The sequence below is a fragment of the Phoenix dactylifera genome, chromosome 12 (assembly GCF_051530095.1).
Source record: "Phoenix dactylifera cultivar Ajwa chromosome 12, Ajwa_hap1_PhDact_Kaust_v1.1, whole genome shotgun sequence".
In the NCBI taxonomy this organism is placed as follows: domain Eukaryota; kingdom Viridiplantae; phylum Streptophyta; class Magnoliopsida; order Arecales; family Arecaceae; genus Phoenix; species Phoenix dactylifera.
The window spans coordinates 18,151,687-18,220,000 of NC_143201.1; the positions used below are offsets into that span (position 1 = coordinate 18,151,687).

The following is a 68,314-nucleotide window of genomic DNA, read 5'->3' on the forward strand; positions in this document are numbered from 1 at the left end:
AAACATGATCATCCAAATTTCTAAAGTTTTAAATGCCACTTCAGGACCAACACGACAGCCCATCAATATCCTCCACTTAAAAGACATTTATATATGTATATAACAATGACCAGAAAGTCTATACTCACTTTTTGGGGTCAGCTATGGAGATCTTTACTTGCACTCATTCTTATAAACAATTACATACTTCCATGTACTGCCATGGCAAGCTTCTCGGACTTATCCATATTACCCTAGGTGCACCTCATCTTTCTTGATTCTTTCACCAAAACCGAGATATTTGCCTTCACTTAGGCTTCCCATATCTTTATTTCACATGCCCACTGTCACAGTTGATTCTACACCACATTGTCTATAACAACTTTGCTTTTGCTCATATCTCAGTCTTCATTGAAGATGCATGAAAATATTGGCAATGTGTAAAGGGTTCCCAAGCTATACAACATATAGCTTCCCAAGATCAAAACTCTCTTAGAGGCTCTACAACATAGATCGCTACATGTTTTACACGAACCAGAGCAGACGAAAACAGACACAAAACACAGTTACTCGAATCAAAAACTGAGGGAGAAGAGGAGACCAACACCATCAAGCTGTGACCTTTAAACAAATTGAGGTCATTGTCTTTAGTCAGCTCGTACTTTTAATTAATCTCCCTCTTCACATTAAAGATGCATCAAAATACTAGCAATGTGTAAAGGGTTCCCAAGCTTACTATCGGTATAGCTGTTCCTACTTCATATCTTCCCAAGATCAACTCTCTCAGAGGCTCACAACATATTTTACGAACCAGAGCAGACAAAAATAGACACGAAAAACAATTACTAGAACCAAGAACTGAGAGAGAAATGAAAAGATCAACACAATAAAGCTACGACGTTTAAACAAACTGAGGCCATGCGACCAAATAGACAAACACAAAAAGCCTTCTTTTTAACTTTTAGCAATTTGATCGAAGACCAACGCCATTAAAATAAAAAAAACGCGATTCTTTCACAAACTGAGGTCGTGCTCCAAACAAAGGAGGGAAAAGAACCTCCTTAGTTATCGATCAAACTAAATCGAACAAATAATATCCCAATAAAACAACATCGATGCAATCTAATAGTGAAACAATAATCGGATGATCTACGGCAAAGAATACATAGAAAGAAAACCAGATCAAAACGAAGGAATGGAGGGAGGGAATGGGAAGGAGAAAAAAAAACAGACCTCCACTTCCTCGAAGGACCATCGATTGAAGAGTTTAACCTCTTGTTGGACCGCCATTGGAGCCGAGCTCGCAGGATGGGGAGGGAGAGAGAGAGCGGTAAAGGGCGAAGCGGGCGGCGGCAAAACCCTAGACGAGAGAGGGGTGGAGGGCTCAGAAAGTGAGCGCTTATATAAAGGAAGGGAGTCGGGAAATGGACGGTTCAAGATAAACTACGAGTTTTATAGGACGGGTTGCGATAGATTGGAGCCCGAGATGTACGGCTGGGATTGGTTATTGCGGGCTAGATGGGAGATTTACCTGAGTTGGGAGCGCAAGCCGGCGGGTGGGACCCACCACATAGGTCTTGGGCAAAACCTAAAAGTTTTTCCTTTTTAATGGTATTTTAAAATCTTTTATTGAACACAAAACTAAATCTTAAACTATGATGTGCGTATAGAAGTCCCTTTTGAGAGTTGTATACATTGCAACTCTAATAAAAAATGTGTTGCTAAATACCAAATTACAAAACTAGATTTTTATTAAAATTTATTAAATTAAAATTAAATACAACCTGCAATAATCCAACTTGCTTAACGTGTCTAATATATTTAAATTTATTTTAATAAATGAATTACGTAGGTCAGGTCGAATTATTTCTATAATAAATAGGTTAGATTCAGATTTCAAATTTTGACATGTTTAATAAATAAATTAATAAATTTTTGATCCAATCTATATTCAACCTAATACGTATCTAATCCGGCCTAATCTGATTGCCATCCCTATTTGTACTCATTTTGATCCCCAACCATGCACCCACATTTTGACCCCCAAAACCTGTTAGCTTTCTCTGCACAACCCATCTTAGATTATAAATTTCCTCGCCTGGACTGTCAAGTCTTGTTATACATCCATTAACTTGGGTGGAACATTGAGGGTTTCTTCTCAGTGCTATGAAAGATTAAAAAGAGAGCTTGGCCTTGTCCCGTTTCATGTGCATTATGTTGTGAAGAGGAGATTTCTTCTCATATATGTCTGTCATATATGTCTGTCATGTAGATATGCCAAGCAGTTAATGGGAGTTAGAAGTAAGGTGGAAAGTAAGAGCTCCCTCTCTTGCTTTATTTTGGGGCATTTGGAGGTCCAAGGGGAACGATTAGAGTTTTTTTAAAAAAAAATTCTTGGTACAAAAGATTAGAGGAGGATGGGACATCCTATCTGCAGCAATTTGGGGAAAGATTTGGATGGAAAGAAATTCCAGACTATTCAATTTTGTGATGAAGTCTTCAGCTTTTGGCTAAAGAGATTTTTACCCTTTGGAAGGATTGGTCTTGGGCTCTTGATCAAAGACATCATATTTTTTGTACATTAATTACCTAATAAAATTCTGATTGGCTAGCAATGGTCACCTATCTATTTTCTCAAAAAAATAATACCAAATAAATATACTTGCTCGAAGGTCGATCTACAGTGAATGCGTCGATCTAGGATCATGCCGCTTAAGCAATAATGTCAATGGCAATCAGAATCTTATACGAAGATACGAGATAAGGTTAATTTTACTCTAATTTTGTTTGGTCGACTACGCTCATTTGATTTTCTAACTATTTTATGAACTTTCTAGGTTTCTAGCTAGAGTTTTAGCAGGATGTTATGTATATTTGAATTTTATAGATTATATTCAATAGGTTAAATTTTCAATTTGCTAGGGGAATAATTGAATTTTCTAGTGGATATGAATTTATCCCCTTATACTCCATTTGTATTATAACCATACCCATATGTGTACAAAAATAGACTCAAAATAAAATACATTTTTGATTAGACAAATATTGAATTTTGCTTCAGTGAATTTTTTCTAGAGTAATCATTCTATAAATTTAGTGTCAGCCTTTAAAAATAAAGAAGGAAAAAATAGACTTTTAACATTTTTAACCAGTCCACCTGGCTTGGGATTAAGAAGCAAAAAAAAAAAGGGAAACACATTGAAATCTTTCTCTGTCTCTCTCTCTAATTTTGCTGGAATGATGATCAAAAAGGAAAAAATAAGGACATGCTCTCTCTCTCTCTCTCTCTCTTTCTCTTATGGGCTCTGCTAATAAAGACTCCTTGAGTCTTTCTTTCCCCCTGGGAGTCTTGTACATGGGCCATGAGAGAGACTACATAAGTAGGGATCCTAGGAACCATCATAATGATATATAACTAAGCTAGTTAACCTGCTAGTTTGTAAAAATAACAACATAAATTCTTATCGGTCATATCAAGATTTCTAGATGTTAAAGGCAAATAAGCTTAATCTACAAATAATCTCACTGAGATTTCTAGATGTTTAAAGGCAAATAAGCTTAATCTACAAATTCTTTTTAACTAAGCTCCTAGTTTAAAATTTATGAAGGGTTTTGATGTGCATATATACCTTGAATCAAGAATGTGAAGGATGTTATATAACGATAAACAACTATCTTTGTTAATCATTGCAAATCATATGAGCATGGTGTTACGTACCTTTTGGTTCAGATTTTTCAAAAGATCATCCATTTGATTTCATTGAGTTATTGTAACAACCCAGGACCTCACCCAAAATGGCTAGCCGGAAGGTATTATTTGGGTTCCTTGATCCTGTATAAGTACCTAAGATCTACCCAGCGAATAACCGATGTGGGACTAAACACACGCCCGCACGGATCCTCACATACTCCCCCTTTCAAGCCCTGACATCCTCATCAGGCTAAGGGTTCATATCTATTCAAATCTAATCACAAACACCACGATTGGCCCGTGGTCAGCCCCAATAGATCCGTGTTGCAGTGTCTCCTAGTCCACATAGGTTATGGGTCGGGTCCGCTCCGATACTATTTGTAACAACCCAGGACCTCACCCAAAATGGGGTTCCTTGATCCACCTAAGATCTACCCAACGAATAACCGATGTGAGACTAAACATACGCCCGCACGGATCCTTACATACTCCTCCTTTCAAGCCCTGACGTCCTCGTCAGGCTAAGGGTTCATATCTATTCAAATCTAATCACAAACATCATGATTGGCCCATGGTCAGCCCTAATAGATCCGTGCTGCAGTGTCCCCTAGTCCACATAGGTTATGGGCCGGGTCTGCTCTGATACCATAAAAGTTGTCATGCCCCCCGGCTCGAGATTGCGAGCCGGGGTCCGCGCCAACCACCGCACACCCGTAGGAAACTCTCCCCACGAGCATGCAAGGTATCTTAACCAAATATCAAAAATGTAAATCCAAAATAATTCAGCTGAAATAAATGCAATCTTATTCCATTGACTGACACAAATTATAAAGTCCACAGTTCTAGATATGCAGCGGAACGATAAATTACTAGCATATAAAACTTGGTTCTTTAAATAACAAAACTTTGCAATGTCTTACACTTCTAACAATAGTCTAAGATAAAACATCAATTTAAATAAACCCTAATCTAAGATAACTTGTGCCAAGTTCTTCTAGTCGCTCTCCCATTTTTGAAACCCCGATAGGTTAGTTCTCGAAATCTGTAAAACAACAAGAAATTGTATAATGAGCTAGACAGCCCAGTAAGTAATAAACACCTTAACTAGTCAATTCATATAATAACATAAAATATAAATACAAATTACGATGAATCAATATAATAACATAATCAATTCATTTTTCAAACACAAATTCATTAAAATCTGTATCTTTCAAATATCTATATACATAATCATAAATTTGATTCGAAATAAATCACATTCAACTCAACAGCCTTTAACTACGACCACACTTATACCCTGTGCTAGGCCAGAAACAGAACTGCACTTATACCCTGCGGAGTGGGCCATAATACCGTACTTATACCCTGCGGAGTGGGCCAGAGTACCGCACTTATACCCTGTGGTGGGGTCAGAATTGCCAATGCATAACCCCCAATTGGCAGGGTCCAGAACATAGTCAGGCTGAGAGTTCTAAATCTAATGCACATCAAAATTCTTTTGTTAACATAATAGATATATCATAATCCGATCTAAATATGCATATATGATGCAAGAACAGTAAATATATTCAAAAAATATTGTTCTAATTCATCTATCTATCTTTCATTCAAATCATCATCTCGTAAAATTCATAATTCACATATAAATTTATTAACAATTTATTCAATACAAAAATAATATTATATAAATGAAGAGTCCAGAAAAGGCAGTTCATTACTTACATTGAACGCGATCCACAACAAATCCAATTAATCTCATAAATTCCTCGCAGAACCTAATATCCAAAAATTATATATTTTTTTTAATTCATCATAATATATATAAAACTTAAATTTTAATATTCTCCCAGGGCCGACCTTGCCGAAGTGTCTAGCACCCCGAGTTCGGGTTCGGGTTCGGATTCGGATTCATACCCGTAAACCACCCTCTCCCTTTATTTATTTATTTATTTATTTTTCTTTCTTTATTTCTTTTCTTTTTCTTTCTTTTTCTTTTCTTTTCTTTTTCTTTTCTTTTCTTTTTCTTTTCTTTTCTTTCCTTCCCTTCCCTTTTCTTTTTCTTTTCTTTTCTTCTTCTCTTCTCCAGAATTTTCTCCCGACTTCTTTCTTTCCTCCCTTTTCTTTCTTCTTCCTTCTTTTTCTTTCTCCTTTCTTTTTCTTTCTCCTCCTCTTCTCTTTTCTTTGGCGGAACAGGGGACCCATACCCCCGCTTCCTTCCTTCCTTCTCAGTCGGACTCAGGGGCGGCCGCGGTGGCCAGCACCCTCGGCGGCAAGGGGTGGCGAAGAAAGTGCGACCACCCCCAGCGGCCGACGGCGAGAGGACATGCCCGAACAGGACTCTTTTGCTTTTGGGTAAAAATCCCGACGATGGCCGGTTTAAAGCCATGACAACTTGCATCACGGAAGGAGAGAGGAAAGTTAGAAGCCCTTACCTTAGCCTTCGATGAAGACCGACGATTCTCCTCCTCTCCAGCGGCAATGGAAGAAACCCGTGCCGTGGCTTCTCGGCTCTCTCCCTCTCTCTCTCTCTCTCTCCCCCTCCATCCCTCTTGGGCGGCTGCATGAGGAAGAAGAGGAGACTCGGGGGTTTGCGGCTCCCCTTCAACTAGTCTCAACGAGAAGGGGAAGAAGCCCTAAAACTGGGCTTCTTCTTCTTCGGGATGGTCAAATGAACCGGGCCCAGTTCTAGAGATGGGCACTGGGCCGGGCCGTGGCACGGCACGAAGCGGGCCGTGCCTGGCATGGCCCGCAAGCTACAGTGCCGGGCCGTGCCTGGCACGGCCCCTTTGATAGGGCCGTGCTGGGCTAGAGGGTCCTGGCCAGCGGGCCGTGCCAGGCACGGCCCGCTTCGGGCCTGGGCCGGCACGGCCCGGTCTAGGCCCGCGGGCCAAGCACGGCACGGCCCGCGGGCCAGCACGGCACGGCCCATAAGGGCCTGGGCCGGGCTGGCACGCGAGCCTGGCACGGTCCGGGCCTGGGCCCGGCTCGGCCCGATAAAAATTAATGCTTCATAAATTTTTTTAATAAATTAATAAATATTGAACACTAAGAAATCTTGATTTATGAATATAAAGCCACCTTAATGGTGGGGGGTTTGGCATAGACCCCTACCAGTTTATTAATTTAAATCAAAATGGTACATGAAGGGAGGTTTGGACCTTGGTCTGACCTCTAGAATACAATAAGAAACTAAGAAAGGGCCGAGGTTTGGACCTTAGTCTGACCTCCAGAATACAATAAAAATGTACAATTATAAAAAATTAAAAAAATCTTACTAATCATCAGTGATTCAGTGAATCAGTATTCACTCCTCAGTCTTCAGTCTTCAGTCTTCAGTCTTCAGTAGTGTTTGTATCATCATCATCAGAGGATGTTGTATTATGTCCACCTTTATCTTGAAGTCTTGCCTCAGCATCCAGCCAATCCTTGAAGCAGAGAAGCATCTCCACCGTTTCGCCCGTCATCCTACTTCTCTTTTCGTCAAGAACACGCCGACCTGCACTAAAAGCGGATTCCGATGCTACCGTGGACATCGGCACAGCTAAAATATCGCGTGCAATTGCAGACATAACACGATATTGATTTCTAACACTCTTCCACCAAGATAATACATCTAGATTCTCTATTTGATTTTCATCATATGCAGAATGAAGATCATTTCGTAAATAAAATTCTAGTTCACTACTTAAAGATGAAGAAGATGAAGAGGAACTTGAAGCATGTGTGTGTCTTCTCTGTGCAATGAATGAAAAAATAGATGACGAACGAGAACTACTAGAAGGAGGAATAGAGGTTTGTATTTGTGTTCTAGATCCACGAATTTTTTCATCATATATAGCATAAATATCATAAAGAAGTTGTCTTACCTCATCTTTAGCAGATTCAGCATCTTGATTCATATTTTCAGAGTATGCATCAAGTAAAATTAGCACGCCATTTAATTTAACTTTAGGATCAAATACAGCAGCTAAGTTATGCATAGAACATATCCTGTCCCAATACTCATTCCATTTAGATTCCATTAATTCAATAATAGGCATTAAAACATCATCATATCTATGTTCTGCAAATTTTTGACTAATTATATATGCTTGTTGTAAAAATGAACATGAAGTAGGGTAATAAATACCAGAAAGAACATTGGTAGCATTATAAAAACTAAGCAAAAAATCTTCCAAAATTTTTCCTTTATTCCAATCAGTTTCAGTCAATGTAAATCCTAATCCACGATCATTAATATATGCACTTAATAAATTTTTATATGGGTATGCATCATGTATCATGCTATATGTGGAGTTCCAACGAGTAATTACATCAAGTTTAAATTTTTTAAAACGTTTACCATGATTTATGCATAATTCCTTAAATTCTTGAAGTCTTGATCTAGAAGCATGAATAAAAGAAACTGCATTTCTAATTTTTGAAATCACATCTTGAATCATGCCCATGCCAGCTTGAACAGAAAGATTTAAGATATGACATGCACATCTAATATGCAGTAAATTTCCATCTAATATGGGATGCAATGAGTCTTTTAATAATACAACAGCAGAATTATTATTAGATGCATTATCAAAAGTAATAGACATAATTTTTTCATTAATATTATATGAACATGCAGTTTGATAAATTATATTTGAAATTTGTTGCCCAGAATGTGGAAAATCAAAAGCACGAAAAGCAAGAATACGTTTATTTAATTGCCAATCATTATCAATATAATGAGCAGTAATGGCAATAAAACAATTACTACCTACAGATGCTGACCAAATATCAGAAGTTAATGAAATTTTTACATTTAAAGTAGAAAGTGTTTCAATTAAATTTTGTTTCATTGCTAAAAAATTGGTCATAGCTACTCTTCTAAATGTACGCCTACTAGTTCTTTTGTAAGCAGGTTGTAGGTTTAATTGAACATATTCTTCAAAATTAAAAGATTCACATAAACTAAAAGGTAATTCATCCTTAACTATCCATTTTACAAGTGCTTTTCTTTGATTTTCATGATTATATGCAAAATTACCTACAAGTAATCCCCCTTGTATATTAAGGCTACTTTGAGTTTGAGCATGAGAATCATGCATCCTATGACTCTCTTGATGTCTTTTTAAATGCCCTGTTCCCCCACTACTACTACAACTATAAAGTTTGGCACATTTTTTACATCTAGCTTTCCAGACTTCCTCAACCATAACTCTATCAAATTCATTCCATACAGTACTAGTCCTCTTACGAGAAGAGGTTTGACCTTCACTCGGTTCACCAGTTCTAGAGGAACTAGGAACAGGGGGTTGGGGATTAGTTTCTTCTCCCTCAGAAACAGGAATGCCAAACTGACTTTCCTCAAAAGATGACATATCTATGATTAATTCAAAAAATAAAAACTAACCGCAAGGAGGAATTGAGTAGAGGGTCGGAGGGCAGAGGCAGAGCCGAATTCCGAGCTTCCTCTTGTGCTCTCAACAGAAGCGACCTTCTCTTCTCAACAGGAACCTCCTCTTGTGTAGCACTTGAACAAACTAAAAATTAAATTGCTAGAAGAGCACTTTAGAAGAGAGAAATAATAGCAGTAGAGAAGGAGAGAATGAGAGGTTTGGTGTGGTGAGAATGAGGGAGGAATGGGCTATTTATAGAAGCCCAAAATTTTTTTTCCCAAAATACCCCTCAATTCAGCCGTTATTGGACTGTTGGGAGGGGTAAAAGCGTCTTTTTCCCGAAAATAGCCGTTGGAAACGGCTATTTTCCTCCCCCTCTCCAGACGGGCCGTGCCAGGCACGGCCCGTCTGGAGCCGTTACGGGCCGTGCCGGCACGGCCCGTTCGGAGCCGTTGCGGGCCGCCCGTTTGCGCCCGTTACGGGCCGTGCCTGGCACGGCCCGTGTCGTGCCGTGCCCGGCCCGGCCCACCAATAGAGGGGCCTGGGGCCGGGCCGGGCTGCAGTTCCGTGCTGGACGGGCCGTGCCTGGCACGGCCCGCTTACGAAGCGGGCCGTGCCAGGCACGGCCCGTTTAGTCTTTGGGCCCGGGGGGCCTGGGCCGGGCCGGCCCGGCATGGCCCGTTGCCCAACTCTACCCAGTTCCAGGGTCTCACAGTTATCATCACTATGTATCTTTCTATACGCAGTTAATGGATAGTGAAATTCTTACCAAAACAGAATTTTAAAATCCGCTTTGGATAGATCAGCAATAACAGGAAAACTGGACTCGAAAGGTAAAAGCCGATAAATAAGCGTAGGATGGAAAATGAGTAGTAGCATGAGAGCAGTCTTATTATCTAATCTTGCTGATGAAAGAGTGCTTCACATGCAAATAGACTGAGAGTTAATGGTATGCAAAGACGAAAGCAAACAATATCTTTCCTTCCCTCATTTTTTATGTTGTAGTTAAGTTGTCAATACCTTATCTTGTAATTGTAAGTGTAATAGTCATTGTTTCTGCTAGAGCCTATAAAATATGCAACAACAATATATCTGGGACTGAGAATTCTGATCCAAAGAAGAAATTGCAATCATGCAATTTAAAGTTTCTTAACAGAACACGAAAAAGTATATCATTCTAGTGAACTTTTTCACAACTAGGACATAACTATGAGCAGTTGATTTTACTCGAAACCAACCAAATTTAGACACCTTATCTTCTGAAACAAAGCACTGTTTACACCCTATCTATATATTAATCATCATTTTTGTTATCAGACTTCGGTCATGCTTCTTGAAATTCCCAAGCAAGAAAGGAGAATGGAGAATGCAATTAGGAGCTTCATGGTTCATGAGTTAATACACACTTTTTTTTTTTTGGTACAACGGCGGCTCACACCCTACGGGTGTGGATACGGCCTGCAAACTCTGAAACAAATAAAGCTAAAAGAGACTCCGGCACTGTGTCGGATTCCCTCAAAATAAAATCTCCAGAATGGTGAGCCGCATAGGACGCGACCCAATCAGCTGCACAATTCGCTTCCTTATAGACGTGTGTAGCTTGATAGGTTTCACACGCCTGCAGAAGTCTGCGAATGTCCAGAAGCAGCGGTCTACCCTCACCTGCACGACCTCGACCCCTGACCCAGTCAATCACAGTGACCGAGTCGCCCTCAAGAATGATCTGGTTTGCACCCAGTGTCTGTCTCGCATAAGAGATACCCTCCCAGGCGGCTCGGAGCTCAGCACACACCACCGAGGCATCGAAGATCCGCCGACCCCCCAACGCCACTAGCCTGGCATCATGATCTTGAATGACGAAGCCTACACCTCCACCTCTCCTGTCAGCTGCCATGCTACCATCGAAGTTCACCTTCAGGAAACCAGGGGGTGGGGGTACCCAGGATACGAAAACATATCTGGGCGCTACAAGAGCAGAAGGGGTACCCCAGATGTCCCTGGCCAGCCCGGAAGGTGGCCTCACAGCAGTACTAAGGAACTCCTCTGCATGCAAAAAAGCCCTGGCCACCACCGCCCCCGGGGGCGAGCTGCGACCCTCAAAGACTCGTGCATTCCTGTCTAACCAGGAGTGGTAAGCCAGGTATGCAACGCGAGTCCCTCTCTCCTCCATCTCGGGCCCTGCTCCCGGGATCTCCAGGAAGCAAGGAACTCGGCAATGGACGACCACCTCTACCCCGGGTCATAGAAAATCCGTGCACACCTCCAGATCTGAACGGCCAGCGGGCACTCGACTAGCACATGATAGATGGACTCCTCCGTCTCCGGACAAACTCCACAATCTGCTGCTATCCGTACTCCCCATCGCATCAGAACACTCCTAGTGGGTAGACAGCCCCATGCTACCTTCCACAGAAATAGTGCGATGCGAGGATGAACACGTAGTCTCCAGATCCAGGCACCGTCAAAATGTCGGGTCACCACTCCTCCTCTCCACTGTGCTATGTCGCGGGAACTCACTGTCGTCCGCCCAGACAAGCTCCATATCCTCCTATCCAGCACTCGCTCTGCGAGCTGCTCATCAAACACCCGTCTAACAAGATCGGCATCCCATCTCTGCTCCTCCTGGACAAACAGAGCACTCACTGTGCGCCCCTCCAACCAACCATGGTCCATCAATGTAGGCCAGTCCTGCAGTATGCCCTCTGATAGCCACCTATCCTCTAGAATGCTGATAGTCCGACCATCCCCAACCTCCCATCGGATCATAGGCATCACCCCCGGGGCACGAGTGCATATCTCTCTCCAGATAAAGGAAGACCCACGTCCAGCTCTGAAAGTGGCCGAAGTGATGGGGTCGCCATACTTCGCCCTCAGCAACGAAACCCAAAGACTCCCCGGCTCCAGAAGAAATCTGACTGCAAGTCTAGTGGCCAGTATCTCCCTGCGCTCGAGTAGAGAGTGGACTCCCAACCCACCCCGACTGGTTGGCTGACAAATGACCTCCCAAGCCAGTAGGTGGATGCCCCCTCTATCCCCACGATGCCCCCAAATGAAGCTCCTGAACATCCTCTCTAAGTTGCGGAGCACAGACACCGATACCAGTGTATTAGACAGTAGGTAAACAGGAATAGAACTCAAAACTGACATCAGTAGGGTGACTTTGCCCATCATCGATAGGGTGCTCACCTGCCAGCTCTCCAGTCTCCGTCTGATACACGCCTCCATAGACGTGCACTCCCCCCGCCGCAGGCGTCGGCCAGTAATCGGGACCCCGAGGTATCTAAGGGTCCCCTCCTGCTCGGCAATCCCCAAACTGCTCATGATGGAGGCCTTGACCCTAGGGTCAGTACTCGGGCTAAAGCTGATGGCTGACTTAGTTAATACACACTTTAGCTTTAACATAAATCTCATATATACCGAGTCATACTGGTTTAAGATGTTTTGAGTATTTATTTGACCATGAAATTCATAATCCACTCGATTCATGTAATCTGAAACCTCAGGTGTTCCAATGGTTATCTAACTTTGGAATCATTTAGCAAAATTTATCACTCGTAAGGCCAGAGTATAACCTAACCTACATCATTTAGTACATTAACAATTCAAATAAACATCTACAACTGTCATAGATCCCTACTCGAAACAATTCCTTATGGAGCCTCTTAATTGGGATTCAACAAACAAAAGTTAGCAATTTTAATTTTTCCAATAGTCAAAAACACCAAGGTATAGAATTTCTTAACATGTAATTTCCAAATCATATAATGACAGATTAAACGAACCAAAGACTTCATAAGCATTCTCAACATAATTGCCATGGATGCATAACTTAATAAACTTCAGAAAACTACCTCTTGGATGTTTTTACTCACAAAGTAAAGGGTATACAATCCAACAATCATATTTTTACTGCTGAATTAGGAAGTTTTGATGCAAGAAAAGGCACGAGCTCACCAATGCCTCCAGTCTTGATTCTTCTCTTCTTTTCCCTCTTTTCTTATACAAGACCTGATCTCATAGAGCATCCAAATAAGCTTCCCTAGTTGATTTCTTTGCGTGTAAATGATACAGCGAAAGAGAATAATGGAGAAAACCAGCAAAGTGCTCATGAAAGTAAAACTAATAGCAAAATCATCAACTAGTTCCTACTCTCTGAGGTCATGGATTAAGTTTCTCTTACATGTGAGACATCATCATGCCAGATGATCCTCCTACAACTCAACAAAACATCATCATCATACACACCTAACAACTCAACCAGCAATATGTTCAAACAGCTAACAACAAAACATCATTGAATCAACAAAACATTGAATCAACAAAACATCATCACACAACAAACCAATATGTAGCTCATTGAATCAACAAAACATCATGATACACACCCAACAACTCAACCAGCAATATGTTCAAACAGCTGCAGTGCATTAAAATTACATTTGGCTCCCTACCTTGCTCATTGAAAAAAGTCACCATTTTGTGAATAGAACCTCAAGTGGAAGCCTGGAAAAGAGAGATAAAAAAGAAAATCAACAATTAACAGTTTGTAAACTTTTCAAATTTAAAATCCCATTGCCTAGCAGCCGCATACAAACCACAAACTCAAAATAATCTCTCAGAAGGTACAGAATAAGCTATAAAGCATTGAGATTGGGCTCTAAATTTTTTAAGATATGTCAACAGGCTTGTTTTTTGATCAGGCTCATGCATTACAAAAACCTTTTACTATTCAGCTCTTTAACATGTATAGATCATAAAAAGTAATATAGATAAGCAAGTTTTTTTTTTCCTGAGAGAAGGTATGTACCAAAAAAAGGACTTAGACCAGCTCTGAAAAGATTTTTGGATAAACATAGCAGGGTCGTCTTACTCGATTTGCCCCCTTAGATTACGTTAATTTTCCCACAAGCCAAAATCCAATAGCTGCTCGCATCATGATTACATGATGGTGATGTCATCGCCATTGGAGCAATAGAATAGGATGTCCCTTTCCCAAACCCCCGTAATTATGGATACTTCTTTGACCTTCCATTCTTATCTGAGAGGTCAAACTCCCCCCCAATCCTTACCAATTCCAACGCAATTTTTATATCCCAAACAAATCTCTCAGGACTCGTTTGGCTCAGAAATTTTTTTCTTATTTTAAATATTTTTTTTTCAGAAGTCGATCCCAAAAAAATAATTTTTATACATTTAGTTGATTATAGAAAAATATCTATAATAATTTTAATAAATTCTTTTTTACTATTCTACCTAAAAGTCTAGTCTAAGAGCATGAATCAAATTATTTTAATTTCTAATCAATAAAAATTAGGTTTTTTTCCGTAAAATATAAAAATGTTATACTTATAAGAAAACTACTTTTCTAATTTTTTCTTTAAAAAACTCTAAGATGTTTTTTTTTTTAATTTTTCAATCCCACTTCTCTCTTTCTCTCCACGCGAACCAAAGGAGTCATCTATTTATGGTCGAGGATCGCACGCTTGAAGGCAAAATTGCCAGAAGGGGAAGGGAAATCCATCAAGTGTGAAAGCCGTCGTTACGTTCAATATTCGTCCATCATCCCTGTAATCACGATGATGTTAATGGTGATGGCCAGACCCATGATGAGGGGTTGGTACACGTCTATATATTCTAACCTCTTGTTCCATTCCTCCCCAGCTAAACAAGCCTTCGTCCCTTCTTCTTCTTCTCTCTCCAACCGTCCCAAAGCCAGTTCTTACCTTGGAAGCCAGAGCAAGAGCCTCATCATGTCTCAAAGTGCTTCTGCTGCCGCTGCTGCTGTTGGTGGTGGAGGAGACCATGAGATCCCACGCTTTGAGAGGCCAAGATACGTGGCGAAGAGGGTCCTCGCTGAGTCCCAGAAAGAGGGTGAAGGAGCAAACGTTAGAAGAAGCATTGGAAGGTAAAAAAAACAAAAAAAATCTATCTTGTCTCTTCTTTTCCATCTTTGGTATTGATTTCTTGTGGATTCTTCAGGCCTGAATTAAGGAACTTGGATCCTTTCCTTCTGCTAGATGAATTCTCAGGTATACTTTGATATCTATCTGTATCTATATATATATATTTCTAAATTTATTTCTGTTGGGTGATTGATTTTCTATTGGAATCTTGTCTCTTCTTTTTGTTTTTCATGTTACAGTTTCGCCTCCTGCCGGATTTCCTGATCATCCTCATAGAGGTTTGTTCTTTGAGCCTGTGTACCTTAGAATAGCTCTTTATATGTTGTGCGATCCTTAACTGAAAGAAATTGCCTATGTTCTATGATCTGTTTGCAGGATTTGAGACCGTGACGTACATGCTTGAGGTATTTATTTGACTTGGTTTTGTGAATTAATTGGTGAATTGGTCTATAGAATTTGGGGACAGATGGATTGTGAGGTGTTTGATATATTGTTGCCTGTGATGAAATCCAGGGAGCCTTTACTCATCAAGATTTTGCCGGGCACAAGGGCACCATCTCAACTGGCGATGTGCAGGTGTGGTTTATAAGGATCATATCTCACCTAATTCAGACAAGAAAATTCATGCCTTTTTCACTATCAAAAAGCCTGAATTTATTTGCTGTAGCTCATAATCGGACTCATCATTTCCTTCCTCTTCTTCAGTGGATGACTGCCGGCAGGGGTATTATTCACTCAGAAATGCCTGCACGGGAGGGAGTCCAGAAGGGATTGCAGCTTTGGATCAATCTCTCCTCAAAGGATAAAATGTAACAAGCCCAACCTTCAATGCATTCTTCTTTTTTTCTTTCTATTTTTTAATGAAGAGGGAGGCAAAGCCACCCAACCTTTATTAGAAAAGAGTTTACATAAACTATTTATAATGATTTGCAAATAAAAAACACACAAAAGAACAATAAATTTTTTTTACAAATGATAGTAGTACGTAAGTAGGCTTGTTAAACTATTTAACAAGCTGAACAATCTCATAAGTAATTTGAAGGATCTCTGTATTTTCAATGTGCAACTATATAAGCTATATATTCTGATGTGAGTCAGTCTTTTCTAAAGAGATCGATCGACGTTTTTTAACGTGCAGAGCCAATATGCATTCTTCTTTTTTTTTCTTTCGATCTTTCGAAAACAAAAGAATTGTAATTTCCTCATATGAGAATTTCAACCACACTGCTTTTCGATCTCAGGGTTGAGCCACGATACCAGGAGCTACTGAGCAAGAACATAAGCATGGCTGAGAAGGATGGGGTTGAAGTTCAGATCATAGCAGGGGAAGCATTTGGTGTCCAATCTCCAGTTTACACCCGAACTCCGACGATGTTTTTGGATTTCACAATGAAGCCAGGTGCCCAGTTGCAGCAGCCCATCCCAGATTCTTGGAATTCCTTTGTGTATATCATTGAAGGGGAGGGGATATTTGGAGGAGAGGACTCGACTCCAGTAACGAGCCACCATTGCCTTGTGCTGAGCCCTGGGGATGGGATGAGGGTATGGAATAAGTCGGCGAAGCAGCTAAGATTTGTTCTGATCGCCGGGCAGCCGCTCAATGAGCCTGTTGTCCAGTATGGTCCATTTGTTATGAACACACAAGCTGAGATTCGACAGGCCATGGAGGACTATCACTATGGGAGGAATGGGTTTGAGAAGGCCAGGCATTGGAAGTCTGAGCCGCTGTTGCATTGATAAGAACATGAATGCAGCACAAGAACCAACACTGTTGGATTTGATGGAGAATCTGAACTTCATTTGTGGTGTTATATGTTGTTTGGTGATCAACTTAGAATTACAAGGGTCAGTGGCAGTTGCATGAGCCATATGGATTTGGGATTCTGCACTCTTCTTTTTATCCCCTTTAAAATGAACTTTTTTTTTTTTTTTTGGTTTCATAAATGTGTGAGAGGATATATCTGAGATCTGTAGTCAATTCTTTCAGTGGGGTTTGTTTCTTAGTGGTGGAGCTTGCTCTTTTCTGAGGTGTGTAAGGATGTCGAAAAGATTTATCTGTAACAATTCAAGTTTTCATGATTTAATTTCATGTTCTCCTGAAATGATTTGACAGGGATCTCGTCTTTCTTTCCAGGACAATTCAATCTTTTGCAAGCCATTTCTTTGTCAAAATAAATGAAGACTTCATCAATCTAGGAAAGAGTGGAGAAATTGATAGGGTCAATTCAATCTTCTTTTTTTTTTTTTTTTTGCATGCATCCATGCTACAAATCTCTTATCTGCAAGGTGATCGACCACATGCCATTCAACCATCTAATTGGCTCTTCTTGATGCATGCTGAGAATCACATTCTTGTAAGTTGCCTGTGGCCTGGCCTATGAGATGAATCTCAGCCAAAAAGCCTACTCGATCAATCTTCCAAATTACACTAGCAGTGATCTTTACAAAATTAATCTTCTGATGCCACGGGTTTTTGCAGCTCCATTTGAGTGTACACTGAAAGAAAAATGATAGCCATAAAATATATATATATATATATATATATATGTAGCGGAAATAATTTATTTACCTCCTGCCATAATGTCCCTGATTTCAAACCTGCCCACAAGAAGACAAGATAGTGAAAGAAAAATCTTTTTGACTAAAAGAGAGACTTTTAGTCTTTCATCTTTTCTGGATGAGGGATGTACGATGGAAATACACAGGCCCTTGTATTATAGGCAAGACTAGAGACCCTTCCATTCTGGAATAATCCTTACATATTCCATCCATCAAGGAATATGAATCGTTTCTGTACAAAATTAAATGTATACTTAAATCCACATTAACCCTATAAAGGAATATTTACCAAATCTTTAATAGCCTAATAAGAATTTCTTAAATGGCTAAAATAAATGTGATTATGTAGACCACTTCAGAAAAATTATCTTTACAAAATTAAATAATTTTCTACATACACATCTAATTCTAGGAAAAGACTCTAATTTTGATAAACATACTTCCTAGGTTTCACTGGTTCTATGTGAGAAATCTAATACTTTGCAGCATTTTTTTTTTTTTTGATAGGATAGATAAATCATACAAGCCTGATATAAATATATCCAAAAGAGTCGAATAACAAATTATCCCGAAAGGGAGCTGGCACAGCCTCACCATTTATCCACAACACTATGCCGGAGTGATCAGCTACAAGAAATGCAACCCAATCTATAGCTCCGCTGGCCTCGCTGTAGATATGGCTTATCTGACAGAGACGCTGCCAAATGTAATTGGAGGATTTTCAGCTCTAATAGGTCTAGCAGATGAATGTTTTTTTATCTTTGTAATTCCAACAGTCTTGTCTCTGCTATGAAACCTCACTTTGTATCCAGCTTAAATTCTTCATAACCTGGAGCTATCCAGGAACAAAAGCATTATGACACTTCTGGGTCCTTGACAGCCATTCCCCCACTTTCTCCTCGTGGGTCGGTTCACCACGAAAAAAAGGTCTCCTTTCCAAGGCTTTGGGGTCCAAAAAAAAATCCCTTGAAAGCTTAAACTTTTGTTCGACAACAAGAAGGAATTGGAATGCTGGAATAAGGTAAATGGGCATTGTCAACCTATTTCTACCCTGTAAAGATGGACCTCTCTGCTTCAGAGGGCAACAACATATTTTGTGTATATAAATACAAAATTCATGCATCTAGCTCTCTCAACAAGAAATTCATCCACCTAGATATCATCGTAGTTTTCTTAGTTCTGTCCTCAAAAAGATGAAATGTGAAAACTTAGAAAGAGATCAGCAAAATATTTAGGAAATAAAAATATAAATATATTTTTTTTGAGATGAAGGAGGCTTAGCCGCCCAAAATTTATTCAATTGAGATAAATTATAAAGCCAAGTTTGAAGCAGATTAGAAAACAAGGAGAATTAAGAAGCATTCAGTTCCTATAAATCAATCATGAGCTAGAGTAATAAAAAGATCAATCATGGATGCTCTTACTTGTTGGTCTCGATAAGATTTTTTCTTTCACTGCTTTTTCTTACAAGCATTAACATTTTCTGTCTTGATTATCAAACACTTAGCTTAGAACCATTTAACTTCTTTTTCTTGCATATGTTCCTCTCCTCTCTTGATAATGTAACTCATCTCTAGGGATGGTAATCGGGTCGGATCGGATCATAAACGGGTCAGATCACATGCAGGTCGGGTCAGAAAATCATAAACCTGAACCCGACCTATTTATTAAACAGATCAGAAATTACAACCTGAACTTGTCATGTTTAATAAATAGGTAACTCGACCCGATCCGTTTAACCTATTTAACATATAGGTAACCTGTTTGCCCAACTCGACCCGACCTGTTTAACCTGTTTGCCCAACCCAACCGGTTTAACCTGTTTAATCTGCCCAACCCGACTTGTTTAGACCTGTTTAGACCTGTTTAACCTGTTTAGACATGTTTAACCTGTTTAACTCGTTTAACCTGTTTAAACTCGTTTAACCTGTTTAAATATGTTTAACCTGCCCAACAGTTAAACGGGTTAAACAGTTTAAGCGGGTCAGACATCTAAAACCCGTATGCGACCCAATTAATAAACAGGTTAAATGGGTCGACCTATTTACGACCCGAATCTGTTTAGTCCAAACCCAAACATGTTTATGGCGGGTTGAACATGCATCAGGTTGGCGGGTCCGGTCATATTTTGCTACCTCTACTCATCTCTGCTTCTTATCTCTATTGTAAATACGATTAATCTTTAATAAAAGTCGGGTAGCTCTTTTTTCCTCCTTTTTACATCCAAAAAATAATAATAATCTGCTAATAAGTAATGCTGATCTTTATCTTCTGTACATGTAGAAAAGGTTCTCCTTCCTTCATTGAAATTCTAATCTTCTGCCAGAGCAAGCGGAAGAACTTTCACTTTCAACCATAAATCTACAAAAACGGACAGGACTTTGTGATTACATAGGGATGACCAATTATTAAATAAGTGAAGACCTCTTGAAGTAAGAGCTACCATAGAAGATTACTTATTAAGAAAAATTCCTGAATTTCATTCCTTCCAACATTCCCAAGCTATAGCGACAATCAACATGAGTACGATCGGTTGAGTATACTTTGAAATATTTCTTCTCCTCTAGTCGAGCCAAAGAAACTCAAAAGAGTGTAGAGGGTGGTTAAGCACACCTAACAAGGGGCAAATAGCCTTCCAGATTAATGAAAAGAAGGAGCATTGAGAGGACAAATGATCAACTGTTTCTGGTCCATGATTACACAAAATTCACCCTCTTAGTTTTTTTCCAAGTTTCTTCCAAAGCAAATCTTTGGTGTTGAGTTTTTTCTTTCAACAAAGCCAAAGAAGGCATTTGATCTTGAGAGAACAAAAAGATTCCAGAGACTGCCTGCAAAACTACACTTATGTCTTGTCACGCCCCGGACCCGGATCCGTGACACGGCCGTGCTATTGCCGACTACCGCCCACAATAACACGCAGCCTCATACCTGGGTAACAGGGTAGTCAAACCAACCAAATCTTTTCATATGAAAGCATTCTTAGTACAACATGCTGGTCAGTACCCAAATACAAAGCTTCTATGTAGTTTATGTACACAAAAGTATACTTGCTTTACCCCAAAAGAAAGAAGCCCTGATACCAAATTAACGTATCTCTGGCAGCTATCAGTGGTGAGGATCTGAAAGAAAAAGTAAATGAACGAATATGAGCTACACGGCTCAGTAAGTAATCATACATAATCTTACCGGATCGAACATAATGGTAACCATATTTATGCAGGGTTTGAGAAGCTGACATGCGTATTATCTCACAATTTATCATGGCAAAATATGTATGCTTGGAAAACAAAGCAGTATTTTCAGTTAAACAGAATTTTCATAAAACATAAGAATTCATGCGATTAGCATCATTTAAAGGAGATAGCGGTTTTAGCAAAATACAACATTTCATAAGGATATATTCAAAAACCCGTTGTAAAACAATGTATGCTTTGGCCAGGCACGTTCATAAATGTCACGGCCCGCCTGCGCAGGGCACGTAACTATCGGGCCCACATGAGGGGGAAACACGGGGCTCCCCTACCAGATGTTGGCCGGTTCCGGGGCTTCACGCAAGCGTCCTTCACCCCTCACCGATTTTGCTTCTCCCCAAAATGCATCTGCAGGATTTGGAAACACCCGCCTCATATACCCAGGCTCTGAAATGAGCCTCATGATCATGCTTCAAATATCATTTTCATAAAGTATGCATATGAAACCATGCCCCCGGCATGGCGTGGTCCATTCTCTCGGATGCTACTGCGAAGTCAGTCTCGGCCACTGGCGGGGCCAGCTCAGTTATTATTCAGCCACTGGCGGGGCAGGCTCAGTCATTCTTGGCCACAAGCAAGGCCAGCTCAGTTGCATTCGATCAGTAGCATCTTTGAGTTCATCTATAGTGCCCTTCGGCTAAATAGGAATTTTGCTGTACTAATTTGCATGCATGATTTAAAATATCAACATAATCGTAATGCATATGTGGCCATAAATTGTAAATTAGGCAAGTTACTTACTTATCAAAACATAACATTCATGAAGTATGTACTTGAATAACACTTAGAAAAATATTAATAACATGACATGATCCAAAGTAGGATTAGAACAGGTTACTTTCTTCACAAATCATGTATACAATTCAAATTGTATGAAAAACACTGGTTCATCTTATAAAACGTAATACAAGATCTACGATAAGATTAAGAGAGATTACTTACAGTGATTCGCTTTCCAAATTTCTCGAGTTCAAGTGATAAATCCTTAATCACCTAAAACAACATCATAGGGATTACATTATTCCCCATTTATTTATTATAAAATTTCTTAGTTCATCATATTATGAACTTACTTGCTTGGATCCTATCCAAGGATCTAGCCAAGTCCAATTTACCCAATTTAGAGCCTTTGGGGCTCAGTTTAAAACCAGATTGGGTTCACATAGGTTAATTGGGTTTTTAATTAAAGGATTGGGCCTGGTTCATGATTGGGTTCAACCTTTTCTAGCCAATTGGGTCCTCTGATTTGGTCAATGTGCTTAATCCCAAGTTTAATTGGGTTCAGTTTTGGGTTTAGGGTCAGTATGGCTTGTTTGGGCTTGAGTTAGGGTCAGCCCGAGGTCAATTTGACCTACTATCTGTTAAGTCGGGGTTTGAACTGGGCTTTCTTTATGATTAATTGGGCCTAATGAGACCCACATACTTAATTGGGTTTAGACCTGGTTTAAATTGGGCTCGTCCAGACTTAGCCTAATTTGATTGGGCTCGGATTCAGGTTCAATTGGCTACCAATTTCTTATTATTGGGCTTAACGGGTTTCGGATCCGAACCCGATTCCGGCCCGTTAACCCACTCTTTTCTTTTCTCTTCTCTTTTTCTTTTCTTTTCTTTTCTTTTTCTTTTCTTTTCTTTTTGTTTCTCTTTTTCTTTTTTTTCTTCACCGTTTCTTTTTTTTTCTTCTCCTTCCCGAAGCTTCCTTTCATCCCGATCTCCCATTCCTCCTCTCCTCTCCTCTCCGGCGAAGGGAGGTCGACGGTCTCCTCCTCACGGGGAGGGGGTCGGACCGCGATCGGCGGCGCCCGCAGCCGAGTTCTCGGCTTCCTCGGCCGAGCCCGCGGCCGAGCTCTCGGCTTCCCCGGCCGAGCCCGCGGCCGAGCTCTCGGCTTCCCCGGCCGAGCCCGCGGCCGAGCTCTCGGCCGCACACGGGCAAGTCCCCTCCTCCTCTCCTTTTTCTCTCTCTCCTTGGTTCCGACCGGAAGCCCTAGCCATTTCGGCCGGTCCTCCGGCCGGATCTACGGCCTCTTCCTCCTCTCTCTTTCTTTCTTTCTTTCTTTGTTGTCTCCGCCGAAACCCTAATCCCCTTTTCTTCCCTTTTTGCCGGCCACCGGGGTGGAACTTCCCCGGCCCTCCGGCCGAGTCGGGGTTCCCACCTCGGGCAGTAGCGGTGGAAGGCCAGCCCTTCCTCCTCTTCGAAGTGATGCCGGAGAGGGGAAGGGGGCTCGGAGACGGGTCGGGGTCCGGGCTATACCCGAGAGCCTCCTCCCGCTTCGTCCACGATGAGTATGGCCGGAGAGGATGAAGCTTCAAGGTCTGGTGAGTTCATTTTTATTATTATTATTATTATTATTATTATTATTTTTCTTTTCTTTTCTTTTCCTTGGTCCTTCCTTCCGACACCACCACCTCTTGCCGGGAAGAGGTGGTGGTCCGGCCGGGGCTGGCGGCCCTGTGGCCGCCTTTGTTGCCGTCCCGGCCAGATCCGGCGGCCCGGGTTGCCCCCCGATCCCCAGGGTACCCGCGGCCGAGGCCGCGGTGTCTGGTTCGTCCGCGGGCCGAGCCCGGTTGGGTTCGGCCCGGGTGGTCATCGAGTACGCGGCCTGTGAGTCCGGCCCGACCCGGGGCTTGTGGGTTTTTCTCCCTCTCCTGTGCCGGCCTCCTCCCCTCTGTTTCACTATTGACACAGAGGGGGAGAGCACCCCACAGGTATAGAGGGCTCTGTCTCCCCTCTTCAGAAAGACTTTCAGCAATCCGATAGAGTTCCTGAGGACTCCTTTCGGTGAAGAAATCGCGTTATAGCGCGATTTCGTCTATAAAGTGATACCCTTTTTAGGAAGATAGCAGCCATCAAGACAGCGAAGAATCACTTATAGTTGTCAAGGTAGTGGCCGGTTAGGTTGGGCCACTCAATCCGACGTTTGATTTTTGATCGATTTGTGTAACCTTGGGACATTAGACCTCAAATCGTAATTTGTGCCCGGAGAGCCCCTAATCTTGCCTTTCCCTTTCCCTAAAGCCAGCAATTACTTCTGTTAAACCCTAACCCTAAGAACTCCTTACCTTGGCCGGTTGCAGTCGGGCAGTACCTCCCCCTGGTAGTCCCTCCTTCCTCCTGGAGCTTCAGGGCTCCTTCGTCTTCGGCTCCAGGGCTTTGGCTCTCTCTCTCGTTCAGTGTTCTAGGGGGTCTGTGACTTAGGGTTGCCGACAGAGGCTTAAATAATTTGTTTAAGGGATGAGACCTCCTCTGAGAGGTCCCATCCTCTCCTTCCTTCCTTGTTTCGAGACTGTCAGCCGCTCCCCCCGGTCTCAGGCGCGCCGGAATCGGCTGCCAGTAGGGAGGTTGAGGTGGCGGCTCCAGGTTTTGCATGGCTGGGGGGCCCCTTGGTGAGGTCCCATCCCCCCTGCCCTCTTAGCTTCGGAAGCTTCCAGCTGCCCCCCCTTGCTCTGCCGTTGCGTCTGGCCTTGCCACGTGGGGCATGAGGTGACCCTCCCCTGTCGGCCAATTGTGGCCTTATCCTTTCTCTTCTCAGCATGAGGTGGCAACCTCTTCCCGGTTGCCACTCTGATAGTACTGCCCATAGTAAAAATTTGGGCCCAAACCCCTAACTGGGCCTATTTCTTATTGGGCCTAGTAGGTTGTGGGCCCGGACATTACATCCTATCCCCCTTAAAATAAATTTCGTCCTCGAAATTAAACATACCTCAAGTGGACCGATGTAGCGAAAACTCATTTTGCCGTATTGCCCGAATCGGGCAACACTCCTCGAAAAGGACATTTTTAGGTAGACAAAGTTTCCCTCCAAAAATTTCAGTTCTCATAGCTTAACAAGAATCGCCCGGTAGGGGGCCTTGAAAATGGGTCCCTTTCCTAAGATCGATGGTGAATTCGATTTCTCAACCAGGGGTAATTCCGGTAATTCATCAGGGTAAATGTCTGAGTATTCCCTATTTCTTATAGCTACCTAGCAGTCAAGAGTTTAGGGTGAAACTGAAATAAATTGCTTTCTTCGACTAAGGTATTATGACAATCTTAATATATTATGATACTCTTAACTACCCATTACCCTAAATTTTTACGGTTATAGTCTTGTTAAACCTAGAGCTCTAATACCACTAGATGTCACGCCCCGGATCCGGATCCGTGACACGGCCGTGCTATTGCCGACTACCGACCACAATAGCACGCAGCCTCATACCTGGGTAACAGGGTAGTCAAACCAACCAAATCTTTTCATATGAAAGCATTCTTAGTACAACATGCTGGTCAGTACCCAAATACAAAGCTTCTATGTAGTTTATGTACACAAAAGTATACTTGCTTTACCCCAAAAGAAAGAAGCCCTGATACCAAATTAACGTATCTCTGGCAGCTATCAGTCGTGAGGATCTGAAAGAAAAAGTAAATGAACGAATATGAGCTACACGGCTCAGTAAGTAATCATACATAATCTTACCGGATCGAACATAATGGTAACCATATTTATGCAGGGTTTGAGAAGCTGACATGCGTATTATCTCACAATTTATCATGGCAAAATATGTATGCTTGGAAAACAAAGCAGTATTTTCAGTCAAACAGAATTTTCATAAAACATAAGAATTCATGCGATTAGCATCATTTAAAGGAGATAGCGGTTTTAGCAAAATACAACATTTCATAAGGATATATTCAAAAATCCGTTGTAAAACAATGTATGCTTTGGCCAGGCACGTTCATAAATGTCACGGCCCGCCTGCGCAGGGCACGTGACTATCGGGCCCACATGAGGGGGAAACACGGGGCTCCCCTGCCAGATGTTGGCCGGTTCTGGGGCTTCACGCAAGCATCCTTTACCCCTCACCGATTTTGCTTCTCCCCAAAATGCATCTGCAGGATTTGGAAACACCCGCCTCATATACCCAGGCTCTGAAATGAGCCTCATGATCATGCTTCAAATATCATTTTCATAAAGTATGCATATGAAACCGTGCCCCCGGCATGGCGTGGTCCATTCTCTCGGATGCTACTGCGAAGTCAGTCTCGGCCACTGGCGGGGCCAGCTCAGTTATTATTCAGCCACTGGCGGGGAAGGCTCAGTCATTCTTGGCCACGAGCAAGGCCAGCTCAGTTGCATTCGATCAGTAGCATCTTTGAGTTCATCTATAGTGCCCTTCGGCTAAATAGGAATTTTGCTGTACTAACTTGCATGCATGATTTAAAATATCAACATAATCGTAATGCATATGTGGCCATAAATTGTAAATTAGGCAAGTTACTTACTTATCAAAACATAACATTCATGAAGTATGTACTTGAATAACACTTAGAAAAATATTAATAACATGACATGATCCAAAGTAGGATTAGAACAGGTTACTTACTTTCTTCACAAATCATGTATACAATTCAAATTGTATAAAAAATACTGGTTCATCTTATAAAACGTAATACAAGATCTACGATAAGATTAAAAGAGATTACTTACAGTGATTCACTTTCCAAATTTCTCGAGTTCAAGTGACAAATCCTTAATCACCTAAAACAACATCATAGGGATTACATTATTCCCCATTTATTTATTATAAAATTTCTTAGTTCATCATATTATGAACTTACTTGCTTGGATCCCATCCAAGGATCTAGCCAAGTCCAATTTACCTAATTTAGAGCCTTTGGGGCTCAGTTTAAAACCAGATTAGGTTCACATAGGTTAATTGGGTTTTTAATTAAAGGATTGGAACTGGTTCATGATTGGGTTCAACCTTTTCTAGCCAATTGGGTCCTCTGATTTGGTCAATGTGCTTAATCCCAAGTTTAATTGGGTTCAATTTTGGGTTTAGGGTCAGTATGGCTTGTTTGGGCTTGAGTTAGGGTCAGCCCGAGGTCAATTTGACCTACTATCTGTTAAGTCGGGGTTTGAACTGGGCTTTCTTTATGATTAATTGGGCCTACTGAGACCCACATACTTAATTGGGTTTGGACCTGGTTTAAATTGGGCTCGTCCAGACTTAGCCCAATTTGATTGGGCTCGGGTTCAGGTTCAATTGGCTAAACCAATTTCTTATTATTGGGCTTAACGGGTTTCGGATCCGAACCCGATTCTGGCCCGTTAACCCACTCGTTTCTTTTCTCTTCTCTTTTTCTTTTCTTTTCTTTTCTTTTTCTTTTCTTTTCTTTTTGTTTCTCTTTTTCTTTCTTTTTCTTCACCGTTTCTTTTTTTTTTCTTCTCCTTCCCGAGGCTTCCTTTCATCCTGATCTCCCATTCCTCCTCTCCTCTCCTCTCCGGCGAAGGGAGGTCGACGGTCTCCTCCTCACGGGGAGGGGGTCGGACCGCGATCGGCGGTGCCCGCAGCCGAGTTCTCGGCTTCCTCGGCCAAGCCCGCGGCCGAGCTCTCGGCTTCCCCGGCCGAGCCCGCACCGGCGACGCTCGCAGCCGCACACGAGCAAGTCCCCTCCTCCTCTCCTTTTTCTCTCTCTCCTTGGTTCCGACCGGAAGCCCTAGCCATTTCGGCCGGTCCTCCGGCCTTCTTCTTCTCCTCCGGCCGGATCTACGACCTCTTCCTCCTCTCTCTTTCTTTCTTTCTTTCTTTGTTGTCTCCGCCGAAACCCTAATCCCCTTTTCTTCCCTTTTTGCCGGCCACCGGGGTGGAACTTCCCCGGCCCTCCGGCCGAGTCGGGGTTCCCACCTCGGGCAGTAGCGGTGGAAGGCCAGCCCTTCCTCCTCTTCGAAGTGATGCCGGAGAGGGGAAGGGGGCTCGGAGACGGGTCGGGGTCCGGGCTATACCCGAGAGCCTCCTCCCGCTTCGTCCACGGTGAGTATGGCCGGAGAGGATGAAGCTTCAAGGTCCGGTGAGTTCATTTTTATTATTATTATTTTTATTATTATTATTTTTCTTTTCTTTTCTTTTCCTTGGTCCTTCCTTCCGACACCACCACCTCTTCCCGGAGAAGAGGTGGTGGTCCGGCCGGGGCTGGCGGCCCTGTGGCCGCCTTTGTTGCCGTCTCGGCTAGATCCGGCGGCCCGAGTTGCCCCCCGATCCCCAGGGTACTCGCGGCCGAGGCCGCGGTGTCTGGTTCGTCCGCGGGCCGAGCCCGGTTGGGTTCGGCCCGGGTGGTCGTCGAGTACGCGGCCTGTGAGTCCGGCCCGACCCGGGGCTTGTGGGTTTTTCTTCCTCTCCTGTGCCGGCCTCCTCCCCTCTGTTTCACTGTTGACACAGAGGGGGAGAGCACCCCACAGAGGAGTTTCTTTACTTCTGTTAAACCCTAACCCTAAGAACTCCTTACCTTGGCCGGTTGCAGTCGGGCAGTACCTCCCCCTGGTAGTCCCTCCTTCCTCCTGGAGCTTCAGGGCTCCTTCGCCTTCGGCTCCAGGGCTTCGGCTCTCTCTCTCGTTCAGTGTTCTAGGGGGTCTGTGACTTGGGGTTGCCGGCAGAGGCTTAAATAATTTGTTTAAGGGATGAGACCTCCTCTGAGAGGTCCCATCCTCTCCTTCCTTCCTTGCTTCGAGACTGTCAGCCGCTCCCCCCGGTCTCAGGCGCGCCGGAATCGGCTGCCAGTAGGGGGGTTGAGGTGGCGGCTCCAGGTTTTGCATGGCTGGGGGGCCCCTCGGTGAGGTCCCATCCCCCCTGCCCTCTTAGCTTCGGGAGCTTCCAGCTGCCCCCCCTTGCTCAACCGTTGCGTCTGGCCTTGCCACGTGGGGCATGAGATGACCCCCCCTGTCGGCCAATTGTGGCCTTATCCTTTCTCTTCTCAGCATGAGGTAGCAACCTCTTCCCGGTTGCCACTCTGATAGTACTGCCCACAGTAAAAATTTGGGCCCAAACCCCTAACTGGGCCTATTTCTTATTGGGCCTAGTAGGTTGTGGGCCTGGACATTACATGTCTCCTCTCAAGAATTGATACATAGAGCAGTAGAGAAAATTCAGTTGGCATTTAGTTTCCAAACTAGCTGATCTTCGTTTTCATTTAATTAAACTAAGGATAAAAGAGAAGATAATTGAGAGAATTGGGCCTGAACATCAACAGGATAACCTGCAGGTTGTTAACTTCCAAGTAGAATTTCTTGAATTAAAAAAAATCGGCTATAGTTCCATTTTTGCATTCCGGGGATGTTCTATGGACATTTATAAAAGATATTCCCTCTCTTTTATACGCTTTGCTTTCTCGTAATTTGGCAGGATGTACTTAAGTTAGAGCTATATAAATTGCCGCATTTACCAAAAAAAAAAAAAAAGGGAAGATAGATCCAGCTATCTTTCCTAAGGTATTCTGACTATTCTCAATTTTGAAATCTGATCTATTCCAAAATGTTAGAAGGGCATTCACAATATCACAAAATTGGATCATCTTCTGATAGGCTTCCAAGATAGAGAGTTTATGATAAGCATATTGGATTTGTTTCCTCCACAGATTTATGTCATTTGAGAGAAATCTCTGACTCTATTTAGCAACGAGGAAAAAAATTATGAGATTGAGGCATTGGACATCTAGTCCACCCTCTTCTTTTTGTAAGCACACCATCTTCCAATTTACCTTACATGATACTCCATGAGAGTATCATGCGAGCAGCAAGTGTAGCTTACTGTTTATCAAATTAAACAATAAGCTACATCAGGAAATTAGAATTTTATTTTTCATTTTCATTCATATAACTTTTTCAAATTAAAGACAAGCTAGTTGGGGGAATCACAATTCTCCCATCATATATTTTTATAATTTTCTTCACTAAAAATAAGAAAAATGACTAAATAAATGCAGCACTTTTATCAAAAATGAAGCTTGGAAACAAAAAAGAAAACTTTTCTCTGATTCAACCTATAGACATATGCAAGACTATGTCAATTGCTGGAGACAATAAAACTTGTAAATTTGTTACATTGTTGTCATCGATTATTCACTTATTTCTAGCTAAAAACAAACTCATATTTTTCTCATTGAAGGAAAAACTGAAATGTGAAGATTCAAGCATATGCTACAGTACATAGGTGCAATTAGTAGCTCAATCATGTTACTCAGCTCTTGTTAATGTATAGATGAACCAAGCCTCCTACAGCTATAATGCATAATTATTTGCCATTACAAGATTTCATTGTTCTTAATAATATACTATGTAATTATCCACTATTATGAGATATGGTTGCCCTTGATAAAATGGGGATGTGTTCAAGAGAATCAATTTTAGCAGTAAAGTTATTAAACTAATATACTTTCATAATCCTTTACATTGTTTATAAAATAATTTTGATTTTGATGATAATTTTGGAATTAAGTTGGTTCAGTTCTTTGCTTTTATAATATTGAATGGATTCTGAGATGGAAAAGCTTACATAAAACATAAACTTTAGTTTTTTTTAACAAAATACTAGTACAATAGTTATACATTTCATTGAATATGAAATAAGTAGAATCAAGCCAGCCAGTACCTAATAACAAGGGAAGGAGCTGATACATTTGTCAAAACAAAAAAAGTGGAGCAATTGTGGAACAAAAGATAAAAGTATATCATTACAAATAACTATATTCGCTGATTAATGGTACTACCACTATATGAGCTCAAAATGATTTGGACTTCTTGTAATCAATTTGTCAGTATTACTGTTGCAATGAGTTGTAGAAATTCTAGTAAATTGAGTATCAAAAGGTAGGTGATTAGCCGTATTGGAAGCTAAATTATAAAACTTTTTTAAGATGTCAGGATATATTAGGATATTTTTCAGTTCATGACTCTTTTCAATTATATAGAACAAACAATATATTGCCGGTGTTGGAAAAAATATAATCAAAAAATAATGATGCCACATTTTTTTTCTCTTTAAATAATCTCCTCAAGCAATTAAGAGACAAAATAATCAAGCAATCCAGAAATAAAATACAACACAATTTTTAACGTGGAAAATATTTCTATGTGAAGAAAAAAACCACAGGACCTAGTCCAGCCAAAAACATCCACTATTTAAAATAATAAAATTATAATAGATCCTCTCTAGTTTAACTAGAGACCGCACAAACATCAACGACATTTAATCTAGCTTCACAAAAAATACATTCATGAAAGATAAGACAGATTTCAACAATAAACAACAAAATAGAGAATAACTCTCACTAAATATTGATACTTGAAATAATCAATAGAGAAGGTTTTTCAAAAATGCAAACCATTCAATCTATAGCTCTCAATGCCGAAAATAACATACTAAAACTTAAATTTAATCTGAATACAATCAACTATCAGATCATCTGATAAAACAACACTTTTTTTTATCTCTTCTGCTTCAGTATTTTTTTCCCTCTCTCTCTCTCTCTCTCTCTCTCTCTCTCTCAGCGCCCTAGGACTCCCAGCTTCTTTGTGATTCCATCGCCGAACCTGTGGGTCCCACATGAGAAGAGTACAACACCAACAATTGCCCACCTGGCATGTGGTCCCCGATATCTTTTTAGCTATTTTAGAGCTCTATCTTTACCTTCCATTTTTGTAACTGATCAAAATGAAAATTTGGTTCCTCCAATATCTCACCTATGCTTACTATATAGTTTAAAAAATGTATACAATATATAATATTCATCCTCTGCATAATAATAAATCAAGAAGATTTTTTTTTTACGGATAGAAACTAGCAATGAAAATCCAACAAGGAACAAATAAGTTCAAATTTTATAACCTTGATTGCAAGATAGCAGCTGTGGATATGGATATTTCGTTTATTTTAAGCTTGCATTCATTAGTACAAGTATGTTACATGCCATTAAAAAATAGAAAGTCATGCAACATTTATGAAGTGATCACGTTAGGATAATGGAACAAACTTATGAATTCTATAAATTTTGCATCATTAAAAATAAATTTAGTAGATATATACTTTAAAATTTTTTGTTTTCTGATTCTATTAGATGTATTCGTATCCGTAATGTATGAAATGACCGTTCTAGTAAAAAAAAAAAAAAGAAGACAAAATTATGGTCGAACTCCAAAACTTTTTCTGAAATACAGACATTGGAATGCCGCCACATGCGTTCGCACCCATGGATTGCATTGGAGAAGGGGGTGCAAGCAAACGGACCGTTCGCAGAACTCTGAAAATGGTCAGATAATCTTAACATCCACTAGAATTTCCTGCTGCACTATTGAGGGAAGGATAGGAAAAAGTGTGGATGCCAACGTGGGTTAGGAGGAAACAGACCCTCATCTATCAAGGCGAGGTGGTGGGAAGCAGACGTGGGAGGTGGGGTGAAAAAAAAAAAAAGTAAGAAATCTTGCTTGAGTTTCTCGAGCTACTGCAACACAATCCACAGTCATTTTGACCATGGGTGGGTCGAACTACTCTACCTTGGTTTCAAGTTAGGATGCACCTAGAGATGGAGTTGCTATGACTCAACAAGTTATACGGTGATCGAGTGGATCCGGAGCTAGCATATGTCTGGCGATGGGCATCCGTTGCTGCAGGATATTATATTTGCAGGCTGATAAGGATTTGTGGTATATTCTGGACAGCTTATGTCTACTAGGAGACTAACAGGACTACCGACTGGATTGTCTTCTTCATTGCTTAGCATTCGGATAGGATTCTCTAGGAGACCCATGAGGCTGCTCCTCCTCCTCTACGGCAACTTTTTTTTTTTTTTTTTTTCTACTGCTTTTTTTGTCTATACTTATGCTAGATCAGTATGTTTCATCGTTCTAAAAAAAGGAAAAAGAAAAAAAAAAAGAGAAAAACAAGTTGCAGCCTCCAAATTGGTAGCCCAGGCCTTTAGCTGCAGGTGGACCATAAAGGCAGAGATAACTAGATTTGCAACCTAGTTGGGTCAGATCCGGGCATGATTAACCATGACCTGGTTATAGTTTTGGATATGCAAGCCTAAACCATTCATTAAGTGATAGGATTGGGTCGGGACTATGTACAAGATTTTGGACCTAAGAGGATCGTTCGCGTTTCTTTCGTTTGTATAGTGATCTCTTTCACCCCGTCACCCCCCAAAAAAAGGATCATTCGCGTTTAGTCGAGATGAACCCAGTAGTTATTTTATGGTTCCATCGGTGGTGGGCACGTGGCCATTCATGATTAAAGGGGCATGAAGCAACCTACATTTGCCTTCATCTTCGGTAGACTAGAAGTGTGAAATTAAGCACGTAGGTGGCTTCCGTGATGCAAAGAGTAAAGGAGACAACTATTGCTATAGTTGCATGAATTTTAATCATTTCTATTAAACGGCGCTTATTTTTCAACGTGGCGGTTGGAAACTGCCACTTATCAAGATTTGAAAACCTTAAAGCCCCACTAGTTAATTTTCTAAAGGCTTCAAAAATGAAAACCAACTAGACTATGAAACCAGTTTTGTTTTCAGAATATCAGAGAAGAAATACAAACAACCTGTACTGGATAAAGAATTTGAAATGATGCCCAAAGCAACCTCAGGAGAAAAATAGTGAGAACACCACCCTGTTTTCAAACATACAAACCTTCCCAGTGGATGAGGAATTTAACCACTAGACTATAGCCTGAGTCCGATGAAGATTAGATTTTATCCTGCAGCAATGCTTGAAACAGAGAAAAATGGTGAAACGAAGATACGGCATACAGCATACTTCAGTTAACGCAGTTTCACAATATTAACCATTTTATTAAAACATTACAGTTTCATGTTTTTTCTATATGGCACAAAGAATTATCTCCAATAACAACATTTTCTTACTTTGTAATCTTGGAGACGTATGAATACACTTCCAGCAATGTAACAAACAAAAACTAATTTGGCTGATGTAATTTTATGGCCAACCATGATAAAGCCTTAGGCTCCCAAAACTTGAATAAAACCAACGAGTGAAACTAACAGCAAGAGAATTTCCTGGTTGTTTGCTTTGATTCATCAGTTCCATTGCCAGTGATGCTTACGCTGTTGAGTGATAATTCCGCTTTGTAGGAATCTGAGTTTAAGACCTTTCTGCTGACATTATTGTAGATCTCCTTAATAACAATCTCAAATGCTGTCTTTACATTTGTGGAATCTAGGGCTGAAGTCTCAATGAAAAACATCCCTTCTGCTTCTGCAAGGCTTTTACCTTCCTCAACAGACACTTCCCTAATATTTGCCAAATCACATTTATTACCAACCAGCATCCTTGCAACAGTTGTATCTGAATGAGCTGCATTACAGTTTCCATAACTTCGATTTTAGATGCTTAATCACTAAAAAGCACAAGAAATCAAAGCACATAAATATGTCCATATGTGCTTAAGAAATTGACCCTCGCATCTTATGAAGTACAGATGAACATTAGCAGTTACATATGAACAAGCTACCAGAACGGTAATGGACCACCACAGCATAAGAAGTCCTCACTCATATAATCCACATGCTACTCATATAAGCCACATGCTTGTTTCATGTTAATTGGGTTTCATACAATAGATTTAATCTTGATTAAATGACCAATGTTGACGAGGTTTTAGAATGTCTAGCATTAAGTTTCATCATAGCAAATTTCTACGAGGACTGCATTAATCAGGATCATCTGCAAGGACTTCATCTATCAATTGCTTGTTTACATAGCCGCCTATGTGAGATAGTTGGAACCATTACAGTATCAGGCTATCAGCCAACCATAGTTATTTTGACTGCGTCTTGGAATTTTTTGGGCCCCTAGCATTTCCAAAGAGGATTGTAAGTGGTCCAAACTGTGTAAATCTGTGTTTGTAACAACAGTTCATATTATCAAACTGTACGTCATTATCATTCTGTTTTTAAGACAAAATGTCAAATTAAACACTATGTTCAGCAGAGTTTGTTTTTTTTTTTTGTTCAGTAGATTTTTTGTACTTTTGTTTTTCACGTGCAGCTAGTCCAACATAGACATGTACACATATGGAGGTGTCGCCATGTTTTGTTCTTGAAGGCTGTGTAACCTTCACATGGGAGAGAGAGAAAGAGAGAGAGACAGAGAGAGAGAGAGAGAGAGAGAGAGAGTTCCCTACATGGTGATTAGTGCATATGGCATATACTTTCTTGAATCCATTAAGTATTTATTTTGTCATGCCAAGCATGGTAGGAAACTTCTATGTGGACTGGGGCAAGGGAGGCTCCTCATAATGCAATCACATCAAGCAATATTTGAATGATATCAAATGAGAATAGTAGGCAAATGTTTGAAAGGGATGAGAATAATTAGCAGGAAATGTGTAAAGGTAATATTTTTTTGTCGGATCTGTCTATGCAAATGCATATGCAATAAAAGGTGGGAGATAGGAACACAAAATATACATGAAATATGAACTCGAGAGACATACAATTAAGAGGATCTCGCTAACTGAAGAAGGGAGTCTACTGAGGCTTTATAATGGTCATTGACATTACTTAAGGCTCTTGAGTATATATAATAGCAACTTAGCAAAGTTCTGAAATTGCATAGGGAGTATTAGGCATTGACCCCTATAAAAAGGTTAGGCGGAGTGCCTGGGTGGCAAGCAGGTGCTGAGTTAAGAAGAAGTGGTACAAATTAATAAAATGGCATCATCTTGTATATAAGAATCATATAGTGTAAAATGCACATTAAAGACCATCATATTGCATAACAGGAAGGTTGTCAACTGCTTGAGTTATGCATTAATGAAATATTTGACTTAATTACATTAGTTTTACTTCATATTTTTTCTGTAAATGATTTGAAGAATTAAAAGCTTCTTAGAAACATGCTGAATTCAAACATTAAGTAGTATCTAAAAGAATACGTACAACTGCCCTGAATTTCTCTCTCTTAGAGTGAATACCTTTTTGGCTTAAAGAGAGAATTAGTTGAAACAGACATTAAAGTCTAGCCTCCAGAGCTTCAAAATTCATAAATGAAAAATGCATTACCTTTTTCTACACACACACACACACACACACACGGAGAGAGAGAGAAATGCTATGTGATCTGTATGAATTATTCTTTTAGCTTGACAAAATATTCACCGGGATTGATGATAAGATGCATCAGGCTTCTATATCGAATATATATAGTGTTCCTTTTGTTAATGTTGCATCCACTCGCACAACGAGTGAGCTCCTAAGGCACATACGTTGAATCTCAGCTTGCTCTTTGAAATCAAATAAGATTTTCCTTCCATGTACTTTTCCATGGTTAAGTTAGCTAAAATTTCTGCCTTATGATTTGCTGAATGTAATGACTTATCCCTATCACCAAAATGATCTAAATAGAGGATGCAAAAAAGTACGCCTTAAAATCGATAGCAGTTGTCCTGGAAGCAAAACTCCAAATTGCATCCCAACTATACATTTGAAATAAAAGGAAAAAAACAAACATGTCAAAACTTAGAAAAAGAAATTGTGATCTAGCATCTAACCAAGAAAACCTGTTTTAGATGCTTAGGCCCAGATCCAAAATCACACACCACATAGAAAAGGCATATCCTTGACATAAATACATCCTTTCTCATAATAACCATTATCTAATTTGCATTTGTCTCCATTTTGTAATTTCTGAATCCCTCAAACTAAGACTGGAACAAGCATTAAGAGTATTAAGCTAGGTAGATGAAGGACATCCAAACATAAATTCATCAATCATTAAGAAAGAACAGATCTACCACAATTACCCAACAAGAAGCAGCAGACTAGCAGTAGCAGTAGAAACCGAAAGCAGCTAGAGAGAAGAAGAGAGGGGAAGCATAAGCAAAAAGTAGCAGCGTACTGGTGAGCTCGTGGAGCCAGCGGGAGACGGAGTCGAAGGTGGAGCGGCGGGAGATGTCGTAGACGACGAGGGCACCGAAGGCGCCGCGGTAATAGGCGGAGGTGACGGCGCGGAATCGCTCCTGGCCGGCGGTGTCCCAGATCTGGGCCTTGACCTCCTTGCCGTCGATGTCCAGGGTCTGGGTCTGGAACTCCACCCCGATGGTGGCCTTGGAGTGCAGGTTGAACTCGTCCCGCGCGTACCGCGACAGCAGGTTCGACTTCCCCACCGCCGACTCCCCGATTATCACCACCTTGAACAGATACTCCTCCGCATCCGACGGCATCCTCTTTTCTCCCAATTTCGCCCCCTCTTTCTCTACCTCCTTTCCTTCCTCTCTCTCTCTCTCTCTCAATACTAATATACTGGCGGGGTGGTGGCCTCCTCTTTCTTTTAATATACTTAGCTCTCTTTGGATGGATGAATTGGGCGCCCGTGGAGGAGTTTGGGGGACAGCGAGACACCGGTCAAGGCGGTGGAAGTCGCGCCTTTCTTATTTCGTTTGCAGGTCTATTTTACTATATTTTTTGCGCAGGGGACAGGTTTAAGACAAGCGGACGTGCTTGCGCTATAACCAACTGCGACTGCATAAGTGCATAGTTTGTGCCCAAGTGGTGGCTTGCACATCTTTCACTTATGAGGGAGCAGAATGGGTGCTGCAACTGCCTACCTTTTGCTTCCAAATATTCAAGCCATGGTGAGTGATGATGCATCCTTTCAGACCAAATATATATTTGTAGAAGCAAATGAAGCAGTAGACTGAGTGACTTCGTATGTAGTCAATCATTCAAAAGACACTTTGTGGGTTGAGAAAGGAGAGCGGGAGCGGCTTAATACATTTAGGAGCCTAAGGCGAACTCACTAAGAGAGGCTTTTTTTCTTTTCATTTTGTCTTTGAGGCCTTCTCTGTAGTGATCCGGCTTAAGGCAAACTCACTACGGGAGGCCTCTTTTTTTTTCTGTTTTGTCTTCGAAGCCTTTCGTACGGTGGGCTTTTTTTGAGTTGGGCCTTAGGTAACTGTCTTAGTCGCCTAAGAGTTGGGCCGGCCCTAAAGGGGAGTTACTTAGAGTGCTCTAAGAGTTGCCTAGAGCGCTCCGTACTAGATCGATATGAATCATCTGTCCAAATAAAAGTATTAAAAAAAAAAGAAAAAGAAAAAGAGCACGGCTGCTTTTGATATCTGGCAAATTGGATGTGGTTGGCAAAAGCAGAGGAATTCCCAACTCCTTGATCGGTTGCTGCCGTGGTGCTTATGAAATAGCTGAACTACACTTGGACTCCACTTAGACACTCACTTGCTCCTTTCTCCTCGAGAAAGACATTCACTTGCTCCTTGTATATTTTTCCGATCCTTATCTGAAATCTAAGATTGGTAAACAGAGAGGCGAGCAAAATGATGATCAAGGACAATATTTTTGAAACTGTGCAAATCCCCACTTATACAACATGTAATGAGCAATTCATTTTTCGGCCATATAGAAGCTGCCATCTTGCAACATTACATTTTGATGAAGGTCAGCTATCATCAAGAAACTTAACGATATACCATAATAATAATAATAATAATAATAAACACTATTAGCTTTACTTAAGAATATGAACATGTCATTACTATGTCTACATGACACTTATCCATTTCTCATAGAAAGAGGATATGGGAAATGTGTATGACCATCCATAGAGAAAGCACTACATGCAACATTGGAGCAAGTATGATATGACAGTAACTAAATAAGTCATATAAATTGAAGTCGCATGATATTCTCGATGTTGGGCTATGACGCGCAGGTCATCTAATTACTTTGAAGCTTGAAAGTGAGATGCTCCACATTGCATTAGCGTCAGGAGGAGAATTTTGGGACGGGGTGTGAATGAACATGCCCATCTCATATCCACGACCATACCACATGCTTGCAAAGGTTGGCAGGGGCAAGAAAGAGTCAGAAGATCACCTGCTTGCCGGCCAAAAGGATTCCTTCACACGCCTGGCCAGAGTTGGGAATCAATAAGAATCTAACGTTAGTCTGGGAATTTAGATGATGCTGCATTGTTTCATAACCTTCAGATGATGGGAATAGCCTTGATGTTCCTAGGTGTAACTAACGTAGTTGCTCATGGCGATCCATCCAAGTTGATGATCAACCTTGTTTGTTAAATTTTGCATATCTTGGAATGCACAAGAACCAAGACTCGAGTAGATCGGATGGTACATTACCATAGATTCAGATGAACATGTCATCCTATCATTGAAAGCTCGGTACATGGTCACAAGCCTCTAAAGTGTTTCACACTTCTTTGTAAACGCTTTGAACAATTTTAGATGACAATGAATTAATAATGTGGGTCATCTATATGGGAGACTTCTAAAAACTCACTTGTATGTATTTAGAAACAAATACTTTATATCCAAGCTTCTGCATTTTGTATAGAAGAAATTACATGTAGCAATGTGGAATGTGTGGTGGTCTCCATCACAAGAGACCAATACAATGGCAGCAATTTTTTTGGGAATAATACATGATTCATGAATGTACAGTGCTTTCTCTCATCATCAGGTAAGCAAGTAGTTTATGTATTTGCAGAGCCATGGGTTCTGGGGAATGCTATTGTGTCTCTAATGTCATCAAGGCCAGTGGCAAACATAACCATTTTCTCAAACACAAGGCTGAAACCTGAGTGCTTGACAGTACCATGTCTTCGAAGATCCAGATACCAATCATACTGTTCTTGAGGTAGGCCAAGCTCCTGGATCCTGTAACAATATTTGCGGGTGGGTCCCTCATAAGTTGGAGCATCAACTAAAAGCTTATTGACGAGAAAGCATTAGCAAAAGAAGAAAGACAGAAACAGCATAAAGTTTGCTTGTTAACCGGGATCATGAAATGAGGATAGGTTTGCCCGATTACTTATATTTTCACCATAACAGAGTCCAAAGTTAATTGTCTGAGATATGGCTATTCATAGCTCAAATGAGAGACAAAATCAAGCATAATAAGACACAGATATGACTGAATACCTCTTAGTGATCATATCAATGCGCTCCTCCCTTTGGCTTCCTCTAACCAAAACTCCGGCCTGTGGATGAAAATCCAGTTCAGCGACTTAAAAGATAAAACATTAGCAGTGCAGCTATCAAAACCTTAATGTCCGACTAAAACTTTCCTTTGGCGCAATGATATCAAAAGAAGAAACTGTTTTCCCATCATCTCTGACATGTATATAAAATGGCTTGACTTCTTTTGGATGCTCATATATAATAACTGGCCTTTTGTATATCTTATCCGCCAAATAACTGCCAGCACCACAAACAAATAACAGAGGAATGTTGACATCATGGAAAAGCCACAATGACGTAATAATGATTAATTGCATCTGCAACCATGCAATCACAAACTTATCAACTGAATTTAATTCTCTGTTCTCTAACTGAAAACATACCTCTCATGCTCCTCCGATAGATCCTGTTCTACTTTAGTTTCAAATGTATGATCCTTTACCTGTTCATCAATTTCTATTGTTATGGATTCTCAACTAAACGGTTGCATGGATTCTGACAAAAAGAATTCTTTAATATACCTCCTTTAGAATCTCCAATGCTTCTGCATAAGTTATTCGAGCAAAAGAACTTGATCCTATTGATTTAAGGCAACCAATGCAGTCCTTGTTCATATATTTTGACATAAATTTGATGTCAGTGGAACAACTTTCCAATATTGAGCGACAAAGAAACTTCAAGTAGTCCTCCACACAGTTAATTGCATCCTGGAAGCATTGTTACATAAACTTTCATATCAAAAATTTTAAAACTTTTAGATATATATTAAAGGATAGTCAGAAATGGAGGATGAAATTCAAATTCTGAAGTACTGGAACACTTTTGTTTCCCTCTCAGTCAATTTGTGATAGTTATCATCTAAACTGGTAATCAAAGGTAAGTTGGTACCAATAATGAGCAATATATTGCGAAATGTTGGTACCATGAGATGGAAAGGCTTGATTTACATTGTTGAACCCTTCCCTAACAGCTTAGGCTTTTGGGATCTAGTGGTTTGTTAATAATTAAAAGGTACTAAACAAATGAAAAACATGATTCAAATTTAAGGATGAAGTGATGTGAGAAACATAAGTCGAGGGGGCAAAGGAACCCATTAATGACTGGTGAACTCTTGAGAATACAAGAAAAATTTTGCACTAAAAATTCAGGCACAAACCAACTGTAAAGACAACAAGATAATACTTACATTCGTGATTCATTCACTGCCTTACAGAATCATCCCAATAGAGAAGCATTTAGAACTCAACAATTAAGCCAGTTAACTGCCTCACAGTTTCATAAGAACAATAGACAAATAAAATCACCAAGCCTACAAATGCATTACATCATGTGAGCAGACCTAAAAACGCATAATTCTGACAATACAATTGTTGTTTTTGGACCACTAGATCTAAAGGCAACCAAACAGATAGGGAAAGAAAGGGAAAATTTAGAATAATCACTATAGTTGATAAATTTTTAAAGTGAAAACAGCACAGATTCCACAGTTTCTTTTATCATCTCAATGATACTTCAAAAATCTGCTTTTACCTGCATGTTGTTCAGGAAATATTACTGACAAAAGAATGATGGTAGGCGTATGAATTCTACCTTCTATCTAAGTAATGCCAGTTATCTAACTATGCTACATGACCAGAATGAGTAAATGTCAATACCTTGGTCTCTAGATGCATCATGGGAGCAGCAGACAACAAATTGAAGGGGAAGGTCAAAGAAATTAGAATTGATTGCGAAATGAAACTGATATAAATTCAAACATCTGCCAAGGAAATTTGTATTAAGGTAGAGGGGCTTCTTTCACAGTAAAATATTTGCAAAAAAATTTCAGAAATGCTTCAATAATTTATTTAACATTGCATTGTGTTTGAAGACGTTGAAACCAAAACAAAGATTTGGAAGCTACCTCGACCATTCTGTTGCCGTGATATGGTGAATGACCACCCCTTCAACCACATTTTGTATAGCATAAATAAAGGATATGAGCTGAGTTAACAATCAGGTTGGACAAAGTGTTTAAGCAGCCCCGGTCAATGCATTACATTGGTAACTATATTCCTTTTAATAAAAAAAAAACATCGGTCTAATGTGCTCAGGTTAATACCATGCTGGCATCTTATTTTCTTCACTGAAGCAGCAAAAATAAATGCATTTGGTTATGGTGTAAATGGTTACCTGGCTAAATCTGGTCGGACACCTTGTTGTTTTGATGTCTAGTTTGGTTTTAACAATATTAAGTTACTTGTTTGAATTTTTTGTTAAGCTTAACCCCTAACCATGGTAAAACATCATAGCTCTGGTTAAGTTTAAAGCTAGTGGTTATAAGCACTGACAGTCTGGTTAACATTGAGGGTTTAGGTTCAAGAAAGATCAAATTTTCAGTGAGATGTCTGTGCTAAGAAAATTAAGCAATTATTTTACCAATTCATTTATGTTTCCAGACCATCTAAGATTTGTTTTTTTCTGTTTTTCAACTTTCTTCTCATGAAGTTGACACCCTGAAGGAAACTTTTTCAAGAGCAAGAATTATGATCTTAACTCTGAGTTGCTACAAAACAGATGAACCGTCCAGTTGTGAACTTAAGGTAATGATCCTTCTGTCTTTATTCCTTTCTTACTTTTGTTCTTCCCTTTTTCTTTATTTATCTAATGTCTGCATGTATAGTGTAAAGAAATTTTAACCTGATATTCAAGTCAACTCAAAAAGTATTTGGAAATAACAAAGGGATCCATAACACGATAGGCACCTACCTCTAATTCCGCAAAAGCCAGTTCAACCTCAACCATCCACATTTCTGCCAAGTTCCTTGGCGACTGAGAATCATCTGCTTGAAATATTGGTCCAAATGTGTAAACACTACTGAGTGCACATGCATAGCTTTCAAGGTGAAGTCCTGTCGAAAAAGAGAGATATGCTGGACGAGAAAAGAAATCATTCGAGAAATTAACTTCTTTAATTTTTAATGAGGTTGATTTTTGTCTCTTGTCCAGCTGTAGAGCTAGCTCATTAGCCTTCTGAAGATCTCGCTGCGCATCAAGTAGAGCTTCTCTATTGCTGTCACTTCTTTTCAGCTCTTCAATTCTCTTGCTTTTATCCTTTATTGCAGCCTTGACTACTTCAAGGTCGACGCGTTCATGATCATCTGTTGTCATTAACTTTTCCATATCATCTGATTTGCTGAAAAGAGTTGTAACATGGAACATCTTGCTATAAACTCTCGAATCTGTAGTTGTGATAATGGGCATGTGAACAAATAAGAATCCATTGTTCTGGAAGAACTTATGAGTAGCATAAGATAGGATATTCCGGATGCGAGTGACAGATGCAACCTGCATTATTAAAATTGCAAATCAGAGACAAAGATTATATGCATATGCAGCCCCCCCCCACCAAAAAAAAAAAGCACTCTCACTTTAAATGCATAGATTGCTAGTCTAGACGTGACAAAGAAAGAACATTGATTTGTTATGTTCAATAATGAAATCAATTACCTTCAGCATGAATGATATAACAGTTTAGAACTATCAGAACAAAATCCATTTTCATATATTTCCTCAAAAAAAAAATTATTTGAACATGTCCTAGTTTAAATGTGTAAATAGATGTGATAATAAAAAATAAAAGCAGAAAGTTTTGGAGGCCTTTATATTTCTTGGAAATCCTTAAAGAAATCTCCTCTATATTACTTTTTATATTCAGACTTGAACAGTATTCTATATTCAAGGTTATTTTATGTTTGTTTCCTAATTGTATTCATTTATGGAGCAAGTTCTATCTATTTGGTAAATGTAAACTGGTTCTCTGAGGTTAGCATGATTAAGCTGTCAAAATATAAAAAGGAGTGCTCATAATAAACATAACACTTAGAGTGGCCCCTTAAAGAACCACATGAATTATGCTTTGTATCCCTGCCGATAACACCCATCATGGGAGGATATATGTACCCCTTGGCTTTGTCTGTGGACCTAATTTCAGAGAGGCAATTCATTCAAGAAAATTAGATTGCTGAATTTCGAAACATAATTGATGCACTAGAAAGCACATCTACAAATACAATTCAACCATGGTGGCTTGTGGATCACGTGCATTCAAGTTAGACTAACTAACTACTTAAAATGAAAAAAATAAAATTTAAATTTTCCTCCTTTATTTTTTAGATTAAAAAAAAGGAGCAAAGAGAATAGATGGATGGGTGTTATCAAAGAAGGCCTTCTCAAAGATATTCCGAATAAGAGATCATCCCAAAAAGTGATGGCATGTTAGTATAGATAGTGTGGTAATTTCAGAAAAGACAAATATCAGTTGACAATTGCAAAGGGCGATTTCATTCAGCATATGAATATCCACCTTGATTGTAAAACTTTAGGAGCAAGTACTCCGGTGAGTGCAAGAATTAAGAGCCACATTAAGGATAACATAAGTACTTTTATGATACACAATCCATCACATACAAAGATTGAAAAGCATACATAGGTAGACAACATTGTATTTAAGCTCTATAATTGGAAGCTATTCTTACTAACACCCCCTTTTTTTAATGGGAATATAGCAACACCACTTGTCAAAATTAAAGATGACCAAATTTGTCCATGAGAAAGGCAACCAGCCATATAATATGGAAGGTGATAGCAACTACAGTGTGAGAAACTTGGGCTAGTCTACCAAGTATGAGCTGTTAAAATGCACAAGATCACACATCAACTGCAGTGAAATACAAGAATGCACCAAAGCAAACAATGAGATGGAAGGTTTGGTGATGGTAATAATACTGAAGATTCCAGTATTCCAATCACCACCAAGCTGACATGTCACCAAAATAAATTACTTAGTGGAACACTTAAAATTTAATGCAGGGAGATGCAACTTAACTATCATGAAGAACAGAGCATATGAATTAAGACACTGCACCAAGATGTGCATGTACAGAAGCCAGGTGCAGACCCTTTATACAACTTCAAGGTTCATTCAAAGAAAAAGAAAAATAATGCAGCAAGAAATCCCAAATTTTTGACAAAATGATAGCATTAGACCCCAAATGTCACTCAAGGTTATAGGACCCAAAAGTGAAAAAACTATCAAATGCATGTTCCGAAACTCAATATTCAACTTACAATACTTGTACGAGGACGAAGATGGGGATAAGCTCTGAGAAACTCGAAAGAAAACTTTGTCTCTGCTAGTGGATATTTCTTGAGATCAACAATCCCAACATGTAGAATCTTCTCTACTTTAAGTTGTACAACGTGCCTGCCTGGCGATGGTATCTTCTCTAACACACCTTCTACCAAGACAGAAGTTCCAATAGAGATATCTTGGCCAGGAAGAGACATGGAGGAGTGCAGTACTATCTGGAAAAAAATTGCAACCCAGGTCAGTGAAAAGACCCCAATAGAATGAGTTTTGTGTGTAAACGTACTACATTTTTTTCCTTTTTTTGTGAAACCAGTATCAACAATTGAAAGTAATCTAGCAAATGCTAAACATCTGTATGCTAATATTCATGAACCTTGATGGCCTTCCATCATTTACATCAAAAAAAATCTGCATACTAATATTTAACTAGTATACAAAGATTAAGTTGAAGACTTTCTTTGCCTATGCTTGAGATGCTACAAGCAATATAGTCCATGCAATTATTTCACTGGATTTTTATACCATTACTTATCCATTTAAAGATACCCAATCAAAATGTAATCAAAAATCGTATATTACGAACCATGGACAAGGTCGATGCCAGAAAAAATCTATTTTTTAAAATTCCGTTGCAAGGAATCCTCATATACACATGATATATTATAAAATGACCAATCATTCTACCAAAATCCAAACCTGAAGGTCAGCAATGCAAGACCCATCATTTATCCGCAAGTAAGCAACAACCGGCTCCCTTTTGGCTGGCGCTGCAACAGGCCTCTGAACAACAGGTTCATCTTTTATCATCAAAATCCTCGCAATTGATCTGAGGATTGGCACTCGAAACACCGCGACTTCGCCGCATGTCACGTCCTGCGCCGGCGCCGGCGCCGCACCTTGTCTCGGCCCTCTGGCAACACCCTTCCCCGCCTTCTCTTTTCGCGATCTGACCCATCCCCCCACCACAGCTCTCTCTCCAGCCAATCCCAGCCCCTTGTCTTCCCGACACACGATCGACCTCAAGACCACCCTCTTGGAGTACTTGAACCATTCGACAGATTGCTGCTGTTGCCGCGCATCGACGGCTGCGCCCTCTTCGGAAGCCATTTTGTTTCCTTTCGGCAGAAGAGAATGAAATGTGAGACGAAGTGGAGATGCGGGGCATATAAGTAGAAGAAAAGGAAGAGATGGGGTGGGTGGGCTTCGTGCGAGGAGATTCGGAGGTGAAGGAGAGAAGGTATGGAGACATGGCGGGAAAAGAAGAAGAAGAAGGATGCTTCGCTTTGGAACGCTTGAGCCGGGAAGAGAAGGGATTCTGTTTTGCTGCGATCGTCGCCGAAAGGGAAAGGATAGAAGAAGGGTGGAGCGAAAGGAAGCGGAGTTTTCGAGCTTTGGGTTCGGGATTTGTTCCCTGCCGGGGGTTTCATGGGAATGAAAAAAAGTTAAATTTAATCCCTAACTTGATTACTTCTTTGCTAGAATATTCTGCCCCGGAATATATTAGTTCAGATCCAGATTCATTGACTGTTGAATAAACAAAGGCCAATTAATAGCCCACTTGAGAGATGCAAAATCTTAATGGAATAGCATAGCTAAGTCGAGAATCAGCTCTTGGTAGTTGGAGTTTTAGGAAAAAGGCCTAACTTCCTTTCTTGTTCACAATTCCTTCCAGAGCTCCACAAATTTTTATACATTCAGAACACAAAAAAATCGATTCCTTGCCTGAGGTTTCATGGGAATGAAAAAAAGAGTTAAATTTAATCCCTAACTTGATTACTTCATTGCTAGACAAAAATAGGGTTCGAAATGGGCCTAAGCCGGCCTAAAACCCATTCGATCTGAAAAAGTTCTATTTATTTTTTAGACTAGGCTAAGATATGTTATCCATAATGTAGCCATCAGCTCCCCTTTTCTACCAAAAAAAAAAATGATAAGGCTCTCCCCTATTTGGGATTAGGTGGGCGTGGAGCTGGTTCTGGATTTAAAGTTACAAATCCAGTGTTTGGTTACAAGATTGCAGTTGGAAGTAGCTTTCTTGTATTTATTTGGTCATAACTAGAAGCTGCAACTATATTTCACCTGTTTGGTCTGTAACAACCCAGGACCTCACCCAAAATGGCTAGCCGGAATATATTGTTTGAGTTCCTTGATTCTGTATAAGTACCCAAGATCTACCCAGTGAATAACCGATGTGGGACTAAACACACGCCCGCACGGGTCCTCACATACTCCCCCTCGTTCAAGCCCTGACGTCCTCGTCAGGCTAAGGGTTCAAATCCATTCAAATCTAATCACAAACACCATGATCGGTCCGTGATCAACCCCAATGGATCCGTGCTGCAGTGTCCCCTAGTCCACATAAATTATGGGCCGGGTTCGCTCTGATACCATTTGTAACAATCCAGGACCCCACCCAAAATGGCTAGCCAGAAGGTATTGTTTGGGTTTCTTGATTCTGTATAAGTACCCAAGATCTACCCAGTGAATAACCGATGTGGGACTCAACACACGCCCGAACGGGTCCTCACATGATCAGTCATGTAAGCAAGAGCAAGTATCCTATTATCCCTAAAATGAGTTCAAGCTCACATCCCAACTTATCACATTCCATAAACATTAGCCAAGTGTTATAAGCATCATAAATCCAATACAAAATCTTACATTCACATGTTTATAACACACTAAATCTTGCATTATAAATCTTAAAGCCATTATAACATAACACCAAAGCCCCTTGGGGGAAAGCTAAGCTCTACGTGTCCCAAAAGATAAAAAAATATACACATATATGTACACAATATGAAAGCAATATTTACAAATATATAATACTTTGTAACCTAAAATAAAAGATGGAAAAAAGTTCATCTATCTAATGCTTTCAGAACTATTAACAAGAAGGAACCTTGTAGTTTGTAGCTGAAAACTAACTAATTGGGAGGTGTTGAACTTCAGCTGAAAACTTGAAGAGGAAGAGTATATCGGCTCCACCGATTATGGTAAGATAGAAACCCTACTACAGCACGCACTATACAAGAAAGATGGTAGTTGAAAGATGAGCAGGACAGATCATTCTCTTCCAAGACCGAAAACACCATCTTGGCTAGCTACTCCAAGTATACAACTCTCACGATGCTCACTCGCAAACCTTATGAATCCATCAAAAGGAAAAAGAGTGAGAATAGAGAGAAGGCAAAGGGAGAATAATTTCCATAATAGAATTTCCATACTTAAGGATCTTAAATATGGTTACGAGAGGAGAGCTATGGAGATATTTATAAATTGTACAAGAAGACACTTTTCTTCAACTTTCCAATGTGTTTACTGACGATAGTTGATTCGACGAGGCTGGTGGGGCTCTCAGTCAGTCCTAGCGAGGCTGGCTAGAAGTGTTTGTAATTTTGGCTCTGAAGCCAAAATTACCGACACTTTTAAATAGCGTCAGCATGCATGATATTACGATGACGCCAGATAGCATTGTACAAAGCACGACGCTTACTAGTATCGTCAGAGGCTAAATGGGAAAAGATGGAAGTGATTAGACAATGTTTTAGAAAGCGTCGTCGGAGACCAATTGCACTCCCATCCCCTTCAACGCTTTAAAAAGTATCATCGGAGGCCAGTTCCCCTCAACAACACTTTAGAAAGCATCGTCGGAGGCCGATCTCCCCCCTCCCACCCAACACACACCAGGAAGCCGTCCTCAAGGCCATCTTTGGTGAGCCCCCCAACCCCTTCTCCCCCAACTCTAATTTTTTGCTGGTTTTTGTTGCAGAAGTGGAGAGGGTTGAAAGCATAGAGCATGGACAGTGATTTGGAATAGTGATGGAGATGAAGAAAAATAAGAATCTGAAGCCATGGCTGAAGAGAGAAAATAAGAGGAAAAAGAGGAAGCAAAGATCGAGCCGTGGAACATTTGCGATGCTTTTCTTTTGAGGTGTTTTCCTCCCAAGATGCCCTAAGCTTGGCATCTTGCTGTTTCTTGCTTATTTTTTTCTTAAATCTTTGGCTTCCCTTTTTTGTTTTCTTTAATCCTTTTGGTTGTTCTCTCAAGCGGATGGAAGAGCGGTGTGGCCCTTCCAATCCTTGAGCTCTTGTATAGATCTCCAGTCCCCATTTTAAGGAGAAAAAATTCATCGAATGAATTATAACAACGCTTCCAATTCTAGGGATAGGGTTTTTAAATTATTTTTTTTCAAAAAAAATAATTATAACGACGCTTATAAGTATCAGCGGAAATTAAGAGAGCTCGACGCTTATAAGTGTCGGCAAAGGCCTGAGCTAGTCCGACGCTTATAAGCATCGGCAAAGCTTTGGTTTTTCCCAATGCTTTAAAAAAGCATTGGCAAAAAAAGTTTCGACTCTTCGTTTACCGACGCTTTTACGACACTTTTGAAAATGTCAGTGCTAAAATTACCGATGTTTATAAGTGTTGGTACATACTCTAAAAAAACACCAGAAAAAACTATTTTTTTTATAGTGTGTCAATTTTCAAGTTTCTAGCATTCTGATCATGTAGGCCCTGCACTCCTGCGACCCATGGTGCACGTTCTACGTGAGGTTTTTTCCCCTTTATTTTTTAAGTAAATGAGGTTGTTCAATACCTTTAGTAAAATCACGCATCTCTTCCAACTTACACTCTTCAAGCTATAATTAAGAGAAAAATATCTTGAATATAAACATGGCGATTTAAATACATGAAGTGACAAGTACGGACTCAGATAGAAACATGGAAATATTGTCAGCCAGGGGACCCAAAATATTGTTGCTCTCCCTCAGATTATTTGAAATCATCCAACTAGTTGAGAGCAGGCACCATACACAGGTTCTGCCTAAACCTTCACAAAATGCACTCAATAAGCATAGCTTGGCATGTGATCACATCGAGTGGACTATTCCTCCTGCAGTAAAAGCCACAAAATAGGTCCACAACCATCTTTAAAAGCTGTCTTTACATAGGATGATTTGGTGTTATGATGATTCGTACCTTATTGACTGCAACTTATATGTTTATTATCATCTTCATTGCTGCTCCTCTAGTAGATATTGATGGTATTTGTGAACCAATTTTAGATTCTCTATTTTATGAAAACAATATTATCTCACTACCAGAAAACACGCGTATAGTGACGGAGATTTCCGTCACTATACCGTGTTTCCGGTTACTAATATGGAATTTGTGACCGGAGCTCCCGTCACTGACTTGGTTACAAAAACACGCGTCACTAAATTCTCAGTGACGGCGGCGATTCCCGTCACTAACCTCCGTGACAGAACCGCCGTCACTAAGCCGTTACAAATTCAAGAATTAAATATTTAAGAAATTATGTATTTTCCGTCACTATCCAGTTGCGGAGTTAGTGACGAAGGTAACTTGGTCACTGATTTTGTCACAGAATGCGGTCACAAGTTTGGTCACTAATCTGTCACGACCTTTAGTGACAGATTTAGTCGTCACAGACATGGTCACACATTTTGTCACTACATTTGTCATTAATCCCGTCACTGACCTAGTGATAAGTTTACGGTCACTAAGTGGTTACAAACGCGCTGAGCAAAATCAATTTTTATTGACCAAAATCCTGTCACTAAGTTTATGACTGCTCGTCACAATACTTGGTAAACAATTTAGTAACTAAAATTTGGTCACCGATCACAATCTAATAACCTGGTACATTTGGTACATTAATTGGCACATAATAATAATAATAGTAATATCATTAATAGCAAAGGCATTCAACATTACGCAAAAGTCATTTTAAATGTCATTCAAAATTGGCATCAACATGTCCTGAATCCATCAAAATCAAAGTCTAAAAATATGTCATAAAGATCAACAGGGATTTCATTCCTCCTAGGAATGCAAAGACCTATCATCTAAGGCAAAAACAATTATAATGAAGAACCAGAATCACCTAGCATCATTATTTCCACTTCTGCAGCTATCGGTAATATTATTTCTGGTGCCATTATTCCTACTTCTGCATCTATCGATTTGCATTTTTACTCGATATGGAAAGTGGCACCCGTTGATGAGTGGTTATACAATAGTAGTCCTTATGAGCTAATTGTTCTACATTTCTTACTTGATGTAGCTTGTTATATAGATCGTAAGTAGTCAGAAGCTGGTTAAATTAATCAATGGAAAACTCAAAGCCATTTCACTTGAAGAGCAAAGTTAGATGCAGAGATCAAATGAAATGCAAGAGCTGCTTAAGCGACTAAATACTATCGGAATAAGATTAATGAAAAGGATGCATCGCGGTCCAAAGGAGTTGTCCTCTTGTATGCATAACAAAATCTCTCTTACTATGCCTCATCTATAGGTGCTTTAAGTTGTTAATTCTATAGAAATAAAAGAAGCTATAGAGCCATAACATTTGCCTTCATTGCGTTGGTGTATAGTTGACATCACTAACAGAATGCATCCTTGGCTTGTACCTTTTAGTTTTTTAGGCAAGTAAGTCTTCTACTATATTCATCATACCAATGACGTCAGTGACCACACTCAATGTCAGCAATAGAATGAATGGTGCCATGTACAGTAGAAGTCAAGGATGGAATTTTTGCTTAAGCAACTGGACTTGTAGACGATTATCTATGGGACAAAAAAGCAGAATTGGTTAGCTAGACAATGAAAGAGAAATAGAATTGTTGCCGAGCTTTGTATAAATAGGGTGGAGCACCACATCGAAGTTGAAGAATAGAATAGAGTCTAAGCCCTAGTCAAGCTAGCCATGCGTTACTTCTAATGGCCGTCCTATTCTCATCCATGTATCAATGTTAAGTGGACCCAAAATTGCTGAGGCTTAGCTAAAGAATGAAGCGATCAGTAATGGAGCCTTGGAGCCTTTTCTGCAATAGGGTTATGGGGAGTAATATATATATATATATATATATATATATATATATATATATGTGTGTGGGAGTCATCATTTGCAGGAAATTAATTTTCAATATCATCGAATCAACCCATATCTACTAGGTAGTCGTCCATCGCGAGCTTTCTTTCTTCAACCCATTGGACTTCTTGAGGCTCATTAATTGATCGAATATATCTATCCATCTATCTATCTATCTATATCTATCTCTCTCTCTCTCTCTCTCTCTCTCTCTCTCTCTATATATATATATATATATATATATATATGATTTTCTGTCCAATTCTGTCCTTACTCTCTAGGAAACAGAAGTTAAACGGAAATGCAATTATCAGCTGGAAAGTAACAGCACTCGGCACTCTCTCACACATGATCACAACCTTATGCTCCCCTCTCACATGCATCACAAGTGGGGAACACTAGCCAAAATAACTCCAAGAGCCATACATTACCAGCCCTTCACTACATCACACAGGAAACAAGAAAACAGAGAACAGAACAAAACACCTCGAACTTCCTAGAGTACGTAGAACAAGAAGTAATACTACTAAACCAACATTGTCACGTCTCCCATGGGAGCTAGAATTAGTTCTACCAGCTGTAACTTCACCGAGCTCGCAAAATAACAAACAATGGCTCGGCGGGCTCTTCTCCATCAGCACTGTGCGGGTGCAGGGACGCTGCATTTGGCCGGGAGCTGCATGGCGAGGTTGGGGTCGATGCCGAGGTATGGCAGCATGCCGGAGTTCTTATAGGCACAGAGGCAGGGCAGGTCGGCATGGGAGAGCGCCGTGCAGCACGCGTCGGCGGGCTTCTCCACGGGTTTCGCCGTGCTAATGCTGGGCTTGCAGGCCATCAGCTCGTCCCTGGTCATATTGCAAAACCCCTGGGCACCAGACGCCAAGCTCATCTCCATGGTGGTGGCCACCACCAGGACTATGGCCAGAGCAAAGGCCACGGTCCTTGGCTTCTCCTCCATTTTGGTCGGCTTGGTTGGTCTTGGTCGCTAATTAAGCTTAGCTCTCCCTTGGGTTGCTGGATTTTCAAGTGGAAGAAGAGCTTCGGTGGTTGTACATATAGTGGGGAGATTTGGAACCCGTGAGTGTAGTTTGTCTGCATTACGTGATCACGGGTTGGGCTTGGAGTTGGTGATTGGTGGTGGGTGCATGATGCTGTCGTTTAGTTTCTTTGGGTGGTGGAAAAAGGAAGTAAAGATAGGAGTGCAGCTGTCTTCTGGAGATTGTCACGAGAGTGAACGCAGTACAGTGAGCCTATGAAAGGCTGTTGCATGGGAGAAATTAAAAATGTGAAAATTTAATGCAGTACCAAGCACGCACTCCAAGTGGATAAAGTTAAATATATCTTCTGTCGCCAGGATGTTGAACAGGGTCAGATGGTGGGGAACGATTAGCCAGGCGCAAATGCTAAATAAATTAATTAGCTCCTGATCTGTTTCGCATGGTGAGATAAGTACAAGCGGAGAGGGCTGTTGCTCCGATCATATTTTATAGATTCTTTTTAATATGAATATTTTCTTAAATATCAAATTTTGCATGAATATTTTTTAAAATTTGATATTAATTATATATCCTCTTAAAACACTTATTTTGTTATTCTATTTCTTTTTTTATTCTTGTTTTTGCATTTGTACCCATACCATCTAACGCTGTTAAAAAATTAATTGTTTCAAATTAAAATGACTAAAATATTCTTAATTGATAGACTTACAAATAGAAACATTTATAAGTGTAGACAAGCAAATAGCAACTTTACAAGGATATTCAGGCAATTTTCTATATTTAGAAGGATATATATGCGGAAAAAAATCCTAGCAGATAGAAATAATCTAGATACATTAATTAATGTGATAGCTTTCATAATCCTATATTTATTAGTTAATATCTTCTCTCTAGGTTTTGGAAGAAACTTTATCATGAGCCTCCTCTGCATAAAACACTTTGAAATAGGAATAATTATTTAAAATCTATTTGGCACCAACATCATTTTTCTGTTTTCATTTTTGTATAAATTAGTGAAATTTCATGTGGAGCTTGATGTGAAAGGCTGCATTTTTAAGAAATATGAAAATAATCCTCTTTATATTAAATAATCCCTTCTACCATTTCTTTAGCTGGCTGAGCTCTTAACACTGAGGAGGATGCACCTAATTGCTGCATATTCCGTCTTTGGTTCCGACACAGGGAGGAAGGAGATCGCGAGCCGCGAGCTGCATCACGATCACAGTGAAGAAGGAGATCACGATCGTGAGCCCGCTCAATCGCGATCATGATCGTGATCGCAATCCCAAACAGAAAAAAAATAAGGACAACAGCGTAATTTTAAATTTTATTTTATTTTTAATTAATATAAATTTGATTTTTCTTAACATCATTGGAACAACTGTTATATTAGGGGCATTTATACAATAATAAAGTTTTACGAGGGTATACATACAAACATTAATTTTGGAAGAGTATTCATGTAAAATTCGATATTTAGAAGAATATCTATGCAAAAAAAATCCTAGTTAATAATATTTTATTTTTGATTTTTTGAGATGTATTTATGTTATATTCATACGATTTATCCGTCTATTTATGCTATGCATGAATCTGGACAAAAAGTTGCAAAGGATCTAAAAATTGGCTAGGCCTAAATAAATTAAAAAATAATTCGATCTCTGTCGAGATTATATATATATAATATAATATTATATTATATTAACTAATTGGTGGATGGGTCAGAGATTAACTCTTTAAGTTTGCATTGGATCTGAGCATAGGCATTGGGCCTAATTTCTTCTGTCGAGCAGATCCTAGATCTTGTAGAATCTAGGAAGATGTTGCGAAATAAAGCCCTCAATGAAAATATATAACTTTCTATGTTTCTTGGTTTACTAATGGCTCCTATGGGAGATCAAGTATAAAGATAGCTCTCCTCTTCTCGTATCATTGAAACTTGGAACATCGATCACTCTAGGTCGACTACGCCAAAGATCTTTGAACGATGGATGACAGTGCCTATGGGAGAACCATAACGTGCAAGATAGGAGAATATAGTCTGTATTGAAAGATTGAAGCATGCAGGAGCCTGAGTTGTAAAGGCAATGGAGAAATATGAAAGCCAATAGCCACCAATATGAAACCCATTTGCCCAGCCACAGCCAATGGCACCCACTGCATTACATTCCTTCCTGAAAGCAAAGCCAAAACAGTGCCAGCAAGAGAAGACCACCCAACAAACCATCCTGAGAACCAAGAGTACGAATAATCTCATAAACATCTAATAATGTCTTGGGTAAGGAATTAATACCAGCTGCATCAGCCAATAATATGCAAGCAAATCATAGGGAATAATATATCACCACAGTGACTGATAAAACACATCTCGATGCAATGCCTACCTAGCCATCCAATCTGCTGCTTGGTTACCCTCGCGGTAGATATGGAAGTATTGGAAGACTATTTCTGAAGACATAGAAGAGAAGAAGAAGGAGAGAGAGAGAGAGAGAGAGAGTCATAGAGAGAGAATGTAATCTTTCTTTTTTTTGTATGTATAAAAAGTGCTATAGCCCATTTTTTATAGTTGAAGGTGGTTATGTACAGCTCATATACAGCTCATATATACAGCCCATATACGCTCATATACATTTAATCAATACAGCTCATATACCGCTAACATTCTTCCTCAAACTCAAGAAGATAGCGAAGATGCCTACTTGAGTTTGCTAACCAAATTACGATGACATTCCGGTAGATGAGCCTTCGTAAAAATGTCATCAAGTTGATCTACAAAAGCAACATGTATCAATTGAAGAGTTCTTTATTTGATGTCCCAGCACGTCTTGTAACTATACGTGGACTCTAAATGCACTTACAAACAAATGGTTTGAAAATCCACTGAATTGCACTAGATGAATCACCCTAAGTACTACAAAGGGAGGAGATACCCATATAATAAAAGTATGATAAAGAAGAAGAAGGCCTAGTGAGACTAGAAGTACCCTAGTTCTTTGAATGAGCACATAAGGCTGCCAATTGAAGCATCCCATCAGTAACGTAGCACATTTTAGACTGCCTTATTATTCAAAAAGTAGCTGCTGCATCATGCTCAAAGACCTGATGATTCCGAGCACACCAGATCATTGTCGCCAAATTAGAATACAAAGACCTGATTGCCATCCGTATCCGAGTGTTAGCTAAGAATTTTGTTAGATCCAACTTAAGGATGGAGGGATAAAATCTACATGATGAAGTTCATTAGCCAACAAAGACCAACATTGGCCTGCAAAATAGCAAGAAACAATAAACTGATTGACATCTGCAAATTAGGTTGTTGACTGACTAGCTAGAAAAGCCACAAGCTAAACACTTCTCTTAGTTTGTTGATTTTACAATCATTTGTGAAGACTTCAAAGTGTGAGAATCCAATAACCTAGAGTTTTTCTGTATGTATGAGATCGATAATCAAACAAAAATAAGTATTTTATTACCAAAAGAAAGATCAAAATAATAGCTGTTAAGCAATAACCTTGTTTGGTCATCATCGATTGCAGTGCCTCTTACTTATTCTAGTGAGATACAAGTCTCCAAATTCACGTGGAATTCTTTCTCAACGTTAGAATTTCCTAGGACAATAAGTGACCCTGACAGAATTAATGTTAAAACCATCTTGAAGTTAGATGTCTAATTTTATATCAGCTCCATCTTCCATTATATCATCTAATCTTACATGGATCGGAAGATATACTCCATCACAAATTTAATTGAAAAAAATATATTTATTTTGACCGATCCATTTTAAGGCGCAAATATCAATAAACTGCTATATTAGTGGGTGCAACACATCCTTTGAGGATGGTTGCACTAGCATAAATCTTGAAACTTTATTCAATTTTTAAAAAAATTATTGCAATTGGATGTTATGCAGAAAAAAGTTATAATCTCCAAAAATTATATGATCAAGGTTTAGATACGGAACTTTGCTCCCAAACTCTATCCAAATGAATCTAAAATAACCAAATCAAATCTGCAGTGAATCTAATGATCCTCTTGTATCAGTATTAAAGATTGTTTTAGACTTAAAATAATTATTTATTAACACTGCAGGCCATAAAATCTAATTATAGAAATATCTCAGCAAAATAGCTAGAACGAATACCTTAGCACGTTTAAAGAATACATATACGATAACTTATCAAACCAATACCTGCAACCAGACCTTTTCTGCGTTTCCATACCGATTAAACGCATTCGATAATATTTTCTTTTTATTATTGAACAGCAACTTTCAAACTCCAAGGCGCTACATCACCAAACCAAGCACATTCACATCCCACTACCTGACAGCACACAAAGCCCAGAACCCAGAACCCTTTGCCCGCTGTAGTTTTACATCAATCTTATATTACATTTATTATCATATAAATGCTTCTAAATGCTCTCTCTCCTCTTAGTATCTCTCCACACTACGTCTAAAACTCTCTTCCATCCCAACAAAACTAAATAAACGACGTACTCTTTACTCTGAGGCAGCAGAAGTCTCCTCTGCCTTAGTTTCCACCACTGTGGCAGCTGCTGCCTCCTCTTCCACTGCCTTAGGCTCTTCAACTGGTGCCGGAGCCTCAGCCTCAGTTGCTTCCTCCACTGCAGGAGCTTTGGCTTCCTCTGGAGCTGCTTCTGGTGCTGCTACCGGTTCTGCCTCTGGCTTCACTTCCTCTGTAGTCTCGGCTGTAGCAGCAACAGCTTCCGGGGCAGCAACTTCTTCACCCTTCTCCTCTTCTGCTGGCTTCTCCTCAGTTTCCACCCCTTCTTCTTTGGATGGTGCTGCCTCCTCTTCTGCTTTTGGTTCTTCTGCAACTGGGGCCGCGACCTCGGCTTTGACTACCTCCTCAGGAGCAGAAGCAGGAGCAGGAGCAGGAGCCTCAGTTTCTACAGGGGCAGCAGGAGCGGCTTCCACCTGTTTTACAAATCTATTCCTCAAACATCGGGCCAGTAACTATGTTTTTAATGCATGCATGGAAGGCCTGATGATAGGTTACGTAATTGAGTGTCATTGAGCCGTGCCCACTTGAGTTCGTAGATCGTACAATGACTTTCAACTCTACGAGTTGGCTGATGGGACTGGAGAGGAGGATCAATGATCTTTGATGATTTACAGAAGATTCTTGTTGGGTTTCCCTTTCCATTTTAAAACATATTTCGTCGTAAATTGGATGTGAGCTAGATGCTACAAAGAATTGGTAACTGATCTACCATGATGCTAGGATTATTGTAAAAACAACCCCGCAAAGCCATTTTGGTCTCTACTGCTTTTTTAATTTGAGATGATTAAAATTTCAGAAACCCACAGATCAATCAGCAAGAAGAATAAAGCTTAATAAGACAGAAGTTGAATTAAAATGATCCAGAAGACTGTTAACTACTCACAACTTAGACCACCCAACATGTAATAGTTCTGCATCTAAACATGCAATTATTAAGATCAATATGGCAACAATAAGACAAGACAAATAATTTGATACTGGTTGATGAAGGCGCAGAACAAAGAATGCTACCATTCTCAAGAATGATTAAACGAAACTAAATTATCTAATCAATCCATGGATGTTTGATCAACGGTAATCCATCTTTGGGAAACATCTGAAGTATAAAAACCAAAATAGTTAATTAATTGGCTCACCTCAACGCTAGCCATGGCCAAATAAATTAAGATACTGAACTGCCGGAAACTTAAAAGCAAGCAAGCACCGGATGACCCAGCTTGGTGCGAGGCGAGCTGGTATTTATATCCGTGACTAAAGCCATTGAGATACAACAAGCCGCGGGACCATTCCTTGGACCTTTTTTTTGTTTTTTTGATGATAATGAACTATGATTATTAAAAATAATATTCTCCGCCACCCACCAATCCATCATTATTATTACATTTGGACGATATGAAATCGCATTGAGAAAGTTTTCGCCACCTTTTTCTTAGTTTATACTCCATGCCTCCTCCCGACTTTAGCCCACGAACCTTTCGGCCATTCTCGACTCCCATGCCGACCGTGTCCACGTGGCAGTGATCTGTTGGATGGAATTCCCACTTTGGGTTCCACCTGGTCCCACTATATTGCAAAGCGGCCGTGCACGGGCCCACCAACGAATAACGCCGAATGGGTGGCGGTGGGTGACCGGGCCCACCTGAGACAAAGGCGACGCCGAAATGACGTAGCTGGGATCTCCCACCTCCCTCCCCGACAATGAAACCTCCGAAGCTACCCGCATGGAAATTCCTATGCAGATAGAGTTTCGCCGTTTCCCTTCACGCCCGGGGCCCAGGGTCTTTCCCTGGGAACGAACGTTCTTGACGAACGGACTTGATGGCGTTATCGTGAAACGTTGATGGCCGAGATTTAATGGTATAGAAGTTTTATGGGGCTCGTCCGAAAATTATTGGCAGTGTCGTGCGAGACAGCTTGGCTGGGGCCCATAGTTCCGGCACGCCTGACGTGAGTCTACCTGTCATCCACGTGTCTTGCGGAATCTCGAGGCGCTGACGGCTCTCTGTTGCAGGCGCGAATTTTGGTATAGTTGGGCCCCACGAGCGTGGATGGTTCCCGAAGGGCGTACCGAACGAATGGTGCAGCAATCACGAAGGTGGATTTATTCGTAGTTGGGGCCCAAATTGGGGGTCCAAGGGCTGGTGGCTAATATTTTATCCGGGGTCATGATCGAGGTTTCACGTGCATGGCACATGACAGAAGTTGGGGGCAATAAAGAAATAGTAGTTTTATATTATGAATATATTTTTTAATATTTTTATTTCTTCTGTACAGTTGATTCTAAATGTTTAGGTGACTGTGATTGTTTATTCTGTAAGGTATTTTTTGGTCCCTACTATTAGATGCAGTAATTATGTCGGATTATATACGAGTCAGGATAAAAAATTATCAAATTGAACCTACCAATTTAATAAATAGATCAAATATCCAAAGCCCAACTTGACCTTTGGGATTGAACAGCATGAGTTACGTATTAGCATTAATATAAACACTTATAATTATTGTTAAACAGAGTCCCTCCATTTATATGAATGATATCACAGTTATATTAAAAAAATACTTGATCATAGAAAATCCTAAGAATTTTACTTTCAAAAAATCACTGGTAGATTAAGATCTATAGTCGCATAGGGGCAAAAATACACTGTTTAATATCTCTAATGTTTAATTCAAATCTATTCTAATATGAATATAAAATTTAATATATGAGTAATATCTATATTTATATCTATATCTATAAAAAAAATGAATATATATAAGAAACTAATCAATTCTATCTAATTTTGTCATGATTCATTTTTTGTAACCAAAACTATTATAATATGGATATGAAATTTAATATATACTAGCATCCATATCTATATTAATACATGTCAAATACACACACACACACACATACATACATATATATATACACACACACACACACACACACACACACACACACACACATATGCATATACATATGCATATACATATATCCGTATATATATATATACACACATATATATATATATACGTATATACATATATACGTATATATATACACGTATATATAGATATATACATATATATAGATATATACATATATATATATATATAGATATATACATACATATATATAGATATAGATATACATATACATATATACATACATATATATATATATATACATATACATATATGCATATATACATATTGTTGGGGGAATATAAATTGCCCCAAAGCACGTGAGCACATCGCCAGCACGTGATCAGAAGCGCCCGACCTCATAAGCGTCCGATCTCGGACGCCCGACTAGGCGCCCGACCTCAGAAGCGCCCGACCTCGGACGCCCGACCAGGCGCTTGACCTCAGAGCTCTTGACTTGGTGCCTGACCTGGCGCTCGACCTCAGAGCTTTCGACCTGACGCCTGACCTCAACATTCTCGACCTCGGAAGCCCGACCTCACCATCCACCCGCCGCGGTCATATCCTTCTGCAACTCGACCGGAGACCATGCCCTGCTACCGCTGCCAACAATTAATGCGCATGACCTCTACTGATCTCTGACTCACTTAACAATCAATGCGCATGACCTCTGCTGATCTCCGGCTCACTCAACAATCAATGCGCACGGCCTCTGTTGATCTCCGGCTCACTCAACAATCAATGCGCATGTTATCTACGAATCTCAAGCCATCCACGGCAAACAGCTGACCCGCTCGGCTATGTCCGATCAGCCACGATGACTTATTGACTCCGGCCTGATCTCCTACGGCAATGCATTAATTCACACGATCGTGCATTAATTCATACGACATGCCCAATCATGACGGTAACCTGTTCGCTCCGTCACATCACAGGTAATTCTGTACCTCTCTATAAAAGGGGAACCCCTCCATCTTAGAGGGGGATGAACTCTGAAACTCCCGTGATATATTCTCTCCTCCCTCGTACATTTTGCCCCCTCTGACTTACGTATCGGAGGGCCGGCGCCGGAAACCCCGGCTATCGGCTTTTTGTAGGTCCTCCGGAGGACGCCGCCCGCCGACGGACCGCCGCCCGCCGTCTTACGCCGGAGCTCCTCCTTCTCAGCCGACGGCCGCCCCCGGGTCCAATTTTCACCAACAGTTGGCGCTAAAGGAAGGGACCGAGTCGTGGCCATGAAGTTGAGAAGCAAAGGAGCCTCCAATACCTTCTGGCGTCTCCCACCAAGTCCTGGACACTCTGTTCAGAACTCGCCACCTCCGGCTGACCAAGCTCCCCAGGTCCAACCGGAACAGTTCAATATCCTGGTGCAGCAGGTTAAAGCCTTGGCCGCAGCTGTCCAAGGCCTGCAACGTGAGGAAGCCCCACCTATGCCGCCTCCGCAGGCCCAGGTCCAGCTAGTGCTTCCTCCAAACGGACCGGTGCCCTAGGGCCAAAACCTCCACGGCTCCTCGAGGGCCAACAATGAAGAACGGTGCTGTCGCCAAGGCTCAGCCTGAGCGTTCCCCCGGAGAGAATTGCTAGGGAGGAGCATGGATAGAAGGCCGCAGATTTCGGAAGCTGAGTCAGCCCCGGACCGTCACGAGCCGGAGCAGACTACGGTGGCCATCCCCAGGCTGGGGAGCTCGACAGGAAGGTCGAGAACCTTGAGCGCTAGATTGAAGCACTTCACAGCAGGAAGGCAAGGCGCGAGGGTGACTTTGAGTTTACCACCAAGTCCCCCTTCTCCTGCTAGATCGAGGATGAACCGGTCCCACCGAGGTTCAAAATGCCCTAAGTGGAGCTCTACAATGGAACTACCGACCCCCTCGATCATTTGGAAAGTTACCGAGGCGTCATGGCATTGCAAGGGTCCTCGGAGGCTGTGCTCTGCAAGGCCTTCCCAGCGATCCTTCGAGGAATGGCTCGGCTTTGGTTTTCTGGACTGAAGCCGAGCTCGGTATCCTCTTTTGAGCAGCTCGGCAGGCAGTTCGCCACCAACTTTGCTGCCAGCCGGCGCCAGCGGCGAACGTTGGATTCCCTCCTAGATGTCAAGCAGAACGAGGGGGAATCCCTTAGTGAATGCCTCGACCGCTTTACCGCCGCCACCTGGGAGGTCCGCGAGCTCGACCAGTCGATAGCCATGTCGGCACTAAAGACTTAGGCTCGCTCCTATAGATTCCTCTTCTCCATTGAGAAGAGCTTCTCTGCTGACTTCACTGAAATGCTGGCCCGAGCTCAAAAGTATGCGAAGGCCGAAGAGGCTATCGCCTTCAGGCGGGGCGCAACCGAGCAGGCCTCAAAGAAGCAAAAGAAGCGTCGTGAAGAGCGTGGCCGCCTGAGAAGCCGATCTCCATGCCGAGATAAGAACCTGCCTCGATTGAGGAGCCCACCTCGACAGTAGAGACGGCTTCGACCAAGGTCCCCGCCTCGATCGAGATCTCCACCGTGGCCACGAATGCCCTCGAGGAGGTACGAGAATTACACCCCCGAACGTCCCCCGAGCAGAGGTCCTAATGGAGATAGAAGGTCGAGACTATTTCCGACCTCCACCTCCGATGCGGGATACCGAAGCTCGGCGCAATCCTAGGAAGTATTGCCGTTTCCACCGGGACCTCGGCCACCACACGGAGGATTGCTTTCAGCTCCGAGATGAGATCGAGGCGCTTATCTGTCGCGGAGTACTCAACCGGTTTGTACAGAACCGACGTGAGGAAAAGAGGCCAGTGGAAAATACCGCACCGCTCAAAAACCCAAATGACAACAGGCCTATCGTCGGCACCATCAACACCATTGGAGGAGGAAGCTCGGCTGAAGAACCAATCGAGGGAAGGATCCCTTCGAAGCGCCCGCGCACCTCCAAAGCCATCTCATTCTCGGACGAGGACTTGGAAGGAGTTGAGACTCCTCATGATGACGCCGTGGTCATCTCCATGATTGTAAACAAATTTGATGTAAAGCGCGTCCTAGTTGATAATGGAAGCTCGGCTAATATTTTGTACTACGATGCCTATCAAAAAATGAGGATGACGGAAAGCCAGCTTTGGAGAATGAACGCTCCACTGGTCGGATTTACTGGGAATTCGGTCCCGGTCGAGAGCGAGGTTGGCCTCTTTGTCACGATCGGGCTCGCTCCCCGAGAAAGTACCGTAAGGATAGATTTCCTAGTGGCTTGCCTATCTTCGGCCTACAACGCCATTCTTGGACGACTAGGGTTAAATGCCCTCTGAGCTGTGGTCTCGACTTATCACCTGCTTATGCGGTTCCCCACCAATCGAGGAGTAGGCGAAGTTCATGGGGACCAGGCAATAGCTAAGCGGTGCTACATGGCGACTCACCGAGAAAAGCAACCAGCTAAGGCACCAAGCTGGGAGGAGCTACCGGCCAAGGCGCCAGCTCAAACGTCAGATCAGATGCTGCCCATCGAAACCTTGAAAGTGCGGGACGATCCCCGAAAGGGACGGGTAGAACCTGGTGAGCTTTTACCCATATTCCTTTACAAGAAAATTGTCCAGAGCTAACCGTGTAGGTCGGCTCCGGCCTAAGCTCTCTTGAAAGAAACCATCTGATTGAGTTCCTTCGGTCCAATATGGACGTCTTCGCCTGGTCCCCCGCCTACATGCCGGGAATAGACCCTGAGGTCATAATTCACCGACTCCAGGTAAAACCGACCTGCAGACCTGTGCGGCAGAAGAAACGGAGCTCCGCCCCGGAACGACAACGAGCAGCGGCTGAGAAAGTGGACAAACTTCTCGAAGCCAGCTTCATCCGGGAGGTCTCCTATCTAGACTAGCTCACCAACGTGGTCCTCGTGAAGAAAGCTAACGGAAAGTGGCGCATGTGCGTGGACTACATCGACTTGAACAAAGCCTGCCCAAGGACATCTTTCCACTCCTTAGTATTGACCAGCTCGTGGACTCCACCTCGGGATACTAGTTGCTGACATTCATGGACACCTTCTCGGGATACAATCAAATTCGAATGGCGCCGGAAGACGATGAGAAAATGACCTTCATCACCGACAGGGGCACATACTGCTATAAGGTGATGCCTTTCGCATTGAAGAATTCTGGAGCAATATATCAAAGACTGGTCAGCCAAATCTTTAAAAACCAAATAGGCCAAAATATGGAGGTCTATATGGACGACATGCTGGTAAAGAGCCGAACAACGGAGGACCATGTGGCTGACCTCAATGAGACATTCTCCACACTTAGAAGGTATCGGATGAAGCTCAACCCTGCTAAGTGCGCGTTCGGAGTCACCTCGGGCAAATTTCTTGGCTTCGTAGTCACCCAGCATGGAATCGAAGCAAATCCCGAAAAGATCTGAGCACTGCAAGAGATGGTGCCACCAAAGATGGTTAAGGAAGTACATCAGCTCACAGGGCGGGTCGCGGCTCTGGGAAGATTCGTTTCCAGGTCGGCCGAGCGGTGCCTCTCATTCTTTGCAATTCTCAAGCGACCGAAGAACTTCTTGTGGTCGGAGGAATGTCAGCAAGCTTTTGAGGAGCTTAGGCACCTCCTTGCTTTCCCTCCATTACTCACAAAACCCCAGCAGGGCAAGCTCCTCTCATTGTACCTGGCTGTCTCCCTGGTTGCGGTAAGCTCGATCTTGATCCGAGAAGAGAACAAGCTTCAAAGACCAGTGTATTATACCAGCCGGGTCCTGAGAGATGCCGAGACCCGATATTCCAAACTGGAGAAAACAATCTTCGCCCTGGTCATCTCGCCTCGGAGGCTCCGGCCCTACTTCCAGGCCCACATTGTGGTCATACTGACCAACCAGCCTATGAAGCAGATTTTGCAATGCTCGGATCACGCCGGAAGGATAGCCAAGTGGGCAGTCGAGCTCGGAGAGTTCAACCTCGAATACCGTCCGAGGCCGGCAATCAAAGCCCAAGCGCTCGCCGATTTTATCGTGGAGTGCACTTTGTTGGACGACCCCGAGCTCCCACTGATGCCAATGGAGGAGACCCCGAGGCAGCCATGGATCCTATATATGGACGGCTCCTCGACCTCGGAGGGTAGCGAAGCAGGCCCTATCCTTACAAGCCCAAATGGGGTAGTTGCGGAGCAGGCCCTATTCCTCGAGTTTCCATCCTCGAACAATGAGGCGGAGTACGAGGCGCTTATCACCAGGCTCAAATTGGTAAAGGAGTTGAAAGCCGAGGACCTGAAGATCTTCAGTGACTCCCAACTGATCGTGAGCCAGATTCTGGGGGACTTTGAAATAAGAGAGCCATCGATGCGGAGATATCTCCAGAAGGTGCGAGACCTCACATTCACCCTGGGCTCGCTCCTTCAATATCCAGCACATCCCTAGAACAGAGAATCTAAGGGCAGACCAACTGTCGAAGCTGGCGACCTCCCGCATGAGCGAGCTTCCTAAGGCAACGATGCTTGAATATCTCCAAACGCCCATCACAGAGGGGCCTGAATCGACCATCTGCATCGAAATCGAGCCGAGCTGGATGGACGAGCTCATCAGTTATCTACAAAATGAAGCCCTTCCTAATGATGAGCTCGAGGCTCGCCGCATCAGGCGTCTAGCCTCCCGATACATATTATATGAAGGCAAGCTCTACCGAAAATCCTTCACCTCTCCTCTCCTCAGATGCCTTCGCCCGTCAAAGACGGATTATGCTATGCGAGAGATTCATGAAGGGATATGCGGAAACCATCTGGGAGGCCGAGCATTGGCCCATAAAATCTTGCGCCAAGGATACTATTGGCCCACACTTCAAAAGGACGGAACGGATTTCGTCCGAAGATGCGATCGATGCCAGCAGAACGCCAATATCCAACGCCGACCCTCGGCCCCACTGACCTCGATCAGTGCTCCCTGGCCATTCGCCCAATAGGGGATCGACATCCTAGGGCCATTCCCCCTGGCAACCGGACAGAGAAAATTTCTGGTCGTCTCCATCAACTACTTCACCAAATGGGTCGAAGCCGAACCAGTGGCCCGGATCACCGAGCAGAAGATGCGGGACTTTATTTGTAAGTCAATAATCTGCAGATTTGGACTCCTCCGCATCGTTATATCTGACAACGGCCGTTTGTTCGACAACATCCGTTTCAGAGAATTCTGCTCCGAGCTCGGCATCGATCACCGCTTCACCTCGATCGCCCATCCACAGACAAATGGAGAAATCGAGATGACGAATCGTACCATTCTTTAGGGGCTCAAGGCCAGGCTCGACCGATCTAAGGGGCAATGGGTCGAAGACATCTGCAATATCCTCTAGGCCTACAGAACCACATTCCGACTTCCTACCGGCGAGACCCCCTTTAATCTGGCATACGGAACAGAAGTTGTCATCCCTCTGAAAGTTGGACTCCCCTCACCAAGAGTGGAACATTACGACGCAGCCTTCAACTCCTCCTAACTCAGGGGTGATGACCCAAAGATTGATTCATAGATTGATTTTGATGATCACAAAACCTTGAAGTATAGATACTAATGTTTATGTTGCAAGGAGAAAGATATTTATTTTGCAAGGAACATAGCAAGTTGGGAGAACACAAGAAGGCCTCCAAAGCTCTCAAGTTGGAAGAAAGCTACAATTTATTGGCCCAAGCTTAAAGTTCAAAGGATTCAATTTGGAAGAGTAAAATCAAAGAAAAAATTCAAAAGAATAGTCTTCGAGTCGACTCCTGAGGATTTCGAGTCGACTCCAATGTTTACCGAGTCGACTCCGGAGAAGTTTGAGTCGACTCCTAGGAGTCACAGGCAGAAAAGTCAGAGAGCAGTTTCGGGTCTGAGATTCGAGTCGACTCCAGTGGAACGCGAGTCGACTCCGATGGTTGGTAGGTCGACTCCAAAGAAAGCATGAGTCGACTCTCAGCGGAACACAAGGAAAAAGTCAGAGAGCGTTTTTGGGACTCTGAGATTCGAGTCGACTCCCGCATTGCACGAGTCGACTCCGAGACTCCGCGACCATCAACAGACAGAAAACCAAGTTACTGCCTCTGAGATTCGAGTCGACTCCCAGACAGCTCGAGTCGACTCCAAGACAGCTTCACATCAAAAAGGCAGAAGACCAAGTTTCGCAAACTGAGAGCCGAGTCGACTCCAAGGAAGTTCGAGTCGACTCCAAGACTGGACGAGCCAAAAGACAGAGGATCGGGAGTTCGGGCTCTGAGATTCGAGTCGACTCCCAGGACAGTCGAGTCGACTCGAGAGGACAAAATTCAAAATTGGATCCACGGACTTCAGTGGATGAGCCGACTCCGAAATTGCCAAGTCAGCTCCAGAAGTTGGCGAGTCGACTCCAGGTTAAGACGAGTCGACTCCCAGTCGAGGCAAGCACATTAATTCAAATTTGGAACAGTGGCCGAGTCGTCTCCGGTAAAACACGAGCCGACTCCTGCAACAGGCGAGCCGACTCCTGATCGCGCGAGTCAACTCCGATCCCAACGGTAACATTGTCAGGAAATGCAGACTGTGTCCAACGGCTCTTTTTCTTGTCTCTAACGGCTATATTCTTGTTTCCACGCCATCTAAAGCTATAAAAACAAGAAGAGAGCTAGGGGAGAACTCATGGAAGTGGGAGAAAACATTTAGGGAAGAGATTCCAAGGGAAATCTCCCATAAGCACAATAAGGGCCATTCAAAGTGAAATAGAGAGAAGAAGAGCTTCCAAGTGTATCCCAAAGCTTCCTCTCCATCCGTGTGCTGCCGCGGTGATCCTCTACTTCGTGCCAAATCAGAAGAGGGTCAAGTAAAGAAGAAGTCGAGCACCTCCATCTTCAAAACTCGTTTGAGGGCTTCTCTTTACTCTATTTGTTTATATTGTTATATTTGCTTGTTTAAGAAGCTTTGATTTGTTTTTATTCTTTGTTTTAATATCTTGTAACTTGATTCAATCAAGGGATTGAATCAAGGGGTTAAAGGTTTGTTGGTGAGCCAAAGGGAAAACCAACGGTGTAAGGTTTGTTGGTGAGCCAAAGGGAAAACCAACGGGGTTTAGGTTTGTTGAGCCGAGGGTAAAACCAACGTGTAAGGGTTCGATTGTGATCCCGGAAAAACAATCGGGGGTGGTTCTAGTCGGTGAGCCTGGAAAAACCGACCGAGTTCGTTGTGACCTCGTAAAACAACAAGTTGGGCTGTGAGCTTGTAAAACAACCGGCTGTAATCTGTAGGATTATAGTGAAATTCCCAAGAGGTCTTGGAGAGTGGATGTAGGTGCTGGGATGCACCGAACCACTATATTTTTGTTGTGTTTGTGATGCTCTTTGTTGACTGACCTCCTCACTCACTTACTTAGATATTAAGCTTGCTTAACTCTTCTT

General features: G+C 41.4%; 7 protein-coding genes and 1 long non-coding RNA gene across 8 annotated transcripts in view; 1 reads left to right on the forward strand and 7 right to left on the reverse strand.

Annotated features, from left to right (window-relative positions):
- The window catches only part of LOC103709422 (small ribosomal subunit protein uS7), a 4,609-nt gene extending 3,219 nt beyond the window's left edge, over positions 1 to 1,390 (reverse strand). The window contains exon 1 of the mRNA XM_039129985.2: positions 1,213 to 1,390. Coding sequence (XP_038985913.1) covers positions 1,213 to 1,269 — 57 coding nt within the window. The 5' untranslated portion in view covers positions 1,270 to 1,390. The remainder of the gene's footprint in view (positions 1 to 1,212) is intronic.
- Positions 1,391 to 4,519: 3,129 nt separating this feature from the next.
- On the reverse strand, positions 4,520 to 6,346 carry LOC120111881 (uncharacterized). Its single transcript, XR_015972076.1, has 3 exons — positions 6,106 to 6,346; positions 5,396 to 5,448; positions 4,520 to 4,712 (listed from the first exon to the last, which is right to left on the reverse strand). It is a non-coding gene; the product is annotated as an uncharacterized LOC120111881 (long non-coding RNA).
- Positions 6,347 to 10,480: 4,134 nt separating this feature from the next.
- On the reverse strand, positions 10,481 to 10,942 carry LOC148700464 (uncharacterized). Its single transcript, XM_088708844.1, has one exon. It carries the CDS (start codon positions 10,940 to 10,942, stop codon positions 10,481 to 10,483), a length of 462 nt encoding a protein of 153 aa, XP_088564970.1.
- Positions 10,943 to 14,499: 3,557 nt separating this feature from the next.
- LOC103709423 (pirin-like protein) lies at positions 14,500 to 17,063 on the forward strand. Its single transcript, XM_008794744.5, has 7 exons — positions 14,500 to 14,953; positions 15,028 to 15,077; positions 15,191 to 15,229; positions 15,327 to 15,355; positions 15,465 to 15,527; positions 15,657 to 15,760; positions 16,193 to 17,063. The coding sequence occupies exons 1-7, from the start codon at positions 14,625 to 14,627 to the stop codon at positions 16,686 to 16,688; spliced, it is 1,110 nt and encodes a 369-aa protein (XP_008792966.1). The 5' UTR covers positions 14,500 to 14,624; the 3' UTR covers positions 16,689 to 17,063.
- A 16,269-nt stretch (positions 17,064 to 33,332) lies between these two features.
- On the reverse strand, positions 33,333 to 36,939 carry LOC103709424 (ras-related protein RABA5e-like). The gene is made up of 2 exons (XM_008794745.5): positions 36,421 to 36,939; positions 33,333 to 33,876 (listed from the first exon to the last, which is right to left on the reverse strand). Exons 1-2 carry the CDS (start codon positions 36,743 to 36,745, stop codon positions 33,560 to 33,562), a joined length of 642 nt encoding a protein of 213 aa, XP_008792967.2. The 5' UTR covers positions 36,746 to 36,939; the 3' UTR covers positions 33,333 to 33,559.
- Positions 36,940 to 38,843: 1,904 nt separating this feature from the next.
- Positions 38,844 to 46,080, reverse strand: LOC103709425 (asparagine--tRNA ligase, cytoplasmic 2-like). Its single transcript, XM_088708744.1, has 8 exons — positions 45,342 to 46,080; positions 44,624 to 44,860; positions 42,263 to 42,841; positions 40,036 to 40,221; positions 39,898 to 39,956; positions 39,621 to 39,751; positions 39,476 to 39,533; positions 38,844 to 39,211 (listed from the first exon to the last, which is right to left on the reverse strand). The coding sequence occupies exons 1-8, from the start codon at positions 45,750 to 45,752 to the stop codon at positions 39,028 to 39,030; spliced, it is 1,845 nt and encodes a 614-aa protein (XP_088564870.1). The 5' UTR covers positions 45,753 to 46,080; the 3' UTR covers positions 38,844 to 39,027.
- Positions 46,081 to 51,826: 5,746 nt separating this feature from the next.
- LOC103709443 (putative lipid-transfer protein DIR1) lies at positions 51,827 to 52,582 on the reverse strand. Its single transcript, XM_008794766.3, has one exon. It carries the CDS (start codon positions 52,500 to 52,502, stop codon positions 52,179 to 52,181), a length of 324 nt encoding a protein of 107 aa, XP_008792988.1. The 5' UTR covers positions 52,503 to 52,582; the 3' UTR covers positions 51,827 to 52,178.
- A 4,183-nt stretch (positions 52,583 to 56,765) lies between these two features.
- Positions 56,766 to 58,340, reverse strand: LOC103709426 (uncharacterized). The gene is made up of 2 exons (XM_008794747.5): positions 58,205 to 58,340; positions 56,766 to 57,481 (listed from the first exon to the last, which is right to left on the reverse strand). The coding sequence occupies exons 1-2, from the start codon at positions 58,217 to 58,219 to the stop codon at positions 57,044 to 57,046; spliced, it is 453 nt and encodes a 150-aa protein (XP_008792969.1). The 5' UTR covers positions 58,220 to 58,340; the 3' UTR covers positions 56,766 to 57,043.
- Between the last annotated feature and the right edge of the window lie 9,974 nt (positions 58,341 to 68,314).

Coding starts and splice junctions, on each gene's coding strand:
- LOC148700464 (XM_088708844.1), bottom strand. CDS start 10,942: ATGGCAGCTGACAGGAGAGGTGGAGGTGTAGGCTTCGTCATTCAAGAT.
- LOC103709423 (XM_008794744.5), top strand. CDS start 14,625: ATGATGTTAATGGTGATGGCCAGACCCATGATGAGGGGTTGGTACACG. Junction 15,078..15,190: donor TCTGCTAGATGAATTCTCAG/GTATACTTTGAT, acceptor TTCATGTTACAG/TTTCGCCTCCTGCCGGATTT. Junction 15,356..15,464: donor CCGTGACGTACATGCTTGAG/GTATTTATTTGA, acceptor GATGAAATCCAG/GGAGCCTTTACTCATCAAGA.
- LOC103709424 (XM_008794745.5), bottom strand. CDS start 36,745: ATGCCGTCGGATGCGGAGGAGTATCTGTTCAAGGTGGTGATAATCGGG. Junction 33,877..36,420: donor CTGGCTCCACGAGCTCACCA/GTACGCTGCTAC, acceptor ACTGTAATGCAG/CTCATTCAGATACAACTGTT.
- LOC103709425 (XM_088708744.1), bottom strand. CDS start 45,752: ATGGCTTCCGAAGAGGGCGCAGCCGTCGATGCGCGGCAACAGCAGCAA. Junction 42,842..44,623: donor TTCGTCCTCGTACAAGTATT/GTAAGTTGAATA, acceptor TTAATAATGCAG/GTTGCATCTGTCACTCGCAT. Junction 39,212..39,475: donor ATTGATATGATCACTAAGAG/GTATTCAGTCAT, acceptor ATATTGTTACAG/GATCCAGGAGCTTGGCCTAC.
- LOC103709443 (XM_008794766.3), bottom strand. CDS start 52,502: ATGGAGGAGAAGCCAAGGACCGTGGCCTTTGCTCTGGCCATAGTCCTG.